Source organism: Rhinolophus sinicus, chromosome 3 (genome assembly GCF_057876585.1).
Source record: "Rhinolophus sinicus isolate RSI-liver-muscle chromosome 3, RSI-T2T, whole genome shotgun sequence".
Classification (NCBI taxonomy): domain Eukaryota; kingdom Metazoa; phylum Chordata; class Mammalia; order Chiroptera; family Rhinolophidae; genus Rhinolophus; species Rhinolophus sinicus.
This window is the reverse complement of record NC_142503.1, coordinates 102,071,546-102,140,409: the sequence shown is the minus strand read 5'-3', so window position 1 is coordinate 102,140,409 and position 68,864 is coordinate 102,071,546. Positions and strand designations below refer to the sequence as shown.

General features: G+C 53.1%; 4 protein-coding genes across 6 annotated transcripts in view; all 4 read left to right on the top strand.

Moving 5' to 3' along the window:
- Positions 1–70, top strand: part of CYP1A2 (cytochrome P450 family 1 subfamily A member 2) — a 6,250-nt gene extending 6,180 nt beyond the window's left edge. The window contains exon 7 of the mRNA XM_019751033.3: positions 1–70. This exon is cut by the window's left edge and continues 1,101 nt beyond it. The gene's annotated coding sequence lies outside the window, so the exon portion shown is untranslated.
- Positions 71–29,181: 29,111 nt separating this feature from the next.
- Positions 29,182–46,913, top strand: CSK (C-terminal Src kinase). Of its 2 annotated transcripts, none has more exons than XM_019750999.2 (13): positions 29,182–29,814; positions 42,164–42,242; positions 42,556–42,669; positions 42,777–42,889; positions 43,204–43,423; positions 44,206–44,299; positions 44,497–44,562; positions 44,646–44,745; positions 44,837–44,927; positions 45,370–45,443; positions 45,528–45,723; positions 45,827–45,913; positions 46,088–46,913. In XM_019750999.2, exons 2-13 carry the CDS (start codon positions 42,228–42,230, stop codon positions 46,268–46,270), a joined length of 1,353 nt encoding a protein of 450 aa, XP_019606558.1. In that variant the 5' UTR covers positions 29,182–29,814; positions 42,164–42,227; the 3' UTR covers positions 46,271–46,913. The 2 variants fall into 2 exon arrangements, with proteins under 2 accessions (XP_019606558.1, XP_019606559.1); XM_019751000.2 differs by lacking the exon at positions 29,182–29,814 and adding an exon at positions 30,597–30,971.
- A 5,247-nt stretch (positions 46,914–52,160) lies between these two features.
- On the top strand, positions 52,161–63,702 carry LMAN1L (lectin, mannose binding 1 like). 2 transcript variants are annotated; one of them, XM_088796828.1, is made up of 14 exons: positions 52,161–52,335; positions 54,583–54,737; positions 54,845–54,952; positions 55,059–55,117; positions 56,554–56,653; positions 57,021–57,141; positions 57,899–57,954; positions 58,556–58,688; positions 58,978–59,129; positions 59,782–59,834; positions 60,318–60,401; positions 61,169–61,292; positions 61,896–62,023; positions 63,049–63,702. In XM_088796828.1, the coding sequence occupies exons 1-14, from the start codon at positions 52,161–52,163 to the stop codon at positions 63,179–63,181; spliced, it is 1,581 nt and encodes a 526-aa protein (XP_088652954.1). In that variant the 3' UTR covers positions 63,182–63,702. The 2 variants fall into 2 exon arrangements, with proteins under 2 accessions (XP_088652954.1, XP_074184389.1); XM_074328288.2 differs by lacking the exon at positions 59,782–59,834 and having other exon boundaries at positions 60,334–60,401.
- A 345-nt stretch (positions 63,703–64,047) lies between these two features.
- CPLX3 (complexin 3) lies at positions 64,048–68,382 on the top strand. Its single transcript, XM_019750953.3, has 3 exons — positions 64,048–64,366; positions 65,568–65,655; positions 67,349–68,382. Exons 1-3 carry the CDS (start codon positions 64,203–64,205, stop codon positions 67,568–67,570), a joined length of 474 nt encoding a protein of 157 aa, XP_019606512.1. The 5' UTR covers positions 64,048–64,202; the 3' UTR covers positions 67,571–68,382.
- The last annotated feature ends 482 nt before the right edge of the window (positions 68,383–68,864 follow it).

Here is a 68,864-nt window from a genome sequence, read left to right as displayed (position 1 = left end):
TGTCTCTGTAGATTCGGCTACTCTGGACATTTCATATAAGTGCAATTATACAATATGTGGTCTTTTGTGACTGGCTTCTTCACTTAGCATGTTTTCAAGGTTCATCCATGTTGTAGCATGAATGGTTTTTTGAGTCCTGAGACTAGGCCCAGTCATTGATGGGTACATCTTTCCCTCTTTTCTCTTTTCCTGTATGAGTCAAGTCTTTCAACACTTAAAGAGAACAGGGAGGAAGGGGCCCAGCCTTGAGGGCCAAACTCAGATGGGTGAATGGGGATCCCTCATGTCTCATCCTCAAAAGGTAGAGCATCTGACTCCCCACAAGGCCCTGATTTGTTCATCCTCAGCTAGGAGAAGATAAACTCCCCAGAAATACTTAGATTACCTGCAAAAGCCCCAGGTCTCATCAAAGAGCACTATCAAAAGAGTGAAAAGATAAGCCACAAAATGGGAGAAAACATTTGCAATTCATATATCTAATAAAGGATTAATATCCAGAATATAATTAGGAACGCCTACAACTCAACAACAACAAAAAAACACAATTCAAAACTCAGAAAAAGACTTGAATAGACAGTTCTGTAAAAAAGATACGCAAATGGACACAGACGCTAAAAGATGCTTAACATCATTGGTTAATAGAAAAATGCAAATCAAAACCACAATGAGATACCATTTCATACCTACTGGAATAACAATTTTAAAAAGCTAGATGGTTATAAATATGTAAGCCTCATGGTAACCACAAAGCAAAAACTATAGTAGATGCACGAAAGACAAAGAAAAAGGAATCCAAACATACCATTATAGAAAATCATTATATCACAAAGGAAGAGGGCAAGAGAAAAAGAAAGGAACAGAAGGACTACAAAGCAATTTGCAAAATGACAATAAATACATACTTATCAATAATTACTTTGGATATAAATGGACTAAATTCTCCAATCAAAAAACAGAGTGGCTGAACGGATTTTTTTTAAAAAGGGCCATCCATAAGCTGCCTACAAGAGACTAACTTCAGCTACAAGGACATACAGACTGAAAGAGAAAGAATGGAAAACATATTCCATGCAAATGGAAACCAAAAGAAAGCTGGGGTAGATATACTTACATCAGACAAAAATAGACTTTAAAACAAAGACTGTAATAAGAGACAAAGAAGGTCATTACAGAATGATAGTCAATTCGACAAGAGGATATAACATTCATAAGTATTTATTCACCCAACACAGGAACACCTAAATATATAAAGCAAATATTAACAGACCTAAAGAAAGAAATAGACAGCAATACAATAATAGTAGGGAAATTTAATACTCCACTGTCATCAATGGATAGATCATCCAGACAGAAAATTAATGTGGAAACATTGGCCTTAAATGACACATTAGACTAGATAGCCTTAACAGATATATACAGAACATTTGATCCAAAAGCAACAGAACACACATTCTTCTCAAGTACACCTGGAACATTCTCCAGGATAGATCACATGTTAGGCCACAAAACAAATCTTAATAATTTTAAGAAAACTGAAATCATATCAAACATCTTTTCTGACCACAATAGTATGAGAAAATAAATCAATTGCAAGAAGGAAACTGGAAAATTCACAGATATGTGGAAATTAAACAATGTGCTACTGAGCAACAAGTGGATCAAAAAAGAAATTGAAAAAATACCTTGAGACAAATGAAAATGGAAATACAACATACCAACGCAGAAGCAGTTCTAAGAGGGAAGTTCATAGCAATAAATGACTACCTCAAGAAACAAGAAAATCTCAAGGAAACAACCTAACTTTATATCTCAAGGAACAAGAAAAAGAAGAACAAATGAAGCTCAAAAGTAGTAGAAGGAAGGAAATAATATAGATCAGAACGGAAATAAGTGAAATAGAGACTAAAAACACAGTAGAAAAGATCAATGAAACAAAGAGCTGGTTCTTTGAAATGATATTACAAATAAAATTGACAAATTTTTAGCTAGACTCACCAAGCAGATAAATAAATAAAATTAGAAATGAAAGAGGGGACAGTACAACTGATAACCCAGAAATGCAAAGGATTATAAAGAGAGCGCTATGAACAACTGGATGCCAACAAGTTGGATAACCTGGAAGAAATGGATAAATTCCTAGAAACATAAAACCTACAAGACTGAATCATGAAGAAACAGAAAATCTGAACAGACCAATTATTAGTAAGAAGATTGAATCAGTAATCAAAGACCTCCCAAAAAACAAAAGTCCAGGACCAGACAGCTTCACTGGTGAAGTCTACCAAACATTCAAAGAAGAATCAATACCAATCCTTCTCAAACTCTTCCAAAAAAATAGAAGAGGAAAGAATACTTCCAATTCATTTTATGAGGCCAGCATTACTCTGATATCAAAACCAGGCAAAAACCCCACAAGAAAAGAAAACAACAGGCCAACATCCCTGATGAACATAGATTTAAAAATCCTCAATAAAGTATTAACAAACCAAATTCAACAACACATTAAAAGGATCGTAGACCATGATCAAGTTGGATTTCTTCCAGGGATGTGAGGATGCTTCAACATCTGCAAACCAATCAATGTGACACACCACATTAACAAAACGATCATCTCAATAGATGCAGAAAAGGCATTTAACAAAATTCAACATTCATTTATTATAAAAACTCAGCACAGTGCAAATAGAGGGAACGTATTTCAACATAGTAAAAGCCATATATAACAAGCTCACAGTTAGCATCCTAGTCAATGATGAAAAGCTGAAAGCTTTTCTTCTAAAATCAGGAAAAACACAAGGACGCCCACTCTCACCACTTTTATTTAACATAGTACTGGAAGTCCAGATAAATTAGGCAAGAGAAAGAAATAAAAACCATCCCAATTGGAAAGGAAGAAGTAAAACTGTCACTATTTGCAGATGACAATACTATATACAGAAAACCCAAAAGGCTCCACCAAAAAACTATTAGAACTAATAAATGACTTCAGGATACAAAATCAATATACAAAATTCTACAATATACAAAAATACACAGAAGTTGAATTTCTATACATAAATAACAAACTAGCAGAAGAAGAAATTAAGAAACAATCCCATTTACAATTGCATAAAAAAATATATATATCTAGGAATAAATTTAACCAAGGAAGTGAAAGACTTATACACTGAAAACTATAAGACTTTGATTTAATGAAAGAAATTGAAGAAGTCACAAATAAATTGAAAGATAGTTCATGCTCATGGATTGGAAGAATTAACATTTTTACAATTGTCCATATTAACTGCCCAAAACAATCCACAGATTTGATGTAATCCCTATCAAAATTCCAAAGGCATTTTTCACAGAGATAGAACAAACAATCCTAAAATTTGTATGGAACCACAGAAGACTCAGTTCTGAGAAAGAAGAACAAAGCTGGAGACATGCTTCCTGGTTTCAAACTATATTACAAAGATACAGTGATCAATACAATATTGTAAAATATAAAAATAGACACATAAATCAATGAAACAGAATAGAGAGCCCAGAAATAAACCCACACATTAATAGTCCATTAATTTATGACAAAGGAGCCACGAATATATAATGGGGAAAGATAAACTCTTTTTTTCATTTGTCTTGTTCAATTACAGTTGACATTCAATATCATTTTATATTGGTTTCAAGAGGACAATCTCTTTAATAAATGGTGTTGGAAAAAGTGGACAGCCATAATGCAAAAGAATGAAACTGGACCACTCTCTTACACCATACACAAAAATTACCTCAAGATACATGAAAGACTTGAACATAAGACCTGAAATCATAAAACTCCTATAAGAAAACATAAGCAGTCAACTATAATTAAATATATACCAGGGGTGCCAAAAATGGATACAAGTGGACACTTTGGTCAACGTTGCTCAAGCAGTAGTTCGCCATAATCAGAAGTGTCTGGATGCTGATGGTAACCACTTTGAGCACCTCTTGTAATTGCAGAAGTCAAAAGTGACTTGTATTCATCTTTTGTTATCAGTATATATTGTGTATTACAATTTTAATAGTTTTTCCCTTTCTTAAAATGTGTATACATTTTTGGCTATATATATATTATATATACATATGATGTGGAGTACAGCATAGGGAATACAGTCAGTGGAACTGTAACAGCTATATACAATGTCAGAGGGGCAGTAGAGTGGGGGAGGGGGCTATCACTTTGTGAGGGGTATAAATGTCTAACCATTATATTGTTTTGTACACCTGAAACTAATTTAAAAAAATTAAAACAAAAGAAAACATAAGCGGTAAGCTCCTTGATATCAATCTTGGCGATTTTTTTTGGATTTGACACCAAAAACAAATGAAAAAATAAACAAGTGGGACTACATCAAACTGAAAAGCTCCTGTGCAACAAAGAAAACTATCAACAAAATGAAAAGCAACTTACTAAAAAGGAGAAAATATCTGTGCAACTCAATAGCAAAAAATAATCTATTTTTAAAAATGGGCAGGTTGGGGCGGCCAGATGGCTCAGTTGGTTAGAGCGCAGGCTCTCAACAACAAGGTTGCCGGTTCAATTCCCACATGGGATTGTGGGCTGTGCCCCCTGCAACTAAAGATTGAAAATGGCAACTGGACTTGGAGCTTAGCTGCGCCCTCCACAACTAGATTGAGGGACAACTACTTGGAGCTGATGGGCCTGGAGAAACACACTGTTCCCCAATATTCCCCAATAAAATTTATTTAAAAAAAAAAAAAAAGAAGGCAGTTGAAGCTGGCAAGGTCACCACATCTGCCTAGAAAGCTCAGAAGGCTAAATGAATAGTATCCCCAACACCTGCCACCCCAGTCTTAATCAGTGGTGTAAGAACGGTCTCAGACTGTATGTCTCTGTTGGCCATTTAAGTGTAATACTGAAAGACTGGTTAATGAATACAATGCTTCATAAAACCTTCAGAAGGAAAGGAGAATGTTTTGTGGACCATTTGTGTGTGTGTGTGTGTGTGTGTTTAAGTTATTCGTTTTTTAAAATCAGTACTTTTTAATGAAAACAACTTGACCAAAAAATCTGTCACAGAATTTTGAGACCCATTAAAACAAAGTTTAATGAGAGAAAAATACATATCTACTAATGCAAGATGTTAATATTAGGGAAACTGGGAGCAGGGAGAGCAGATATATTGAAATTCTCTATTTTCCACTCATTTTCCTATAACCTAAAATTATTCAAAAAAATGAAGTCTACTCACAAGACCACTTTCTGTATATCAAACAAGACAGAGTCTGTACAGCCACTGTGGAAAATAATCTAGAGGCTCAAAAAATTCAGAATAGAATTGTCATATGACCCAGCAATCCTTCTTATAGGTATCTACCCGAAAAATTTGAAAATATTTATTCATAAAGATATATGTACACCTATGTCCATTGCAGCACTACTCACAGTGGCCAAGACATGGAAACCACCAAAGTGTGCTTTGATAGATGATTGGATTAAAAAAGATGTGGCACATATACACAATGGAATATTACTCTGCCATAAGAAAAGATGTAATAGTGCCTTTTGTGACAACATAGATCTTGAGAATATCATACTAAGTGAAATAAGTCAAACGTAAGTCAAGAACCATGTTATTTCACTCATATCCACATATAAAACTGAAAGCAACAAACAAAAACCATTAGACACAGAGAATAGTATTGTGGATGTCAGACGGAAAAGGGAGCGGGGAGAGGTGGAAAAGAGTGAAGGGAGCCAAATATATGGTGACAAAAGGAGATGTGACTGTGTGGTGAACACACAATGCAATATACACATGATTATATATTATAGAGTTTTATACTTGAAACCCATAAAATTTTATTAGCTAATGTCACCCCACTGCATTTAATAAAAATTTAAAAAGTGTTGCTAATACTTTCTTGTGAATAAATTGCCAATGTGAATTTTTAAAACTTGAGAAAAAATTTTAAAACGAGAGAGACAGAGACTGTAGAGAAGGCTGGGAAAACACAGGAGCTTTGCGGGGATTGCAGGAATTTTCCGGGGCCAGAGGTGCCTGTGAGTGCCTTTATGTACCCTTCCACCACCATAGAGTGGGTGAGGGCTCTATTCGGGTGCTCTGAACTACCTACAAGGTTGCTGCAGCATGTTCCCAGACATACCACCGAGCCAGCCCCTTTCAGCCGGAACTAAGGGAGCATGCAGGATCAACAGGGCATTACAACACACACATGGGCTCCTCACCTGGAGCCTCTCTGGCTCAGTGGGCCGGTGTCCTGGACACCATAGGCACCTGCTTGGCCCCAACCAGCCTCCCAAAACCACCCAGCACACATAGCCAACACAGAGGCTGCTTATACATAAGAACACTTTTTAAAGACTGGGAGACATAGATATGTCTAATTCATATAAACATAAAAAGTCAAACAAAATGAAAAGACAGAAGAATATCTCTCAAATGAAGGAACAAGAAAAATCTCCAGAAAAACACCCTAGGGAAATGGAGATAAGTAATTTGTCTGATAAAGAATTAAAAACAAAACAAAAAGATCATAAGGATGCTCACCAAAGTTGAGAACGGACTTGAGGAGCTTAGGGAGACCTGCAACAGAGTTAGGCAGTGTACTAAAGAACAAAGCCAACGTGAAGAATACAATCACTGAAATGAAAAAATACATTAGAAGAAACCAACAGAAGATCAGCTAATATAGAAGAACGGATCAGTGACCTGGAAGACAGATGAGTGGAAATCAACCAATCAGAGCAGCAAAAAGAAAAAAAGAACTTTTAAAAACTGAGGACAGTTTAAGGGACCACTGGGGCAACATCAAGCGCTCAAACATTCACATTATAGGGATCCCTGTAGGAGAAGAAAAGGAGAAAGGAACAGAAGCTTTATTTTAAGAAATAATGGCTGAAAACTTTCCTAAGCTGGGAAAGGAAATGACATGCAGGTCCAGGAAGCACGGAGAGTTCCAAACAAGATGAACCTAAAGAGACTCACACCAAGACATATTGTAATTAAAATAGCAAAAGTTACAGATAGAGACAATCTTAAAGGAAGCAAGGGGAAAACAATGAATTACATACAAAGGAAACCCCACAAGACTGATTTCTCAGCAGGAACTTTATAGGCCAGAAGAGAGTGGCAGGACATCTTTAAAGTGCTGAAAGAAAGGAACCTACAACCAAAAATAACTTACCTGGCAAGGTTAGCGTTCAGAATTGAAGGAGAGATAGTTTCCTAGACAAGCAAAGACTAAAGGTGCTCATCACCATTAAGCCAGCTGTACAAGAACTATTAAAGGGCCTTCTTTAAACAGAAAAGCAAAGGCCATAAGCAGAAATAAGAAAACATGAGAAAGGAAAAACTTTCACAGGTAAAGCCAAATAGTTAATAAATACAGTAAATCAGACATTTAAAAAGTTACCACAAAGGTCAAAAGAAAAAACAATGTATCAAACTCAACTTAAACTACAATAAGTAGTTAGGACATACACAACACATAAAGACACACAACATGACATCAATAACAAAGCATGGCTGGGGTGTAAAAATGTGGTCCTTAGAGAACATATTCTAACTTAAACTCCTATTAGCTTAAAATAGACTGCTATAGATATAGAATAATAGACATAAACCTCATAACCACAAACCAAAAGAAGTTTTTGCATATGAAGGAAACCATCAAAAAAAACCACCCTACTAAAAAGAAGAAAATATTCACAAATGATACATTTGATAAGAGGTTAATATCCAAAATACATAAGGAACTCATACAACTTAACACACACACACACACACACACACACACACACACACAAACTCATTAAAAAATGGGCAGAGGACCTGAATAGACATTTCTCCAAAGAGGGCATGCAGATGGACAATAGACATGAAAAGATGTTCATCAGATAAATGAAAATTAAAACCACACAATGAAATATCACCTCACACCTGTCAGAATGGCTACCATCAATAAATCAACAAAAAAAATGTTGGCGAGGATGTGGCGAAAAGGAGACCCTCATACACTGCTGGTGGGAATGTAAATTGGTACAGCCACTATGGAAAATAATATGGAGGTTCCTCAAAAAATTAAGAATAGAACTACTATATGACCCAGCAATCCCTCTTCTAGGTATCTACCCAAAAAATTTGAAAACATTTCTTTGTAAAGATATATGTACATTTATATCCACTGCAGCACTACTCACAGTGGCCAAGACATGGAAACAATTGAAGTGTGCTTCGATAGATGATTGGATAAAAAGATGTGGTACATATATACAAAGGGATATTACTCAGCCATAAGGAAATGAAATACTGCCATTTGGGGCAACATGGATGGATCTTGAGATTACATGCTAAGCGAAATAAGTCAGACATAAAAAGTTGAGAATCATGTGATTTCACTTATATGTGGAATATAAAACTGAAAACAACAAACAAATAAAAACAGATAGACACAGACAACAGCGTGGTGGTTGCCAGAGGGAAAGGGGAGTGAGTGGGGAGAAGTAGAAAAAGGTAAAGGGGGTCAAATATATGTTAACGAAAAGAGATTTGACTGTGGGTGGTGAACACACAATGCATATACAGATGATGTATTATAGAATTGTATACTTGAAACCTATGTAATTTTATTAATCAATGTCACTCCAATAAATTTAATTTAAAAAACAAAATCAGATTTATAGATATAGAGAACTAGATGATGGTTGCCAGAGGGCAGGGGGTGGGAGGATGGGAATCAAAAAGTAAATAAAGTCTATCAATTACAAAAACAAAAAGGCGGCCAGTCCGGGGGCTCAGGCGGTTAGAGCTCCATGCGCCTAAGTCCAAAGGCTGCCAGTTCAATTCCCACATGGGCCAGTGGGCTCTCAACCACAAGGTTGCCAGTTCTACTCCACAAGAGATGGTGGGCTGCGCCCCCTGCAACTCACAATGGCAACTGGACATGGAGCTGAGCTGCGCCCTCCACAACTAAGACTGAAAGGACAACAACTTGACTTGGAAAAAGTCCTGGAAGTACACACTGTTCCCCCAATAAAGTCCTGTTCCCCTTCAGAAATAAAATCTTAAAAAAAAAAAAAAAAAAAAAAATGTTAGTAACACAATAAAATATTGCCAAAAAAAAAAGGCTCAGGCCTTCCCCTCTCTCCACATAGCCCTGAGAGAGGAGCACTCACTGTGCTCACTTCCACAGTGGTAGAGCCCCCTTTTCCACTCTGAAAGTCCCTAGTTTCACCTTCAGTCTTTCCACCTGCAAAATGGAGGCAGCGTTGGATTAGCTGATCTCATAAAAGCACTAGGTTCTATGTATATAATAAGTTTGTTTTGTTCCTTACAAAATGAGAGAACTGTTCATTATGTTTCATCTCCTGTGTGTGAGCAAGGCTCCTCCCCACGCAAAACAGAGACAGAAAAACAGAGTTTGAGGATGCTGAGATTTAGGCGTCTTCCCTCCCCAGACACACCTGAACTGACCACCAGCATTCTTCATGTCCCTCCAGCCCAAACAAAGCTCTTTCCAAGGACACAAAGCTCTTTCCTTGGAGGGACAAACTGGTTATATTGTGACTCTGGAGTACCCACCCAAGTGTGGGGGATGGCGGAAGGAAAATGATGGAGGACTCCTCAGGGAGGATCCTATAAGGAGGTAGGAAAGAATGACACGGAAAGAATGTCTTTGCCCACCCATCTACCATAACCCCCTGTTTTCTGGAATAGACTCATCCAGCAACATGGGCAGTAGTGTGGCTCTCTGCAAAGTGAATCCTGTTTTCCTGTTGACTTTCATTACTGTATGACAGATGTGTTCTGTAGAAAAAAATCGCCACCAATAGTTCAAATTGAAAATTTCATAAGAAGGTGGTTCAAATGGGGACCAACCCCTAGGTGTTGAAGTCTAGGGATGAGTTTACAGAGTTTTGACCCTGCCATCACCCCTTTCGGAATAGCCCACATACAGAACCGCTGGACCTCACTCACTTCCTACCACTTGTCTGAGTAGAAGCCACAAAGACTAATAGAGGTAAGGTGCAATGCCACCCTTGACCAGCAGGAGGTGCTATTACCATAAACGTACCACCTGCACTCTTGCGGAAGCCTTCCCTCAGTTTATTTTTGTTTACTTTATTACTAATCAAGACTCAGCTTTATCTGTCCTACGAATTATGATTCTCTAAGATAAGATGAAAAGGAGCCAAACCATTTCCAAAGTGTTCATCCAGTGGCATTCTGGAAGTAATCATTGCTGTCTGAGACTTTGAAGAAAATAATAAATTTACCAAGTAAAATCAGCTGGCCTCTGTGCTAAAATCCTGGAGGGAGGAAGCACCTCACCTGAGCTTCATCTGTCTGTGTCCATGCCTGTCCTTAAACCCAATTGGTTCCGCCAATGCTTCACGGAACCTCCATCTGAGAGAAGACTCAGCTCACCAGTCAAATGAAGGCGGCACAGCTCTGCCCTTGGGGACCCCGTCTGAGGGGGCAGACAGAGTCCTGTCCTGGGAAGCTAAGGCTGAGCAGGGTGTGACTCTGTCCTGGACATCACAAACTGAGGAGGAGACACAGTCCTACCTGCAGGCTCCAATCTGAGGGGAAATGAGCCTGCTCTGAGGGTCCCAGTCTCAGGAGAGGACCACAACTGAAAGTTGGGAGTCTCAGGAAACATGGCCCTATCTGAGGGAAACATGGCCTTGCTCTGGGAGCTCCAGTCTGAGGGGGACAAGGTCCCATCCTTCAGAGCCCCTAACCAGTGGAAAACATTGGTGCACCCTAGTGGCATACGAGTATATAAAGGCCCAACAAGCAACAAACAGCCATGGCCAGAGTTTCAGGCCCACTAGTCACCCAACGGTTACTGCCCCACTTGGCTCCCTGTGGTCAGGAGTTGACCTGAGCTTCTCACGCACACCTGGCCAATCTTTAACTCACTCAGGTTAGCCTAGAGCTCCCCTCTGGCCATGTCCAAAGTGGGAGGAATTAGACCTGGAAACTTTGCTCCCTCTCCTCCCCCTCCCCATTCCTGCTCCCCACAGCAGGCAGGCTGGAACAGTTCTGGCCTGCCCCTTCCTGGGCAGACTCTGGACACACACATCATCCCAGGCTGTTCTTACAACCTGTGGAGATAAGGAACCCCAGGCTCAGAAAGCATGAACTGGGGATTGGTTGGGAGGGGGGAACCCAGGGCTATGTCCCCTCCACCTGTGCAGAGCCCCTCCCCCTGCCTTACCTCACGTCCTCAGCCAGGGCTGCTCAGAAATGCTACATGATCAATGAACCATGGCTGGACAGTTAAGAGCCCTGAGCTCAGGTTTTCAGTGTGGGTGACACTGGCCAAGTCCCTCCCCCTCTCTGGGCCTCAGACCCCCATCTTTAGCCACCTCTGAGGTCTTCTCCTGCACTGAAAACCTGAGGATTGGGCCAGTAACAATGACCCTGTCCTGCCAGCCTCAGTTAAGTCTATGGGCAAGACCCCGTGAGGGGCTGGCAAACTTTGAGGTGCGGAGCACTGGGATGGGGTACATTTGGTGAAGATGAGATTGGTGGGGAACCCCACCTCTGCTTCACAGGGAAAGTTAAGTGACTTCTCTAAGTCTCCCAGCATGTCCAGTTCAGATCCTCAACTCCTTTCATCTCAAATGTCTACCACCACCCTTTATATATCTTAATTTAGGTTCTTGAGAGGGGCATTTGATTGGCTCAATCCGTCTTTTTGAGCAAAGCTGTATAGGTCAAAGGTCACAAGTCAGTCAGCAATTAGGTCCCCTTGGAGCCATGCCCACCTCTAGCCAAATAGTCATAGCATGCTAGTGGCTTTGGCAGGTGGGCCCTGCACACTGGGCAGGAGAGACAATGGCACAGGGGAAAAGCTAGAAGAGCTGCAGAAGGGCACAAGAGCCTCCAATCGTCATTTTCCTATCTTCACACCCTCAGTGCAAAGCTACCTGCCCTTGCTCTCAGTCGTCCCTGATCCTCTAAGACTGGATCTCCTGATAAATTAAAGAAAGAACCACCACTGTTCTTATTCCAAACCAGCTCACCCCTTCACTGAAGAGGGCTATGACACTGGGCCTGGTGGTCCTGCCTGGCTCCTTTTTCCCTGAGGATGACCTCTCTCCCAGAATCACATGAGACCCTATGCAAATGTACCCAGTCCCTAAGGAACCCCAGATCTGCCCAGATAAGTTTCAGCCTTAAAGAAACTTACTCCCCAAGGAAGAATTTCCCAATTGACAAAGAAATCTGAGGAGCGAGCAGACTGAAAGAAGGGTGGTAAATGCACTGTCTGAGGGGGGAAACCAAGCAGAAGCTGGACTTTCTTAGTCCAAAGTTTACATGTCAAAAGTCAGTCCATGAATCTGCCCTCCACCTTATCCTTGTCATGGGCTCTTGACCCTGAGATAGTCACACCCTGAGCCAAGCTCCCCATCCCTCAGTGATACCCGCCTTCGAAATTCATCCCCAGGACCCTGCACTCTGGTTACCCCTCCACCATGATGTAACACCAGGTGCATAGGACCCCTGGAGTTAGAGCTGTGCTTCAAAGACATGCAGCTGTGCTGGGCTCTCAGACTGTGCAGAGGAGAGGGCACTTTTGGGCAAGTGCCCCTTACCTTGCACTAATGAGAAAGGTCACCTCTGGTCCTCACTGAGGCCACCTGCACTCTCCTGGTGGGCTCTGTGTACCAGCGGATTTTTCTGGTTTCAGGATAATGTGGTGATACTTGATATGCTTCCCCAGGCCACCCCTTCCACTTGGCACCCCCCACTCCATCTTGGGCCAGTTTTTAATGATAAGAGTCCAATTCCCAGCATGGCCTGGGAAAGGGAAAGGGGATAAGGGAGGAGGCTGGCTCAGAGAGAGGTCCAAATCCCAGCTCATTCACTAACCCTGAGCCAGTTACACAACCTTTCTGAGTCTAGATTTTCTCATCTTGCAGCTGGGCATGGTAATCCTACCCCACGGGGTTGGTGGGAGGCTTAATGAGATAGAGTGTGTAAAGTGCCAGGTATCAGGTTAATGCTACACACACACACACACACACACACACACACACACACACACACACACACACACGGAAGGCTGGGAAGGATGGGCTCAGGACAGGACCAAACCCATGACATGTGTTGCTGACGCTGCTGTGCTTACACCAGACACATGTGTGAGCCGGCATTCCCAGGACCCTGTACCCTCTTACTATTGGGGTCTTGCCAGGGCCTGGACTCAGCCCACTTCCTTCCACTGCTCCCCCCACCCAGAGGCTGGGGGGGGGATGTTGGCGTGCCAGGGAACAATGGGCCCCCAACCCCTTCCGGACCATTGCGTGAGAAGGAGCTGCCAGAAGGAAACTTACCTCCCAGTGGGACAGGCCACCGCCCACCCCCTTTGCCTGCCCCAGGAAAGCCTGGACACCCGCTGTGCTACTCCAGAGGAGGGCCTCTCACTCTTAGTACATTCTGTCCCTAAGACCTGCTCTGGCTCCCCCACCCTTTTTCAGAGGCATCCCTGACCGCCTCCCCAGGGGCTGGGTTGGGTCCTCCTGAAAGAGTCCAGGGCCCTGTTCTTCTTCATCTGTGTCCCCTGTGTGTAGCCCGGCTACAACAGTCTTCATGAGTGTTGACCAACTGAGTGCAGGAAGCCAGTCCAGAGACGGTCAGGGGCCTGGGGACTGAGCCAGGAAAGGTGAGAGAGAAGGATCCAGCTTGGGTCTCAGCCAAAACTCCTCCACAGCCGACAGGGATGAGGTCAGAGCCCATAAATCTCTCCAGAGGGTATAGGGCACACTGCTGGGGGGCCGAGAGTGCTTTCCCCGGAAAGTCCTTTCAGCACTCAGGGTTCCATCTGAGTAGCAGCACCTTTGCCTACACCCCCACCCCACCTGTCTCTCTCTCTCTCTCTCTCTCTCTCTCTCTCTCTCTCTCTCTCTCTCTCTCTCTCTCTCTCTCTCTCTCTCTCTCTCCCCAACGTGGCCCACTGCCTCCACCATCAGACTAGGGGCCCTCTGAGGTTGGGGTGTGGAGATGCTACTTTTCACGCCAGGTGGGCTGCTGACCAGGGGCTCTGGACAAGACACCCAGTCTGGGCATCAATGTCCCCACCTAGAAGCTATGTGTGGGGTGTGGAATGTATGAGGCCTTCCCTGCTGCCGGGCCCTCCTGACCTGGGAGTGAGGTGGACACTAGCCCTGAGCACAGCCTCTCTGATGTGTGGGTGGAAGCTGAGTTCTGCCTGGATTTCACCCAGTACTCATTTTCCACACCGTGGCCCCCAAAACTCTGGGTAGGGTCTCTGCTCCCAGTCACCAGGTTCAGGGCTCCAGGTTCTCAGGTGTGACCATTGCCAGCAAACTACAGCAGAAACACACTTCACAAACCTGCGTGATTAACCTGCCAGCTGCTTCCCCACATCCACCCCCACCTCAGAGGGGGCGCAAATCTGGGACTAAGATTCCTTGATTCTCACGGCAAGAAGGACTCTCAAGCACGCGACTGAGTGGCTCCCTTGGCCCTGAGGGCACAGGAGGTAGGAGGCACACCTGCAAACACCCACCTGGCTGCAAGCATGCACATACCTGGCTGGCGTGCTGATCCACCTGAACATAACACCTGGCAAACTCACGCACATGTATACGCCTGACCACTCCAAGCCCAAGCTTGCCCATGTGCATGCACCCTCAGACAGTGGGTGCCCCCACATCTGCAGACTTATACACACACCCCCTGGACTAGCATTTGATATGCATGCCCACCCCCACCCCCACCCCCCGCTGGCACACTGGTACTCGCGACTGGGCCAGCCCAGGAGCTACACCTCCTTGTGGACCACACACCAGCTCCACTCTGGAGATTCAGAGGACACGAGGGGTATGGAAGGGCTCTAGGGAGAGACCCCAGGCAGGGCCTCGTGCTGTGTGGCAGATGACAGAGCAGTGTTTGTTCCCAGCAGTGCTGCCAATTCACTCATTCATGCAAGCTTTTATTAAAAGGAAACATTTCAAATCAGTGGGGAAAAGATATATTATTGAACAAATAATGTTGAAAAAAAATTGGGTCCTACCTCCCTCTTAACACCAAAATAAATTCAGATGGATCAAAAATTTAAATGTTAGTTATAAAACCATAAGAGGCCAGAAGTAAACATGGAATTGATTTTTTTAAATAATCTGAGAGTAGAAAAAGCCTTTCTAAATTTGATATAAGCCCAAAAGCTGTAAAAGATCGCTTCTACGAAATAAAAAGAAATCATTTCTGTATTTAAAAGAAGCATGAAAAATCCAAAGACATGCAATGAATGTGTGCTGGACAGCTTTGCTTTTGCCCCTCCAGGACCCCTCCCACCCTTCACCCGGCTCTCTGTAATGGGAGGCTGACCGCCTGGCCCTCATCCACAGGCTCTCCTGCCCTATGGTTTCTAAGCTGGGTTCAAGGAATGGAAGCTCTAACAAGGGGAGATGGGAGATGTCCTCTCAGGCATCTGTCCCCATGCAGCTCTCTCCCTGGGGCTCAAGTAGCTGTCCCCTCCAGTAGTACCTTTCAGGCAACTGACCACCCCTCCAACTCCCCTACTCCCTGCCTACCCACTTGTAAATATCCCTGTTTGACACCTGCAGATTCAACTGGTTTGAGCATGCCATCTGTTTCCTGCTGGGACCCTCCATGATACACAGGTAAAATATCAATTTCCTCAATATGGAAAGAGTTCCTATTTTTTTAATCCAATAAAAAATAGACAAAGAAAATAAACTGTTCACAGAAGAAAATACAAATTTTTAAAATATAAAGAGATGTCTGACCTCACTTGTAATAAAAGAAATATAACTTAAAATGATATGCAGTTTTTCACCAGATTGGCAAAGATGAAATGTCTGATGACACATTATGTTGGTAAGGGTGTTGAAAAAAACAGGCACTCACATTCAATACTGGTGAAAGTGAATTTTAGTTAAAAAGTAAACTTCTAAAAAGTGAATTTGAGGTCCAGCCCGGTGGCTCAAGCGGTTGGAGCTCCGTGCTCCTAATGCTGAAGGCTGCCAGTTCAATTCCCACATGGGCCAGTGGGCTCTCAACCACAAGGTTGCCGGTTGGACTCCCGCAAGGGATGGTGGGCTGCACCCCCTGCAACTAACAACGGCAACTGGACCTGGAGCTGAGCTGCACCCTCCACAACTAAGACTGAAAGGACAACAACTTGACTTGGAAAAGTCCTGGAAATACACACTGTTCCCCAATCAAGTCCTGTTCTCTTTCCCCAATTAAAATCTTTTTTTTTTTAAGTGAATTTGACAATATTTGTCAAAAATTTTGAAGACAAGTACCCTTTGAACCAGCCAATTGTGCTTCTAGAAATTCATTTAAGTTTACACAGATGATAATAATATGTTCAAGGATTTTTGTTGCAGCATTCCATTAATTCCAAGAATCTGGAAATGACTAAATCAATTATGTAGATCCACAATAATATAAATGACATTGAAGGTCAGGGTATCTAGTTTTGTTACCATTTTTTATGTTTTTAGCCATAGTATACTAATATTTGCAGAGACTATCCTGCAGCTATGTATTAAAAAAGCAAGTTTCTTCTCCATAGAAGGCAATGGATGTCTAGGGGACCTGGGTTTGAGACAGATTTCCTCCGTTTGTAACTTTTGGATTTTGTACAGACTTCCTATTTCAAAAAGGAATTTATATTGTATTGATTGAACACCTGCCATGTACTAGATGCCATGCCAGCTGGTGGAGATATGGCAGGAACAAGATTAGCCTGATTATCTTCTGCTGTCAGGGAGCTTACAGCCTAGTGAAGAGACAGACACTAAAGAAGTAAACATACAAATAAATACACAATTACACATTGTAAGGGCGGTTCTATGAAGAAGAAGCAACGGCGCTATGAAGAGACAAATAGGGATGACGACTTTAGACGGGTTGATCAAGTCAGGCTTCTCAGAGGAGGTCGAATTAAATAGGAAGAGCAGAGGAAAAAGAGCTCCAGTCAGAGGGGCCAATATGTGCAAAGGTCCTGAGGCAGAAAAAGGCTTACTGTGTGCTCATGGGCAAATTACCAGCCCCTCTCAGGGAAGGCACAGCCTCACCTGTGAAATAACCCCATTTTAGAGGTGGAGAGACAGAGGCTCAGAAAGGGGAGGTGGCTTTCCCAGGAAAGTGGATGAACCAGAACCAGCACCTAGATCTTTTGGGTCCTTGAACACAATGCTATTCCAGTTGTGCATTTGGGATCTCTTGCAGAATCACAGAGACCAGGAGTGGAGGTTAAGGGGGTAAGAAGTTGGCCACTCCCCTGGCTCTGCCCTCCCTCCCCCGCCAGCTCACAAACTGAGGGAGGGAAAAATCAGGTTTCATGCACGTGCAAGCATGTACACACATGCCATAAGCACCAACCAAGGCCTACAGACAGCTGAGCTGGTCATCTTGGGCCGGGAGCCAGACACCCTCTACTTTGAACCCAGTCTTTGAAAGGCACCCCTCTTACAATGCTGCTTCTTTTGTGTACAAGCATCAGTGCTTGTGAATGTGTGTGTCCCTTGTGTCCCTGCCAGTTCACATGAGCAGCGTCATTCTCGGTATGTTTACACTGCGCGCTCCCAGAGGGCCGCAGCCAGTTCCTGTTTTCCTCATGGCATCATGAACATTTAAATCTCACAACAGTCCCCTGGGGCGTACACTATTATTTACCCCTTTTTACAGATGAGGAAACTGAGGCCCAGAAACATCACATACATGGCCCATCAAGTAAGTAGCAGAAGAAGGACTCAAACCTAGGGCTGCATGATGGCAAAGCACCTGCCGTCAGCTGAGCACTAGATAAATGTGCAATAAATAAGCAAATAAGTGAACCTCATGGCACAGATGAGGAAACTAAGCGCTTGATAGGCACCTAGGAAACTGGTGTATGGGCAAGGCTAAACACCCAGCCTTCAATCTGCCCGGCCAGGCCCCCTCCCAGCCGCGGCCACCCCCTCACCCATCCTGCAGGATCCCACACAGCCTGCTAGGCAGACAATAGGTGGGACTGGGCAGGATCTCCTCTTTGCCATCCTTGGGTCTGGCTTGACTCTCTGGCCCCTCCCCTGCACCCCTGAGGATGTACCTGGGCAGGCTGACAAGGGGCTGCCTTCCCCCCAAGCGACTATCCCCAGGGGCTGAAGTCCTTGAGTCTGTCTTCCCATGAGGTGCCTGTGCTGAGCCAGTGCAGAGCTGCGAGCTCGGAAGTGAGCTCATCTACACAGGCCTGCTCCTGGTGCACCAGCGCCCCCTGTGAGCCTCCCTTCTCTGCCAGGTCTGTTTCCCTGCAGGGGTGTGCAAGCCCCAGACCCTGGAAAAGTAGCACACGGTCTGCACACCCAGGCAATGACCAGGGGTACCCCAGGAAGGTCCATGCCCATGTCTGAATGCTTCCCACCTGGGCGTGGGCACTAGCCTGGAAGCTCCTCTCCGCCTATGCACTGGGCCGTTCCTCCCAGCAGCCACACTTTCACGTTCTCCTTGCCCCGGAGGAGGGGGAATTGTCCCTAAATGCTGAGCTGGAAGTTTTCCTAGGCACTCGCTACAACTGTAGTCTTCAAAGTCTGCAAACTTTTTCCAGTAGCAGGACTCATCATTCAAAGGAAACTTTGTCACTTTGCCCTTGCCTTTGCCCACAAAAAAGTCGGGCTGTGATCTGCAGCGATGAGAATGGCCCTTCCTCCCCCGACTCCTGCAGCTATCCAATTCTGCACCCCTCTTCCAGCCGCCAGCCATGTTCTCAGTTCCCAGGCCAGGATCTGCCCCCAATCTCCTGCTCAGAGCTGGAGCCTCGAAGAGTGCAGTCTGGGCCACCCCCTGGTGGCCACTTAGAGAAGCACATGTGTCCCACTGACGCTGATGGGTCAGTCACCACAGTCCTGGGGACCTCATTCCAAATAGACAAAGTGAATTTACTTTGCAAATGCAGCTTCGAGACAAGTCTCCAGTCCTTCCTATTCAGAAATTCTGGAGAAGGCACGAAGACTGGCCAGGGACTCCCCACCCTCTTCCCATCATTCCCTGGTCTGGTCATCACACACCGGAATAGAAATTCCTGGTCCAGTTCCCTACCAAGAGTCCAACTTCTTTCTTTACATCTGGGAAAAGGAGCTCACTACCCCCAAGTCTTACCTATCACCTTTTCTGCGCTGGGAGCACCGGGAACTCTGACCTCCTGGGACTCACACTACTCACTTACCTGTTGCGAGAGGTGAGCAAACAAGGGTTACAGATGCGCCGACAGGCACAGAGATTGAGTGGCCCATTCTACAAGCATGTACACCCCTACCTACCTCTTCCCAGGGCTTTTGTATTCAGAGGAATTAAATCGTAGAATCTTGGTGACATCTGGAGTCCAGCTGCCCCCTAGATTCTGCCAATGCCACCTGAGCACTTGCTCTCACCAGGCCCCTCCTGATGCGGTGCCCATCAGTCCTCGCAACACTCTGTAAGGGCAGTGTGTCCATGCCCAACAGGCAGATGTGTACAGGGGTGCAAAGGGGAGGTCACTTACCCAGGGCGACACCAATAGGCATTTGCAAAGTTGCACTTAATGTCAGGCGTGCTGGTGGCTCCTGCAGCTCAGACTTCCCTGCACCCACACATGACACCTGCGCCAAAGCCAGGCCCGCCAAGAAGGTTCAGAGCAGACTGTGAAACCAGCAGTTTGTCCCCAGCCTGTCCCTCATGCCCCTTCATCCCAGTCCTGCCTCCCACCTGGAGGCCCAGGACCATTCCACCCAGACCCTGCACCAGCAGCTCCTGCCTGGATGGAAACATCTCCCCCAGCTCACAGCCGCTTCATGCCAAGCAAACCCAGGACCTGGGGCCTGGAGCCTCTGGAACTGCTGTCTGAGAGCCCCCTCGGGGGGCAGGAGAGAGAGCCCAGGGTCTCGGCTGATTTGACAAGTCACCACTGTGGGCCTCCAGTGCCATACAGATAAAATCTAGATACTACTGTCTTCCTTGAAGGATAATGATCAAATGAGATCAAATGTACAAACACCCAGCACACAGTAGGTATTCAACAGAGTGTGCCTTCCTCATCCTCACCTTGCTCTTGTTAGTCAGGAAACCCCAGGGGTGTCAGCAATGCTAAGGCTAGGCCAGGTGCCCAGAGGGCCAGCGTGGTGGTGACCTTGGAGTGGGAAGGCAGCCCCAGGTAGAGAACCCTGGGGAATCCTGTCAGCCAGCTGGTGGTCTGGCTGTTCCCTACTAGCACCCCATCTGGAAAAGCCCTTCCAGAGCCATACAGGGGCCACTGGGGTTTCTAGAAAGGCTGCTTTCTGCTTCTCTGTGAAGGAATGACCAACCCGCCCATGCTTTCCGGAAGTGGCCATATCACCGCCCTTCCCAGTTGCCCTTGTTTCCCTGTGCTCATCTCCCCCGGCCAGCCTGCCACTCTCCCACTTGGGGAGGGTCAGCTCTGCCTCTGGCCCCAGCTGCGCCCGGGAGAGGGTCCTCTCCAGGCTCCTGGCAGCCAGCCTCTTCCAGAACACACATATGCCTGCTCTTCTGGCGTGGCCCTGGGGCTGCGAGCCAGAGCCTTGTGACTCTGCTCTTCCTCCAGCCCCATCGTTTTCCCTTCCTCGTGGGAATCTGCGCTCTGGCCACCAGGAGGCGCTGTTCCCCCTCAGACCTGATGAGACCACAAGTCAGAACCATTAGAGACCAAACTACAAACATTACTTACACTAAAAATTGTATGTATTTACTTAGTAAGATTAATAAAACTTTACTTAAAAATAATAAAATAAAAGAGGCAGAAGCCAAGTCATCACGGGGAGTGCAAGGGGAAGACAATGGCCTTTGTCTAATCGCTGCTATGAATCTGGCACTTCCCACGCAGGACCTTACCTCATCCTCCCACCGCCTCAGTAGGGGTGGGGTCAGGGGGCACCGGGCAGGGTTCTAAGTCACGAACAACAGAAACCGACCTCTGGCTAACATAAGCAAAAAATAAACGTCCTGCTCACAAAAGCGGCAGAAAAGGGCTCCAGGAAGCTGGCAACAGGAGACAGCTAAGATGGGGCCTCCAGTGCGGTTTGAACAGGATGCTGCCCCTGGCCTCTCGGCTCTCAGCTGCCGCTGAAAATTATCTCCAAGGGTCCCTAGTGCTTGTGGTACTGCTTCCCTCTGTCACCTAACCTCACCCTAGCTGACCTGAAATTTCATGCTGCTTCTGCATCACAAGCTCAGGGAAGCAAGCGGCTCCTCCCAAGCTTTGGTCCTGTCACCCCAACTTCAATCTTTATTCATTCAGCCAGTGCTAGGTCCCTGTGGACACCAAGCACCTAGACCCAGGCTCCCAGACTTCAGCTTTCCCTCTGAGGCTGCTGCTCACTGCTGCCTGCCTGTGGTAGAGTTGGAGGGGTGGGGGGTGGCAGAGGACTGGCTGCTGTACTACTGGCTGAGGAATTAGAACTGCATGGCCCCAGGGGTGGTGGGGAGTCTTGCGGGGAGAACAGATCACCTCTCTAACCAGAACTGGCCCTGACTGGAGGAAGAGGCGACCTACACCTGTAGGGGGCTCCCTCTGTCAGGAGAGTGCCTCTGGAGACCCAGACGGTAAGGGTAGGGGTTCAGGAAGATGGGCTGGGGGCAAGGACAACAAGGCAGCAGGCAAGGACCTTCTTCTTGGAAGGGGAGCCATGAGACCTGTGGCAGGAGTGGCAGTGGAGACCCCAAGGAGAATTCAGTCACTCACTTACTCACTCAATACATATTTACTGCTACAGGCTCAGTGCCACCCCGTGGAAGGACAGAGAAAAAGGGGCCAGTCCCTGTCCTCAGAGAGCTTCCCCCACCCAGACACACACTGCTTAGAATTAAACTCGGAGGGGCTGTACAACCAAAGGGAAGGGACATATCCCACCTGGTCCCTGGAGCCCACTGAAAAAGGGCACTCCAGGCCCCATCCCTGACGCACAGGTGGCTTCTGGAACTCCTTTTGGCTCAGGAAGGGTCCCCTTCCTATCCAGCCCTACCCCACTCTCAACCAAGGGAGGGGACTTTTGAAAGCAGCCCTGATCTGACAGGGACAGATGTTGGCACCAGGCTTATTCACAGGTATAACACCTGGACAACAGGATTTGCATGTAATTTGCAAAAGCTTGGCCTGACGCTCAAGCCAGGCAAACCTCTGGTTCCTGCTCCTGGTGCTCTGTCGCCTCACCCTAGGCCAAGTTTCCAACCTTTGCACTACAGAGAACGCCAGGACCCTTTTCTTGCTTTCCCCTAAACAGTTCCCACGAAGAAGCCAGAACAGGACCGACTGGGGCTCCCAATCCGCAAAGCAGAGCCTGGGGACTTCTGGGTGGAGGTTGGTCCAGCTCAGAGCTGAGAGCTGGCAGGTGAAGGTCTCTGGGCAGCTCTGAGGGGAAAGCCCTAACCTGTAAGAGGTTTTGCAAGCCCAGGACTCCAGGGGAAATCCAAGGAAGCTTCTGGACCTGCCCAACCCCAGTGGCCCCTGGTCCCTGGAAAGTAGTCAATGCGCCCTCAGTATTGGGTGAATGGATGATGGAGGGCTTCAATTCATCAGTCATTGTGAAACTGTCAGCTCAGGAACAGACAAAAGCCTCAGGGAGCTGGACTTGAATTCATAGAGGACAGCAGGGGAGAGCCAGGACTACACAGCCTGCTTCAGGAGTCAGAGAAAAAATATTCATCTAACTGCTGGTGAGTGAAAGGTGCCTTGAGCCAAAGCACTGTGCCTGCAATTCATACCTCATCTCATCTTAGCATCATAAGTACCCTGTGAGGTCGGCCTCTCACTCCCATTTTAGAGATGATTAAACTGAGGCTCAGGAATGTTAAGTGCCTTTTGCTTAAGGTCACACAGCTGGGCAGGCGTAAGGCCAAGACTCTAACCCAGAAGCTATTAGGATAAATTGGGTGAGAATGATGCGATGGCATCCTGGGTCCTTCCTCTGCTTCCTAGGATCTGATGGCTGAGTTCCCGGGGATTCCTCTTCAGTTTCCTTAGCGGCAAAATGCAATGATACTTACCTCACAAATATATTGCAAAGATTAAATGGCAATTAAGGCGTGTAAAGTGTTTAGGATAGTGTCTGGCACATGGTAAGCCTGGTATTAGTTAGTGTTACCTATTATTATTATTATTATTATTATTATTATTATTATTATTATTATTATTACTACTACTACTACTATTACTAACTGAAATTCATGGGCGGCCGGATGGCTCAGTTGATTGGAGCACATGCTCTTGACAGTGGGGTTGCCGGTTCAATTCCCACATGAGCCTGTGAACTGCGCTCTTCACAACTAGATTGAAAACAAAGGCTTGAGCTTGGAGCTGAGCCAACGGTGGGCAACCAGTGGGCTCAGTGTTTAGAGTGCGGTGCTCATAACATCAGGGTCACCAGTTCGATTCCCACATGGGCCAGTGAGCTGCGCCCTCCACAACTAGATTGAAGGTGGCGACTTGACTTGGAGCTGAGCTGTGCCCCCCACTAGATTGAGAAAAACAAAAAAACAACAACAGCAGCTTGACATCCTGGAGAAATGCACGGTTCCCCAATATTCCCCATTAAAAAAAAAGAAAGGAAGAAATTCACTCATTCATTCAACCAACGTCTGAGAAGCGGGTTCCAGCGGGTTCCAGCCTCCAACTACACATACGGAGACCCGCACCCAGGGGAAAGTCAGTGCTACAATGCTGAGAAATGGGCCATGAGGGGCACAGGAGAGGGGGGTAGCCTAGCCTTGAGATTTGGGAAGTGTCACTGCAGCTTCCTGGAAGACAAAAAGCCAGTCAATTCTCCACCCAGAAGCAGGAAGGATCTTTTCAAAATGCAAATGCACAGTAGAGGCTGTGGTAAGCCCTCCAATAGCAGGGTCCCTCTGCCCTGAGGAGGGGATCCAAAGACTCCATGGTTCACAGGTGGCCCTGCAGGCTCTGGCCACTCGGCCTCTGCTCCCAAGGCTCGGCCCCCATGCCCTGCACCTCACCCCGTCCTGGCCTCCTTCCCCTTCTCCCAAAGCTCAATCCCTTCCAGCTCCAGAGCCTCTGTTCCCATTGTCCCCTCAGCCTGCTTCTCAGGCATCGCTCCTCCTGCAGGGCCTAAGCTCTTGGGAGGCGGCTCCAGTGTCCTGTACGCACATCACAGCTGCACAGCTCCTGGGAACTCATCGCCTTGGTGACCATCTGTACTCCCCCCAGACAGAACATTCACCGAGACAGGGACTAAGGAGGAGGAAAGATATATGTGCCATGAGGGAAGCACCAAGAAAGGTTGCAGGGATCCCAGGTACCTTGACCAATTCATGTCGTGGACTTGGCTCTGGATCTGCCCACTCTGGGGAGATTGCAAATCAGGGAGCCCAGGACCCTTGACCTTCAAGGTAGAGGACCAGCTAGTTAACCCCCATGGTGTGGTGGGGGAGGCCCTATGTGCATGCTGCCTCAGGCCATAGGAGTGGGGTCCTCCAGCTCCCAATGGCCTCTCAGTTGTGTCACCACCACTAAAGCCCCGAATCCACCAAGCCACCACCATCAAGACTTCTGCCACCATCATGTGGGAAACAGAGACTAACTTTCCTAGGAAATCCCCTTGGAGCAAATTGGTACAACGAAGAGAACAGACTTTCATTTGGCATTTAAAAAAAAAAATGCTTGCGCCTAGTAAGTACTCAGTAAATATTAGCTATCATCATCAGTAATAATAATAAAGTACCTGGCACATAGTAGGTGCTCATTAAATGGTAGTTCCCTGGTCCCAGGGGGACAGAAGTTGGAGACAGTTGGCAGCCACCATCCCCACGAAGTCAGAGCTGCAGGAGAACACCAAATGCAACCCTTTGGTACACAGATGGGGAAACTGAGGCCTGAACAGGGAGGACTTGCCCAAAGGCAGAAGCGATTTCTGTCCCTCGAACTTGGGTCTCTTATGCCAACGCATTGTCCTCATGATAAACTCAGCCAGCCCAAGGAGAGAGGTTTGCAACGTGTGACACCCCTAGATTCAGATGGGCAATGCTTACTCCCAAGGAGAGCTTTGTGCGTTTGGGAGCTCAGGCTCCTTGAGGAGAATGCAGGCTGAGGCTTTGCTTTGCCTCTGCAGGAGGCGAGCACAGCTTCTTGACTTGGTGCAGCTCATGGAAGCCTGTTCTCCTGCACATCAGGAAGGGAGAGAGGTCACATGGGAGGCCCACCTGGCCCCCTGTCGATTCCACAGCTGCTGAGTCTTTAGCAGGTGTGGATATCAGTTTGGTCATCCAGCCCAGCAGCCCCTGGTGTTCAGAGAGCAGGGGCCCCTCTGGGCACTTGCTGTCTCCTGGCTTCTGGCCTTCCCTAGGACCTCAGCCCTAGCACTGGTCTGGTCTCCCTGACCACCTTCCTTAAGCCCCCCTTCACACTTCTTCACCCCTTGACCCATCCCCACAGGTCAGTGAGACCCTGAAGCAGGGAAGTGGCATTCACACTGGGCCTGAGTGACCTCAAACTCATGCCCTTCCTGCTTGGTCTCCCTGCCACCCAGATATCCCCAGTGCTGTGTCCTGTCGGTGCCAACACCAGTCTTCTTTCCCAGTGACGGCTCCTTCCACCTTCCAGTCTTTTTCTGGAGGAGGCTCATTCCCCAAAGGCCTGGCAGAATTCCGGAGTGTGACGGTGATGAGAGGGCCAAAGAACAGCTCCCAAAGCAGGAGGGCCAGCCATGCAGGTCACCCCAGGTGCTGTCAGCAAGGGAAGCTGCTCACATCAGCTCAGCCTGGGCACCTGCTCTGCAGGAAGTTGAGGGGACTTTGCTGGAAATCTGCCTTTAATCTTGGCTTCCTGTTTTCTGCCCTGGGGGACGCCCAGACGGGACTGAGTTTCAAACTATTTCACACCAGCTTCTCTAAACTGTCATCTCAAAGCAAAGAGGCTGGGGAAGGGGAGGAGCTAGGGTGGCTGAGAAGAGGCTCTTCCCTTCCCAGGAGACCCTGAGAGCAGACTGCAGCCCACCCATGAAGGTGCTTAAGCTCTGGACCTCTGGCCATCAATAACCAACCTAACTTTGCATCGAGCTACCCAGTTGGATCTTATCAAAATGCAGCCCAAAGTTCTGAGCTCCATTCCCTACCTCCGGGGTCTCCAGCTTCTCCTCTTTTCTCCTTTTCCTCATGCCAGGGACAGGTAGCCCAGCCTGGGAAAGCTAGTGCTTGTGCCTACCTGGCTGGGACGGGGCTCCTCATCAATTCCTCCCAAATCCTAAAACCCAAAGCCCCTGCTCTAATGATTTCCTTTCCTAAAGTCCACTGCATGGGGAAGCTTTGGAGGTCCTTAGACCTGAAGCCCACGCCTTGGAATGGACTCTGAGAAAGTTTTTTCCTGTTCTGAGCCTTGGTGTGTAAAAAGTGGCTCCAAATCCTGGCTTGACATCTCCATATCTCACAGGTGTCTTCAACTCAGTTTGTCCAAAATCCACCTCCTGAGCATTACTCCCAGCCTGCCCCTCCCCCAGGCCCTCCCACCTCAGCAAACACTACCACAGTTTCCTCGATTGCTCCAGCCACACCTGAGGACCAGGCCTGCTTTCTCCTGTGGCCTCACTCCCCACAAACAGCCTTTCATCAAGAGCTGTCACATGGCTCTCCTTTGTCCATCAGAGCTCACTCCTGTCACCACCGGCAGGACCATGCAAAGCATTGTCCTGGTCTCCTGCCCTTCACTCAATCATGTCACTCCTCTGCTTAAAATCCTTCAACAGCTCCCCATTGCTCATGTAACAAAACCCAAACTCACGTAACCAAAGCTTTGGTCCGCAGTGCCCTCCAGGCCCTGGCCCCTTCCTCATACTACTCTCCCCCGCTTACTGATCTTGTCCCTCAAGCTGCTGAGCCACCTGTACCTGACTCCTGGTCCACGCGCCTCCGTCGGGCACTCATCACCTTCATACCACAGGGTCTAATTGCCCTGCTTACTGATTTCTCCTCTTGGGCAAGACCCATACTTACTCTTTGCTCACTCCTTCATCTCCAGCATCCAGAACAATGCCTAGCACTTAGTAGGTGCTCAATAAGTATTTGTTGAATGAGTGAATGAATGAATGAAGAGGTTGGAAGTTACTTGGCTCTTCCACTAGAGGAGAGTTCTGTGGGAACAGGGCCCTTTATTGATTTGTCCCCTGTGCCTATGGTTCAGGGAAGTTAAAAAACTTATTTCACTCTGCTGTGAAGAGGTGGAGTCAGGATTCAAATGCAAGTCTGTTTGACTCCAAAGTTCACACTCTGGGCCACATAAACCCAGGGAAAATGTCAAATGTACTTGGGGTTAAGGGAAGATGGGTAGGTAACAAAACTGGGACAGGGATTAGAGCCTTTTCCCCAAGTCCCCACAGTCCTTTCCCATTTTGCAAGCTGACTCAGCCAGGGTAGGGGAGATGTCAACTTCTCCCTTCCAGAAGGCTTTGCAGAGCTGCTGAAATGCTTCCCTTTAGGCTAAGAGGTGGCCCCATCCGGCCCCACTTTATCATTCCATCTTGACCTCAGAGGAAAGAAAGGGAAACCAACTGAGCTAAGCACCCCCTCCTCCCTCCCCCAAAGCCGTTATCTTGCTGAATCTGTACCATCTCTCATAAGAGAGATGTATTTTGAGCCTGATCTTACAGAAGAGGAAACTGAGCTCCGAGACCTTAAGTAACTAACCCAAGGTCACACAGCTAGTAAATGGCCCCACTGAGATTTAAGATTTGAACCTTAAATTCGTGCTTTTTTCCACCATAGCATCTCTGAGACTTACTGGATATCTCCTCAAAGGGTAGGGGTGTGACTACCACTCCCCTCCTTAAAGGGCTGGAGCCTTAGTGGCAAGCTGGCTAGGGGTGCATTGGGTCAGAAGGTCACCTGTGGTTTGGGTGAAGGCACACCCAACTCCTGCTCCTGGTATGTAAGGCTCTTTGCAATCTGCAGCCACAGTCTCCCCAGCTCACTCTCCCACAGGGCCCTTTACTGTCCACCGCACTCCCTCAGCCCCTCGCTTATTGTGAATTTCAAGACTTTGTCAGTACACCTCATTTCCCCTACCGGAGAACGTCCCTCCTCTGTGCCCACACAACCCTGGGAAACGCCTCCACATGTCCTGCCTGCACTGGAGTCTCTGGTCTCTCCCCTCACCGACCCCCACTCTCTAACCCCCCACCCACACCCACTGTCTGCTCCTGTAGCTCAAAGTATATCTCTTCCCTGCTCCTTGTTAATAATGATATATAACACGCGAGACTTAACTGAAGGCTGACCATGTGCCAGCCCCTGCTCACTAAGCACTTTAAATGTATTAACTCATTTCCTGTCCTACAAAATCTTAAGAAGTTGGTGCTATTATTTCCCCCATTTTATCAAATGGGGAAACTAAAGCCCAGAGAGTTTATTAACTTTCCCAAAGTCACGTAGCTGTTGACAACATCCCCATTGCCTCCAGGCTGAAAACAAAGTCTAAGAAAGTCCCACAAGGCTCTTTGGATCTCTCTAGTCCCTGGTCTTCCGGGGACCTCATCTCCCACCACTCTCCTGGACCTACACTGTCATACTGCGCTATTTCCAGGTTCCAGAGCCATCAAGCTCTCTCATCTCTCCCTGCCGTGGTCCATGCTGTTCCCTCTGCTTGGGGTCCCAGCTCTATGAAATCTCCCCATTAGTCTCCCCCTTCTTTTCTGCTTCCTGTGGACCTTGTACACCATTATCAGTTATTTCTTTGAGCTTGTCTGTTGGCTGGTCAGTAGTACCGAGAACACCTTGACAGTAATGTAGTGGTCCTACTAGTAGAGTCCGGAACCGGGCCTGTCCCGTCGTCAGAGCTATTAATCATCTGAGAATAAATGAATGAATGAATGCTTCCTGCTGCGAGTGAGGCCCACTCTTCACAAACAGATTCAAGGAGAGGGGCCCAGGCCCGGCCTCAATCGCTTCTACATCCGGGAAGAAGCTGCGCCCAGGGAAGACTGCAGGTGGCTCCAAGGCGGGCTGGTCGGCCCACTGCGCGGGACCTTCGGGAGCCTCCATCGCAGGCCTGCAGGTGGGGGCAGGGCGTGGGCGCGGACACACCCCCCGTAGTACCCCCGGCGCCCGGCAGGGGGCGCCGCCCCCGCCGGCCCACGCCCCACTGGCCCACGCCCCGCCGCACGCCTGGCAGGCCCCCTCGCGCAGGCGCGCTGCCGCGGGCGGAGGATCCGGGCCGCGCTTCCTCTCGCCAGGCCTGTGAGCTTCCTCCCAGCAGAGCCCCGGGCGAGCTGAGCTTGGCCGCCGCCGCCGAGCCCGCCACCGCCCTCCCGTTCCCGCCCCACCCCGCACCCTGTCGGGGGTCCTGCCGGGGTGGGGTCCGAGTGGGGCGACCACCCGGCCTCGCCGCCGTCGGGACCGTCCCTCCAGCCAGCGGTCCCTCCCGCCCCAGCCAGCCTGTGGCCGCCGGAGCCTCCGGGGCGTGGAGCGCGGGGAGCCCCCCGCGTCCTGGGCGGCCCCCGGCAGCCGGCGCGACGTTCCAAAATCAAACCTTGGTGGCGGCGTTCGGAAACGGAACTCTGCCGGGGCCGCGCCGGCTACATTGTTTCCTCCCCCGGTTCCCTCTCGCCCTCCTTCCCCCGCCTTTCTTCCCTCCCCGACCCTGGCCGCGCGGCTGCCCCCTGCGTCCGTCTGGCCGTCCCTCCTTACCCTCTCTTCGCACCCCTACCTCTTTGTACCGCATCCTCCGGGGACCCCTGCGCCCCTCCCCTCTCCCCTGGCGGCATGGACCGTCCCGCAGGCCGCTAATGCTGCCCAAAGCGAGGTGGCCCGGACCGCAGTGCCCTGAAAGGTGAGTGCGTTTGAGTATTTCCCGAGGGAGGAGGGTGGCGGTCTCACGTCCCGCTTCTGTTACTGCTGTTGCAGCTGCCGTCGCGTCCACTCCCATCCCCCACCTCCCTTACCCCCTCCTTCCCGGTTTCGAATTCTCCCGGGAGTCACTGTCAGCCCGACTGGGAGGGGAGCACAGGAGGGAAGTACTGCCTTATGAGCCCCCACAGACTTTGCTCAGGCCAGCCGAGTCTCTCCGCCTGTTTCCCCCGTGTGGGGTCTGGCTGTAGCCGGGAGGGAAGGGGTCAGCCTGGGCCAGAGCCCTGGAGAATGGGCAGTTTGTCATTCCATACCCAGGGCCTCCCTGCAGGTTCCCTGGTCTGCCTGGTTATGACCCCTCCCTCGCTTCCCAACAGAGGCCCTGCCTGCTCTAGGAATCCCAGGGCCCAGAGATTGAGCTTGTCACCCTCAGCCTCCCAGAAAACCAGGCTTAAGCCAAGGAACCTCTGACCCTTGGGTGGGGAAACTGGGCAGGGCCTCTGTCCTGGGTAGAGGTGACACTGGGCATTAGGACCATGCCCCCACCTCCTGGCAGCCTGGTTAGCCCATTCTCCCAGGCTCCTCAGGGCCCAGGCCAGGTATCAGGAAGGGGCGTGTCCAGCCACCAGATCCTTGGAACTTAACTAGGGGTTCCCTTCCTCTCCCCTCCTAGTAGACCAGGGAACTGAGGCTCAGAGGGGGAAGTTGCTCCCGCAGGCTTCTGGCAGAGCTTTGCTGACTATCCGTCCATCCCCCACTCTACAGAGCTGAACTGCTGTAGGTGGAGGGCAGCCAGGCAAGCACCTTCACTCACCAGGGACACAGGCCGCCATCCTGGCCCAAGGGACCCTGTGGGGTGAGCATGTGCTCCCCTACAGAGGCCTGTAGAGGAGGCAGAGGACTTCCGGCCCCAGCTCTGCCTGGGTATGGGCTCAGGCATCTGCACTGCCCCTGGGGTTACCCCCTGGTGCCTGACGCTGGGTCCCACTGGTGAGGATATGGGGGAACCTGTCTGGTGTGGCCCTGGAACTGAGCTGAAATAGCCTGGTATTCCGTCGTGACCCTGCCCTCCCACACCTTTGGCCCAGATGGCATAGGAACAGCCAGATTCAGAGCGTGAACGGGATCCACATGGGGAAGGTGAGAACCCTGTTTCCACAGGGAGCATCCCACAGCCTTGGCATAGGAGCATTTTCAGGGGACACCCAGGGGCCTGTTCCAAGCTCCCCACACATGGGGATCTCAGCGTCTTTCTTGATGGGACCCCAGGGTGAAGGCAGCAGGAGGGAGACTGGGAGTGTGGTAGGGTCCTCTTGTTCCTGGAAGGGTGGGAGTTTCCCTGGAGGACGCCGAGCCATGTCTGGGGCCCTGCTCAGGCTCTGCCCTTGATTAAAAGTTTTTTTCCAGTCTCCCTGACGTGCACAGTGGAGAGGACCCAGATGAGGTCGGCCTGTGAGGCTCCCCTCACCCAGCCCTAACTTCCTTTCCAGCCTGGGGTTGGGGCTGAGGCCTGACATGGTTGAGCTGTACCCGGGTGGCCGGGGTCTTGCGGCCTTTGTAGAAAGGGGTCTGGCTGCAGGCTGGCACATGTGCAGGGATGTGTTTTCCTACCTGGTGAGCTAGGTGCCTTCCTCCCTCTCAGAAGTGACTGCTTTTCTCTTTGTTGGATCGGGGGCAAGGAAGGACCAGAAAACAGTCCCCAGCACCACTGCAGGGGACACTGGGCCCCAAGACGTTGAGACACTACAGAGCGTACAGGCGGGGGCCGAGGCCCAGGAGCCACAGTTAGCTGCCCCAGCAAGCCGCCAGGTGGCCTGAATGGGCAGGACAGCCTGGGTCCAGTTCTGGCCTCCATCTTTTGAGGAATTTCAAAGCCTTGACACATAATCCCCAAAGAGCAGAGGTATTTGGTACAGGAAAGAGAAAGTAAGGAGAGACCGTCACGTGTCTGAGGGGCTTTGCCATGGTAGAAACTGTCCCAGACACCAGGGCCAGAGCTGGGGGCAGGCAGGGCCCAGGGAAGTGAGTCTGCGCTCATTACGAGAAAATTATGTATGTATTAGTTTCTTAATTTAGAAAGTAACAAAGCACTACAGGAAATGTAGAAAACAAAACAAAAATCACCCACTGTTTCTTCCCTGGCACAGTGACTAGCATTTTGGAGTTCCCTGCCAGTCTTTCCTGGGTTTTTTTCCTTCGTCGCTATTGTCATTTCAGTGTGCATGCCGTGACAACTTTTTTCATTTAATACTGTGTCTGTGGGCATTTTCTCATGCTGCTACATGGTCTGTGTAATGTTGCCTCGGGAAAGCTGTAGAATTTTCCAAATAGCTGCCACAGCAACCCTACCCAGACCCTCTTACTAAGCGTATGCACTATTGTTTTCTGACTGTTGTTGGGGTGGTGGTTGCTACAGGCCCGCAAAGCGGCCAGGAGTATCGGAGAGAGCAGGCAACTTGACACCCATCCAACCTGGTTTCCAGGCCCAGCTATGCCACTTAGGCCTGGGAGGAGGGACCTTGGACAGGTCACCGTTTGAGCCAGGGTTCCTCGATGTACACACCAGGGACAGTGTCCCTGCTCCAGAGGGGAATGTGCGGGCAGTATGAATGCACCAAGGTGCTAGAAAGTGCCTGGCACAGCCCCTGGCCGTCACAGGCACTTTGTCGGGGCGGGGGAGGGGGCATTGTTGATGGAGTGCCCACCACAGACTGTGGAGAAGATGCTGGCTAGTGGTGGCTGGTGACTCACCAGCCAAGGGTTGCTCTGTGGCCCGGGGCCCTTCTAAAACCCTCTGGCCCTGAGACTCTGGACTGCTCTGGCTGGTGCCTGTCCCGCCTTCGTGCCTGCCGCCTTCCTGTCACCCTGTGATTGGCTGGCCCAGATCATGGCCTGGCCCTGAGAAGATGGGTTACTGGTCGGTTTCTGGGACCTGACCTTACCCATCCTTCTCCCAGCATCGGAGCTGAGTGAACAAGGCCTCTTCTCTGAGATCCCAGCTCTCTCCCGTCCCCCAGCTTTGGCTACTTCCTAGGCAGGCCCCTTATTTCCCCAGTGGAGATAGAGGCCTACTTTCCCTGGAAAAGCTGAGACTTGGGCAGGGAACCCAGGCATTCTGACCCTCAGCCAGCCTTGTCTCCGCACCCTTTCCCAGGGCCCGGGGCAAGGAGGAAGCTGGGGCAGGCAGGGATATTAGGGCTCCCCCGGCTGGGAGTTGAAGAGGACCTAGGTGGCCAACAGATCCCTGGGGAAGTCCTGTGTGTCAGCGTCCTCCTCCTTGGTAGGTGTTCCCCATCTAACCTGAGTGTGCGTTCCCGTGACATTGCGTGCTTCCTCTTGTTCTGCTTCTCTGGAGACCAGAGAACTGGGAGTGCCCTCCTGGGACCACCCCCTTGGACGGGAGGAGGAAACCAGTCTCAGCATGGCACCCCTGAGCCTAGGAGACCATAGCCCCAGATGACCCTGGGATGACCCAGGACTACCCCAGGCAGAGGGTCTGCCCTAGATGGCCTATTCAGTGCATGACCTCGAACTCTGGCTGCCAGACCTCTGGCCTGGTGCAGGGGAAGTGGGTATTACAGCTGCCCTCCTGTCCCACAGCTTGGGCTGGGATGAGGTCACAGGGTGGGGTCCTCTCCAAGATGCTGGCCTGGCTGGGGTGAGCCCTTTGGATGTTTCTCAGTGCCTCCCCTCCTTGGTTGGGGACAGGATGGGTGGAGGAGCAGGCCACCACCCCCACCCCCCCACTAGGCAAGGAGCACTACCTCCCTTTCTCCTCTCCTCTGGGTCCCTTCATCCAAGGGCTGGAAATAGAATCTGCTAAGTAATGATTAAAGTCAAATTTAGACCTAAAAATAAGGAGCTGGTAAAGGAAGAGCTAGTGTGCTCCCTGCGTGGCTGAGGGGAGAAGCGAGCAAGGCGGGACTAGCTTCGGGGGGCCAAGCCCCTTCTTCCAGGAGAGGCCAAAGCCCACTGGGGTATTGGGAGTGCTTCACCAATTGTGGGGTCTCAGCGAGACCTCGGATGATGCAGCCTGCACCAGTCGGGCAGGTTGGCAGGACCAGGGAGAGAATCCCACTTTTCCCGTGGGGAAACTGAGGCCCAGAAGGACAAAGTGGTCTATCCAGTGACTGTCTGAGAGCTCTCCTTGGTAGGCCCCCAGGGACCTGAGGGCCCCATGCCGCCCATCTCACCCTTTCTGCCTGCTCAGTTTCTCTTCCTGGTTTTGAGATACTGTGATGAGAGCAGCTTCTCATCACACACTCGCTGTATACGCCTCGGTGGGGCTGGGCCTCCAACCGCAGCTTCCCTCCGCCTCCCCCGCCCCCACCCCTTCCGTGGTCTGGGCCCAAGTTGCAGGAGCAAGTAGGAGAGAGGCTGCCGGGTGCTCCCCTCTGCCTGTCCTGCTCTCCGCACAGGTGGAAGCTTTGTGGGTGGGTGAGAACCTGGTGTCATCTGACGCCTGCCCACCCTGGCTGCTGCTTCTCAGCCCTGCCCAGCACCTGGTCCTCATCCAGACCTGGGCATCTGTGGCCTGTGTTGTCCACACTGCAGTGAGACTGGAGGGGAGAATGAAGAAGGAACCCTGTGAGCTCCCCTGCTGGCCAGTAGGGGAGATCAGACTCAGAGAGGAGTCAGTTAGGGCAGTCCTGTGGTTCCCACTTCATGGCAGGGCTGGTGGGAGCGCAGATCGCAGAAGCTGGGGATCTGCGTAGGCTGGAGCAGCCAGGAGGGCTTCCTGGAAGGGAAGGGCCATGAAAATCAATAAGCATTTGCGGAAGAAGCAGGGTGCGGGCAGAGGTCGTTGCTTGAAGCTTCTACCCTCTCTAGGGCTGCGGCTTCTCTGTGTGAGACCGAGTATGGCAGTCAGGAGTGGGCGCAGATGTAGCTAACCTGTGTTTCCCAAAGCAGGAAGGCCAAACTCTGGGCAGACTTCCCCTATCTGTCCTTTTTCTTTTCTTTTTTTTTTTTGTAAACTTTTATTTATTTGTGTTTTTCCGGGACCCATCAGCTCCAAGTCAAGTAGTTTCAATCTAGTTGCAGGAGGCACAACTCACTGGCCCATGTGGGGATCGAACCGGCAACACTGTTCAGAGCTCGCGCTCTAACCAGCTGAGCCGACCGGCTGCCGCCTGTCTGTCCATTTTCACAATGTCATCTGTCCTGCCCACGGGAAGGTTGGGGGTTTTTCTCCTGACCACGTTCAGACAGTTCTGAGTTCAACTCCCTGTTTTACCCCTTAGAAGCCGGTGACCCTGCTCAGAGCTGGTTCCTCATCTGTCAGACAGATCAGCAGGGAAACTGACAGGGTTTGGGGGATAAAGTAACTGAGGCAGGATGGCTCAGCAGGCTCTCATTCTGTGCTTTCCTTTTTGTAGCCCGTCCCTCTGGGAGAGGTGTTGCTATCCTCCTCCTCCCTCACGTGGCAGCAAAGCTGGATGTCCTGTGTTGGGCCCCCATCGCTTTCCCTTCCGAGCTCTGTGTTCTGGGAGTCCCATTCTGAGATGGGGAGACCAGGAATCTGGGACCAAAGTTCTAGACAGCCCATGGGCCTCTGGGCCTCAGTCTCCCCGCCTGTAACCTGACTAGGAGACGTCGGGGAGGGGCAAGGAGCTGCACGGTGTGAAGGGCTTGTTGGAGGTCAGTGCGGAGAGGCTGTAAGTAAATGTAGGCAAATGGAGATGCAAACACCACAGCCGCTGCTCAGGGTCAGGCTTGGGGGGCGCTGAGGAGGCCCCAGCCCCCACTGCCCAGTGATGTAGGTAATTAGGCTCCTGAGCGGTAATTAGAAACCTTTCTGGGCCAGGAGTGTCAGCCTCCAGCCGCAGGGGGCTCCCACAGGGGAGGAGATTCCCACTGGCGGCCTCTCCAGCCTCCACCCCTCCCACACCGCTACACGGAATTTCCAGTGCCACCAAGCCAGTGGGGTCAGGAAAAAAAGCCAGTGAGTTGCTGTAATTTCGTTTTAACATTTTTCAGCTATTAAACTCGGCCCTCCCCTTAGGGCAGGGGTGCTGAAGGCTGAGGACGGGCCAAGGGTGGGGAAGGGGCCAGGCAACACACACTGGAGCCAAATTGGGGCCATCATTCCAGCACTCCCCTGATCCCCAGGGAAATTTAGGCGTCTCCGAGGGTCTCGTGCCCAGTTTGACAGCTGCCCGACCCTGAGACATCTGCGCAGTGGTGAGGGCTCTGGGACCACCTGCCAAGGTCAGTGGGGACCCTCCACCCCCACGGCCTGGTGCGTGGCCAGGGCGTCTAGTGCCTGCAGCCTGGGTGTCCTTTGCAGAACCAGAGGTGGGGCTGATGTTAGTGCTGCCGAACCAGCCCGACTGCTGACAGCGCCTCGCCCTTCTCAGGTGCACTGCCCTTTCGGAGGGAGCTGCCCAAATTGGAGACTCAGTTCTGCTTGTACCTGTCCTGTGACCTGGGAAACCTCCCTCGGCTTCCGAGCCTCCTGGGCCCTCACCCTGAGCCCTCCTCAGCCTTAATTACCTCCCTGTGCACCAGTTTGAAATCCTCAGCCTGGCCTGACCTAGCATGGCCCCGCACAGTGCCCCCAGCCCCCGCCCCTTCTTCCTGGAAGCCCTCCCTGTGGCCCTGTCTCCTGTCTGTTGACGTACTGAGCACACCTGGCCATGACTGACCGTCTGGTAGCCAGGAGGACAGCAGCAGGTCTGCATTTTGTTGGGGCATCGAGTGGAGTTCTTGGGGCCCCACGGACAGGACCCCCTGAGCCTTTTCCTCCTCTTTCCCATCCCTGCCCACAAAATATGGGGCTGGGTGCCAAGGGAGGCTCTTGGAACACTGGTGTAGAGAATGAGAAGGTAAGGTGGACCTCGCGCCTCTAGTGGCTGCCCGTGCCCCGCCCCCCAGACTCCAGCTGGGTCCTGTGGCAGAACCAGAGTCCCTGGGGGCCATGGCCCTGCACTCCCCCAGGTCTCTTGTGCACTTCCCCTTTCAGTGGGTATTTTTAGCCGGGTGTAAACAGTTACTGAAGGCTCCCACGCCCCATTAGGCAGTCGTTTTGGTGAGAGGTCAGGGCAGGAGCCCTTTGACCTACCCTGGTCCTCAGTGTGTGCTTGGCTGTGGGGGTCTAAACCAGGGCTGGAGTTTCTGGGCTTCCCCCCACCCCGCTCCACCCTGCCAGCCTAGGCTCCCAGTAAAGGCCTGCCTGAGGCTGTGGCCACTGACCTCAGTGCTTGGGCACAATGCCCAGCCTGTTCCCGGGCCCCCGGCGCAAGGACTGCTGGGAGCAGGCTTTGCGACAGAAAGTTAGAGTGAAGCATTGACTTCACAAAGTTCCAAGGTTCCCCGTCCCCTAGCCCTGTGGGGGTGGGGTGACAGCTGCTGTCCTTTGGGGTTAAATATAGTCCCATTGGTTATGGGACCTCAATGTGGTGCAGTCAGCCTAGCTTCCCCCTTTTGTTTGTTGGTTCATTCATTCATTCAGCACTCATTTACCCAGCAGCCACTGTGGGCCCAGCCCATGTGGGGACATGCTGGGGACATGCATGAGCCCCCAGCTCCTCCCCTGCACAGCTCCCAGGCCAGGACCAGCGCTGTTCTTGCTGGGTGGAGCGTGGGCATGTGTGAGAGGCTGTGACGGCCGGGACAGCCAGCACAGCTGGGGGACCACGGGAAGCTCCTGGTACAAGTGGCTTTCCAAAAGTTATGGATTTTCAGTATTTTTTTTAGGGGAGATGCATAGAGTTAAAAAAAAAAAAGTCAAAAAGGACAAAATACACAGTGGAAAGGAAATTTCCCTTGAATTCGATGCACCCCCTTCTCATCCCAGAGGCAGACTTGGTCATCAGTTTCCTCTGTCTTTCAAAGGTAACCTGCGCATAGCTGAATTTGCGGGTGAATTGTATGTCCCCTTAAAAACACAGTTTGGGGTAGACCGTATACTTGCTCTTTCTTACAGCCCTTGGAGTGTTTCAGACCTACCAAAAAGCTGAAATAATAGTATAATGAATACCCATATACCCTTTACCCAGATTCGCCAGTTCTGAACATTTTGCCCCCTTTGCTTTACCTGTTCTTTTGGATGCATAGACCTGTGTGTACATGTGTTGTTTTGCTGATTTGTTTGAGTGTTAGTTGTAGACATCACAGCTTTCACTGTCAAGTAGTTGAGCATGGTCGTTTCCATAATCACAATACCGTGGTCACACTTAATATTATCTAACATTCCCTTTTCCCAGTTGTCCCCAAATGATTCTTATAGCTATTTTTTGCCTCTGAAGCAGAATCCGATTCAGAATGACTCATTGAATCTTATTGTCATGTTTTCTTTTTTCCAGCTTTATTGAAATATAGTTGATATAACACGGTGTAAGTTTAAAGTGTGCAATGTAATGACTTGATACGTGTACATGTCGCAGAACAGTTCCCACAACAAGGATGACACATCCTTCACCTGCGTATTTGTCATGTTGTTGTGGGCCTTCCTTTGGTGTCTTATTTAATCTAGAATATGCCGCGGCCTTTGTTTGTTTTGTCATTCATGACGGGCTGTAGGAGTCCAGGCCAGTCGTTCGGGCCGGGTTGCATCTTCCTGGTGGGAGTCAGGTGAGACAGCTCGGCAGAATACCGCCGTGGAAGCTGTGTCCTCCTCGGTGCGCCGGCCGGCACAGGAGGCAGGCAGTGTCGCTTCTCTCATTGTTGGTGATGCTTCATGTAAGCATTTGGTTAACGAGGGGTCTGCCAGGCCTCCCTATTGTGAAGGTGTCTTTCCTCTTTCTGGTTCATCGGTCGGGTGGTCCAGCAGCTTCTCCTTCGATGACTTGGGCCCGCTTTTGCCATTTCTCCTTACTCTGTCATGAAGCGTGTTGTGTCCCGTCAGCTAGAGCTGTTGTGTCCCGTCACATCTGGAGTCTGGTGTTCTCTTTTAGGGGTAGTTGGTCATTTATTTACTTGGTCCCTTATTAACGGGCATAAGGATTGTCTCCCTATCTCTTGCTACTACAAACAGTGCTGCAGGGACTGTCCCACCACATTTTTTTTAGACACATGTGCAGCAGAAGCATTGCTTCCGTTGTGCCCTGAAGGCTGAGTGGAAGTTCCCTGGGTAGAGCAAGGGGAGGGAGTGGGAAGGAAATGCCAACGCTGATGTGAGAACAGCAGGTGGGAAACAGGTGTAGCTGAGCTGCTGGAGCACCAGCAAGTCTCAGAAAGGTCAAGTGACTTTCCCAAGGTCACACAGCAAAATTGGTGGCAGAGCGAGGAACAGGACTCAGAGCCCCGACTTCCAGGCCAGTGTTCCTGCTGCCTCCACAGTGGCCTGAAGCCAGGTTCGCACCACCCGGGAAGGGTCCCCCGTGCCTGACCCAGGACAGCCTCTCTGGCTCTTAGTCCCTGACCTGGAGGGGGTGGCCCAGCTGGACCCTCAGGGCCTTAAGGAGGGATCCCAAACTGGGAGGCTGCTGAGCCCTCCTGGCTACGCCAGGGAGGAGCCGTCAGAGTCCAGAGCTCCTGCAGGCAGGGATTCTGTGTCAAGGCAGGTCTTGTTCCTGGTACTGAGAGGCGGCAATCCAGCCCTTACACTAGCCCTGGAGCTGCAGAGTTACCACCAACCCATTGTGCAGATGGGGATACTGGGTCCCCAGGCCGCAGCCAGCAGAGCAAAGGGGAGAGGTTAGCTCTTCCCTCTTCTCTCCAGATCTTGTCATCCAAGCCCAACCCCTGCAGGAAGCCCGTGCTGACCACTGCCGCCTGGGCTTGCCCCTCCTCTCAGCACTGCTTGCTTCTCTGCTCCAGTGCGCATGCTCTCCTAGGCCAGTGTGGTGCTGGCATGGTGTGGGTAGAGGAGGCAGGGAGGCACGGGGCGGGGGACTGGCCTGAGAGCTCAGCTGTCTGCGGGCAAGGATTCTCACTTGAGGTGTGAGCTCAGGCAAGGCCACCTTGCCTCCTGGCCTTGCTCAGGGTCCCCATCTGTAAAATGGGGATAACAGTTGCCTCTCTCTCAGTTGTTAGAGGACTTGATGAGCCATAACCTGCCAAAGACAAGGCCTGGCACAGAGTAAGTGCTCAGAAAACAGGGCCTGTTATTATTTTTATTATTATCATCAAGTCAGTGGGGAGGCGGCGGCAGCTGCTGCAGGCCAGGAAAGGAGTGTTTGCAAACTGACAGCTGGGAGGGTGACTAATGGTGCCACAGCCTCCACGCCCTCCTGCAGTGGCTTCGAGTTATGGGGGGAAGAGGAGGTGTGAGGCTATGGAGAGCTAGCAGAGCCTCTATTCAGAAGGGCCTGAAGACTGGGGGCCCCAATTCAAGGTCTGGGCTGTCACCCCTAACTAGCTGTGTGGCTTCAGGAAAATCATTCAACCTTGAGAGCCTCAGTTTCTGCTTCCATAAAATGGGGGTAAGGAGCTTATAGCTCGCACAGCATGTAGACCACAGGAGCCCAGGGGGTGGTTGCTGTACTCCAGATAGCTCAGTCGTGCATGTGTATGATGGTTGGGGGGGCAAGGCTCATCCCCCTTGGGCCTCAGTCTCCCTGTCAGATGGCAGAGGTTGACCGGCTGGCTTTTGGGGCATTGGGTGAGGTTTATGCCAGGCCCTGTGCCAGGTAATTCTGGGCCTCATTCCACTCCCTCCACAGCCTGCTTGCAGGGGATCCCTGTCCCCACCTTTCAGGGTAAGGGCTCTGCGGCTCAGAAGGGTTGAGTCATTCACCCTAGTTGCATACTCAGCAGAGGTTGCATACTCTACCTGACTCTAGAACCAGGAGTGTGGCCCGGAAGCGGTGCTGCTTCTCACAGGTCTGTTCTCTGGCTCCTTCTTTCCAAGACCACATGCTCTGCTGCTGAGACCCCCAGGCCCCTGGCCATCAGAAGCAAACTCTGGTCCCTCAGATTGGCATTTGATGCCCCTATGCCAGGCCCACTCCGAGCAGTGCCCACAGCAGACTGGTAGCTGCTCAGATGGTCAGGGTCTGTCTCCCAGTTTCCCTCACCAGGGCTGCCAGCTAGGCCAGCTTCGCATGGCTGTACCTGTCTCTCCCCCAGCACCTTTGCTCAGGCTGTCACACTAACCTGGGGTGCCCTCTGCAGCTCAGGGCTCAGCCCCAGCACTCTCTCCTGCAGGCATCCGTCAAAAGCTCTGCAGCCCTTGCTCACCTCACACCCCCAGCCACTTCCACTCAGAGGCCTTCCCCCACTACCTGGCCTGGGGTAGGTCATGTTTGTGAGTGTGGGGAGTCACTGACCTAGTCTAAGCCTCAGTTTCCTCATCTGTAAAAGAGAACAGTAGCCCCAGCCCCTGCTTCCTCAGACAGGTACAAGCACATGTGTGCCAATGGGTTGGCTTGGTGCTTGTAGGGGTGGGGTTGGCTCGGGTGGCTCTTCAGAGGAGTCAACCTTTGAAGAAAACATACGCACCAAGAAGTACACTGATCAACAAGGTACAGCTCTGTGAACAACAGTGAACCTCCCCCCACTGGACCAGACAATCGCATAACCAGCACCCTGAGCCGCCCACCCCCCCACGTCCCTTCCAGTCACTGCCCCCTCCCAAGAGCAGTCACCATCGTGGATTTGGCCCGATTTTGAACTTTATACGAATGGAACTACATGGCATGTGCTTGTCTGTGTCTGGCTTCTTGGGTGACATGTCTGCACGTTCATTGGTGTGGTCTCATACCTGTAGCTTGATGTTTGCTGCAGTCCACTGTTCCATGGGCATCCCACACTTTATCCATCTGACTCTTGGTGGGCATTTGGGCAGTTCCCAGTTTGAGGTTTGTAATAAATCGTGCTGCAGTGGACACCTGTCCTGTTCTCCCTTGGGTGTGCACACAGTTGGGTAACCAGGCCATGGGGTTGGTGTACCTTGGCTTTAGAGATACTGCCTGGGCAAGTTTTCATAGGCGAAGGGGCCCACAGAGGACAGGTGGCTTTCTCAAGTCACACAGCACCTTCCTCAGGTTCACAGAACTGCCCTGGGCCCCCTTCCCCCACAGACCAGTTAGCTAGCATCGGGGCTGGGGGAGGATGGGGCAGGTGGCACTGGTGATCCCCAGCCCCCAAACCTTCTTGGCCTGTTAGCCACTCTGTCGGGCAGTAAGACCCCCCCATGGGCTGAGGGTTGGTGGCCCCCTCTGTCCCCAGTGGTCCTCGGCCCTCATGCTCCAGCCCCCTCCCTGCTTCAGGGCCCTCAGCCTGCTGGGGGAGGACTGGGGAGGACGACCCTTGCCCCCAGTCCCAGCCCTGGGCACCGGTGGCACCAGGACATATTGCTGTGGGGAAGGACTGGGATCTCAGTGACTTGGGACAGGGAGCCATCTCCTTACACCCCTCCCTCCTCAATCGTGCTTTTCTTCCCACAGCTCCCATGGTACCAAGTGACAGCGCAGCCTTCCTGTGACACGGGACGCCAGGTCTTCTGAGAAGATGTCAGCAATACAGGTACCACGGGGGCGGGGTCTAGGCCAGTGAGCGTCCCTACCACCCCCATGGGGGTGCTGAGCAGAAGAGAGAATGAGGGTTCAGATCGATTTGTTCCCAGCCCTCTGTCCCAGCCCTGGCTTTCAACAAAGTAGAATTCCAGGGTGCACTCAGACACAGGACCCTCGAGATGGGAGCAGCGGGGGAATCTCAGCTGGAGGGGACCCAGAGTTCTTGTGGGAGGGGGCGCCAGCCAAGGTCTGTGGCCTCGGAGGTGTGGGCAGGTGGGTGGAGAGGCCCGGCTGCATCCGCCCACTTGTCTGCTGCCCTGCAGGCCGCCTGGCCGTCCGGTACAGAATGTATTGCCAAGTACAACTTCCTCGGCACAGCCGAGCAGGACCTTCCTTTCTGCAAGGGCGACGTGCTCACCATTGTGGCTGTCACCAAGGTAACGCACCTCACACACCCACCCCACCTGGCCTCCCACCTCTGGGTCCTGGTTCCCCTGCAGGGAAGCATGGGCCTGAGCGCATGTCTGAGCTGCCCTCTCCCCAGGACCCAAACTGGTACAAAGCCAAGAATAAGGTGGGCCGTGAGGGCATCATCCCAGCCAACTACGTCCAGAAGCGGGAGGGCGTGAAGGCCGGCACCAAACTCAGCCTCATGCCGTGCGTACCACTGCGGAACGTCCTCTTCCAGGCGGGGAAGGAGGGAGGACACGGAGGCCCGGTTCCCCCAGAAGAGAGGCAGGAAAGCAGGGAGGCCCGAGGAAAGAGCTGGGACATCCTGAGGGCTTCTTGCCATGAGGAGAAGGGTGTGGGTGCTGGACCTTGGGGGTGGATGGGGCTAGGACTGAAGAGGGAAGGGTGGCCCCAGGGGGAGGGCCTCCCGAAAGTGGAGCCTGGCAGACGCAGTGGGGCTGCTGGGGTCACTAGGCTCTGTAGCCTTGGGCTGCTGTGACCCCTGGCCCGACGTCCCCCAGCTGGTTCCATGGTAAGATCACGCGGGAGCAGGCGGAGCGGCTCCTGTGCCCGCCGGAGACGGGCCTGTTCCTGGTGCGGGAGAGCACCAACTACCCCGGCGACTACACGCTGTGCGTGAGCTGCGACGGGAAGGTGGAGCATTACCGCATCATGTACCACGCCAGCAAGCTCAGCATCGACGAGGAGGTGTACTTCGAGAACCTCATGCAGCTGGTGGAGGTGAGCAGCCGCCACCGCTCTGGCGGGTGACGGGGAGAGTCCTCGTCCTCCATGGGGGCCTGCTATGTGCCGGGGTGGGTCTCTGGCCCCACACTGCCCTCACAGAGAGGGGGGCACTACCCATTTCAGGAAATGAAGGGTCAGAGCCGTTAAGGCACCCCACCTGAGGCCACGCAGCTATAAATTTGAGGTGCTAGGACTTGAATTTGAGTCTGTCTTATCTCAGAACCAGCTTCCCTCAAGCCACTCACAGAACTGCCTGCACAAGTGCGTGTACATAAGCATGTCCTCGTGAGCTGCACCTGGATGGCCAGAGTCCCCGGGCGCCGGCTCCCGCATGGACGTACCCTAATGCCCTGCAGCTCTTGAGGCCAGCTCTGCCAGGCCTTGCCAGGCCACACCTGGCATCCGGTAGCCCCAGGCAGCCTCCCACATGCTTTCCACACCCACTCTCAGCTCCCTCCCCCTGCAACCCAGCTTGGCCTCTGGCAAGGGGTGGTCCTGGGCACAGCTGGTGTCTGGCTTGAGTCAGGGCTTGCCCTCTGCCTGGGAATGCTGGTAGCAACAATGGCGGGTCTGTCCAGCACCTAGGTATGGGGTGCCGTGGGCAGTGGGCCAGGTGTGTGAGGCTCTGGCCTCCCTAACCCCAGCCCTGCCAGAAATAGGGACCACCCCTCACCCAAAGGACTCAGGGCTGGGTGGGGAGAGCCTCTGCCACCCTCTGGTGGTCAGACCTGGGCAGTGCGTGTGAACGGCTGGTGAGCCTGCCCTGTCCCCTGCAGCACTACACCTCGGATGCTGATGGCCTCTGCACTCGACTCATCAAGCCAAAGGTCATGGAGGGCACAGTGGCAGCCCAGGATGAGTTCTTCCGCAGTGAGTGGCACCCCATCCCCAGTCTTCACTTGCCTGCCCACCTCCTGCTACCCAGGCTTCTTGGCATTGCCCCATCCCAGAGGCTCTGGAGACCTGCAAGGGTCTGCACACATGACAGGCCAGTCAGCCGAGGTGAGCCCTGCTGTGACTCTGCTCCAGCCTCAGCACCGCTCACTGCACCCCTCCCCGTCTCCCAGGTGGCTGGGCGCTGAATATGAAGGACCTGAAGCTGCTGCAGACTATTGGGAAGGGGGAGTTTGGAGGTGAGCAGGAGGGGCTGGGAGCCCTTCGAGGGTCCCAGGAACTGTGGGGAGTCCGGGAACAACCCCCAACTCTTTCTTTCCAGATGTGATGCTGGGCGATTACCGAGGGAACAAAGTCGCTGTCAAGTGCATTAAGAACGACGCCACTGCCCAGGCCTTCCTGGCTGAAGCATCGGTCATGACGTGAGTTGGGCCGGGGTGGGTGGGGAGGTCCCCTGGCGCAGGGAGGGGATGAAGAGGCTGGGCAGCCTCTGACCATCCCATCCTGCCCCAGGCAACTTCGGCATAGCAACCTGGTACAGCTATTGGGCGTGATTGTGGAGGAGAAGGGCGGGCTCTACATCGTAACCGAGTACATGGGCAAGGTGCGTGCCTGCCCCGTGCCCCATCCCCCACACTGGAGTGAAACACGACTGCCCCAGGCCCCCCCACACACACACCCTGGGACCCTGCTCTCAGTCCCCTCCCTCCAACTGATATTTGTCTCCAGGGCTCAGCTTTTGTCCTGGCTCATCACTTATTCACTATGACCTTGGACAAGTTGTGTCACCTCTAAGCCTCAGTTTCTTCATCTGTGAAATGGAGATACTAACAAAGTTTACCTTGGAGATTGATGAGAATTAAGAGATAATGGCTGAGCACAGTGTCCAGCATAAGACTTTGATATTCGTGCCAGCTCCTCCCGTGCTCTGCCCCTTTCCTCACACCTCCCAGGGTGTCACCCTTTCCCCAGCCCCAGGCCCGCTGCTCCTGAGGGCTGGAGGGCAAGTCTGACCTGTGGGCCGGTGGGTCTGTCTCCTGCCCCAGGGGAGCCTGGTGGACTACCTGCGGTCACGGGGTCGGTCGGTGCTGGGCGGAGACTGTCTCCTCAAGTTCTCACTGTGAGTGAAGCAGCCCCTGGGGGAGGGGGCCCACCCTGCTATAGGAGCCCCATCTGAGGGGACCTGTGGCTGGCTCGCCCCCAGAGACGTCTGCGAGGCGATGGAATACCTGGAGGGCAACAACTTTGTCCACCGGGACCTGGCTGCCCGCAACGTGCTGGTGTCCGAGGACAACGTGGCGAAGGTCAGCGACTTCGGCCTCACCAAGGAGGCTTCCAGCACCCAGGACACGGGCAAGCTGCCTGTCAAGTGGACAGCCCCCGAGGCCCTGAGAGAGAAGGTGGGTGGGCTCCCCCAGCCTGCGCAGTGGTGGACAGGGGTCCCGGGTCACCCCACCCCCAAATGCCCAGGATCTGACACTGCTTTGCCCATCCACCTGGCAGAAATTCTCCACCAAGTCTGACGTGTGGAGTTTCGGAATCCTCCTCTGGGAAATCTACTCCTTTGGGCGAGTGCCTTATCCAAGAATTGTGAGTGTGGGTGCTGGGGCGTGGCTGGGGATGAGGGAGTGGTTGGCAGGGTATGGGGGCCTCCAGGGCCTCTCTCTGAGGCAGAGCTGAAGGGGACCCCGGAAGAGGGATGCTGAGTAGGGGTCCGCTCCAGGGATTGGGCCCCGCACAGACTCATACCCCGCCTGCCCGCAGCCCCTGAAGGATGTCGTCCCTCGGGTGGAGAAGGGCTACAAGATGGATGCCCCCGACGGCTGCCCGCCTGCAGTCTACGAGGTCATGAAGAACTGCTGGCAGCTGGATGCCACCGCGCGGCCCTCCTTCCTGCAGCTCCGCGAGCAGCTCGAGCACATCAAAAGCCATGAGCTGCACCTGTGACGGCAGGCCTTGCCCAGGCCCTGGGCCTGTGGGGACTGAACCTGGACAGACTGGCCCTCATGCCCCACTTGCTGGGCCCAAGCCTGACTGAGCCCAGTGGGCCTCTTTCCTGTGTCCCAGTCTGCGCCCCTCTGGCCCCCAGGGACTCCGCCTAGGCCTGGCACCTTCTCTCATGGACCCCCCTGTGGGGTGTGGGGAGCCCCTCCGCGGAGGGAAGAGGCCGAGGAGCGGGAGGCAGACGCCCCACCACAGCCGGGTTTCTCCTGGCCTCCCCTCTCTCACCTTCCTAGAGTTTTATTCCTTTCCTTTTTTTGAGATTTTTTTCTGTGTGTTTATTTTTTATTGTTTTTCAAGATAAGGAGAAAGAAAGTACCCAGCAAATGGGCATTTTACAAGAAGTACGAATCTTATTTTTCCTGTCCTGCCCTGCAGGGTTGGGGAGACCAGGCCCCTCTCCAGGGACCAGGGCCCAGCCTTGTTCCCCATTCCGTGTTCCGTGTCGCCTCGGTCGCCCCGTGTTTGCGCTTGACCATGTTGCACTGTTTGCATGCGCCCGAGGCGGACGTGTCAGGGGCTTGGAGCTCGTGTGCTGCCGCCTGCCTTCCAGATGGAATCGTAATAAACCACTCCATAGGACACCGCTGCCCGGCCTCGGCGCTTCCTCCGCCGAGCCTGCCTGTCCCCCGCCCCCATCCCTGTGCCATCCTGTCCATCCCCTGTCTCTGTGAGTGGGCCTGCGCTTGCCCTGTGAGTGGAGCGGGTGGGGAGCACGGCCGGGAGAGGTGGCCGCCGCTTTGTGTCAGCTGCACGAGCGAGTGTCCTGTGTCTGCCGTGGGGGGGGCTCTCACCGCCTGCCGTCCCCCACTGCCCTGCTGCAGCCCAGGCTTGGCCCTGGGGCCCCATCCACAGGGTACTGCCTGGGGGCGCCGCTGCCTCTCCCTGCTGTGTTGTTCAAGCCATCCGTACAAGGAGGGGAGAAAGCCAGGCCTGACAGGATGGAGATGGGGGTCCCCTGGTAGGAGGCAACATAAGTATCTCATGCCTCAGAGAGGATGTTGACCCTGGAGGGAGAGGAGAAGGAGGCTCTGAGCTGCTGCTGCGCACGGTTCACCGGAGATGAAGGAACTACCCCATCGCCACCTCCACCACATGCCCAGCCTTGTGCCTGAGGGCGTAAGGGAGGGGGGCTCTAGGAGGGCACAGATGGAGAAGGAGGACCAGCCATGGCATTGTCTCCCGCTCAGGTTCCCCAGGGCAGTGCTCAGTGCAGTTGGGGGTTCTCTTGTCCAGTTGGGGCTCTGTCCCCTCCTGCCCTAGCCCGCAGGGCCTGAACCCCAGGGCTGAAATCCCGGCTTTGCAGTGTGCCTGGAGCCTGCACTGTGGCCCAGCACCATCTCCCATCCCACCCCAACCCCAGCCCAGTGCGGCAGCCTCCTTACCTCCCCCAATCTGTCCTCTGCACACTGCCAGGTGCGTTTTTCTAAAATTAGGCCATTTGTTCAACAACAAAATATTTGAATACCTGAAGTGTGCTAGGAGTGGTGTTCAGTAGTGAGCAATGGACCCTGTGGAGATCACAGGAAGACAATCACAGACAGTTAATTACAAACTGATAAGTGCTAAGGAAGAAACATACCAGGGGAATCAGATCTTATCTATAGATCAGGGAGGGCTTCCGGGAAGAGGCAGCATGTAAGCTGAGATTGGAAGAATGAACAGGTGAGGGGTTGGGGGGGTTAGGTAGCAGCATTCCTGGAACAGATGCTGAGACTGGAGGTGGGCAGCTTGTTCCAGGGTCTCCAAGAAGAGGGGGAGCGAGCAACAGGTTCTGAGCAGGAGGGTGACATGTCAGATAATGTATTTTTGAAATGATCACCCTAGCTGCTGGTGGAGAAAGTCTGAAGGAAGCACAGTGAGGACTGATCCATGGGAGAGGATGGTGGGAGTGGACAGACTCCAGAGGGAGGTAAGATTGGTAATAAGTCAGGACAAGGTGAAGGAGAGAGGAGCCATAGCAACGCCTGACTCCAGCAGAATGGATGTGGGCGAGCAGGGGCAGGGGACCGTCTGAGCCGGGAACCAGGAGACGTATTGAGAAAACAAGTTCTGTTCAGGGCATGATGAGTTTTGAGTGTGCCTTTGAACCTACCAAGAGGTGTTAAGTAAGTTGCTGGACCCCAGAGGCTGGAGAGGGAAATGGGAGTTAACAGTGTCTGGCTTGAACCTGAAGCATGCGAGGAGGAGGTCACTTTGGGAGGGGACATGCATAAGAGAAGGGGACCCAAGACCGAGCCTGGGGGCACTCTCAACACTCAAAGGTCTAGAGGAGGCTGACCAGGCCAGGTGTGGAGGAGACAGAGTCCCTGTCACGAGGCCGAGGGAAGAGTCCAAGACGAGCCAGCAGGTCCCCGTGTCCCAGAAGACACATGAGGCAGGCCGAGTGCCCATCAGTGCTAGCCAGGAGGAGGTCACTGGCGACATCGGCAGGACCTGGGTTTGGTGTGAACAGATTCTAGATGACAATGGAGGGCCATGCAGAAAGTTCCACACAGAAATTAAGCTGTAATGGGGAGGACGAGAGGTAGAGAATTAAGAGGGCAGAAGCTTGAGCAAATCTGACTGCCTAAGGGAAGGACTGAGGGAGGCAGAAAAAGAGAGGGGAGGGGAAGGGAGCAAGAGAAGGTGGAGCCTTTCTTAGAGCAAGGGGGGGTGAGCTGGAACGGGCCTGCGATAGGAGAGGGACTGTCCTGCAGAGCCAGGCAGCCGTGCCTGGTGACTGTCCAGCGTCGGCTGAGGCCGCAGTGGCTGGGAGCTCGAACCTGACTGTTGCTGACCCAGTGGTCTTCTCTTCACTAAAGGCAGCACCATGGGCTCTTACTAGCTGGGCCAAGCCGGCTCGGTTCAGAGACAGACAATGGTCTGGTGGCCATGGGCCATGGAGGGGCCAGGCAGGCACCATAACGGAACTGGAGCAGGTGCGACAATGTGGAACGAGAAACAGGGTCCCGCTGATGGGGCCCTACGGGAATGCAGGCCTGGGGCCTGGACGTGACTATTCTTCCCACCTGGTGGCATGTTAGCTTCCTTGTCATTACTCCCTTTCCTCTCACTTGATTTATACTTTCTTTCTTTGTCTTCCCCTCTTTCTTTTCTCATCTTTCCGTTCTGTTCTGCGCTGGCCACTGGCTCATCACAGATGAACAAGACATAGGACTCACGGACTCAAGGAGCTCATGGACTGATGGGATCCCACTCAGAACTCAACTTGGTGCCCAGAATCTGGTGGGCATCTCCCATTGCCCACACAGAAGCAGTGAGATAGAGGAGATGGGGGGCAGGGCAGCTTCTCAGACGCTTGTAGGACAGGTAGCGGCAGAGAGCAAGGTGTTCTGGCAAAGGAAGGGTACTGCCCGGCAAAGGTGGTGAGGTGCATAAGTGGCTGGGGCGAAGGTTCCAGTGGCGCGGTTTGGGAGCAAGTAAGGCTGCAGAGAAAGCAGGGCCCAGACCTACCTGGCTTTGCAGGCCCCACAAATAGTTTCACTTTATGCAAAGATGACCAGGAGCGATGGAAGGGTTTAGGACAGAGAAATCACGGGGTCAGATCTGCATTTTAGAAAGATCCTCCTGACTACAATCTGGCCTGGGAGGTGAGGAGGTGTCCCAAGTGGAAACGGGGAGACGGTGGGAAGGCTGCAGTGGCCAGGCGGTGATTGACAGTGGCCTGGGCTGGTGAAGCCAAAGCCGGTAGGAGGTGGAGAGGAAGGTAAACACAGCTGATGTCTTGCTGAGCACTCGTTGTCTGCTGGGCCCTGTTCTAAGCACAATAGGTGTGTTACCTCATTAACCCTCCAAACAACTCTTGGAGATATACACTATTATTATCCCCATTTTACAGGCGAGGAAACTGAGGCTTGGAGAGAATGGGTACCACAATATGAGAGGGCAAGAGCAGATTGAAGAGCTTGCTGATGGCCGATGAGAGGATGAGACAGAAGGGATCTGGGGGATTCCAGTCTCTGGCTCAGTAAAATGGGGGTACCATGCATGAGCCCCCAACCCTGGACGACGATGGGCCAGGTGTTGGAGAAGAGGAGTTTGGTTTGGACATGTCACCTGGGGGCCTGTGTGACATCTGAACAGAGCTGTTCCCTGAGGAGTTGGATGTTCATTCGAGCCTGCAGCTCTGGGGAGAAGATGGGCTGGAAGTAGAGCTTTGGGGATCGTGGCCACAGCAGAGGTGCTTGAAGCCACAGGCATGGATGAGCTTGGCCAGGGAGTAGGTGGTGAGTGGGGGAGATGCAGTGTATGGAGCCCAGTGTAAGGGCTGGGGAGAGAGAGCAGTGTCAAGGGAGCAGCAAGCAGTGGGGGGGCAGGAAGAAGCAAGTGAGCCCTGGGGGGTGCTCAGCATGGGGCAGTGGGGGCAGGGGATGTCCATGGCGTTTCACATCGCAGAGACTGGGTTAAGTGTCCACTTGGGTGGCCGGGTAGCTCAGTTGGTCAGAGCGCGGTGCTAATAACACCAAGGTTGCCAGTTCAATCCCCTCATGGGCCACTGTGAGCTGGGCCCTCCTTGAAAGAAAAAAAGAAGTGTCCACTCAGCACAGAGAACGGGTCATGGTCAGGCCTTGCACGTGCTGGCAGGGCCAGGAGCCGGGAAGTTCAAGGGGCAGGGCCGGGATGGGGCCCCCGTTTCCACAATGCGGCTGGGAAAGTGCCAGGAAAGCGGGTGGAGGTGGCTGAGGGCTCAGTGTGGAGAAATGAGCATTTTCCTTCAGCATGCCCTAGAAGTTTCCATTTACAGCCTTGATTTAATTAACTTGCAGAGCTTCTGTAACTGAACCCTACTGGGAACTTACAAAGATTAGCAAACTTCATGCATCTAGAATCCTTGGCAGATGAGCCAGCCACTCTGGAAAACCAACATTTGGATGAAAATATTTGAAATATAAGATGACTTATTTTTTTTAAATGTGCTTATTTTGGAAATTATGAAACATATAAAAGTAGAGAGACGAATACAATGAACCCCCATGCCCCCACCATCCTACTTGAACAGTTATCAACTCAAGGCCAGTGCTGTGCCACCAAGTCTGGGGGATTTGGAACAGATGTGAGACATTATAGCAGCTACTCCAGAGCTTTAACACATTTCTCCAAAAGACACAAGACTTTTTAGAAATATAATCACAATACATTACTACTAAAAATTTTTTAAATAATTCCTTAATTTAATCAGACACCCATTGTTCAAATTTCCCCAATTGTCTCACTTTTTCCCACAGTTGGTTGGTTAAAATTAAGCTCCAAACAAGGCTCACACACTGCATTTGTTTGCTCTCTTTCAGTTTTTCATGTAGTTTATTTGTTGAGGAAACCAGGCTGTTTGGCGGCCTGCGCCTTTGGGAATATGGGAGAGCTGAGCATTACAGGGGAGCAAGCAGGACCGGGAGGACGGGGCGGGTGGTGGCCAGACTGCCAGGACACCTGTCTGCAGGACAAAGGCAGCGTGTGGAAGTCTGTCCCAAGCCCAGAGGAGAGGCCAGGGTGACTGAAGGGTAGCCTGTCCCTGTGATCCCTGAGGCTGCTCAGCTGCTGGAGCTGAGGGAAGGTGGAAAGGTGGCCTGAACCCAGGAGTGTGGGCAGAGCTCAGGTGAGACAAGTGTCAGGGGTCAGGGATTCAGCTGGTCAGGCTAGAGGTAAGGGAGGGGTGTGGCCTGAGGACAGGCCTGGAAGGAACAGGATGTCTGTGTGGGGAAGGAGGGAGAAGTCAGTGCCAGAAACCAACTCCTAGCCAGTCCCCCGCTCCTCCCCACCTGGCCCTTCCCTGGAGCCCCTCCCTGGCCACCCAGCTAGGGATCCACCCTGGGCAGGGACATTATATCCTTTCACAATGCCTGTGGTTTGTGGCCCTACTCCCTTGCTCTGCCTTCTCCTCCTGCTCCTGGCCCCCGACAGCCCTGACGGGGGCCGTCTTCCTCAGCGAAGATTTGAGTACAAGCTCAGTTTCAAAGGACCAAGGCTGGCATTGCCTGGGGCTGGAATACCCTTCTGGAGCCATCATGGAGGTGAGGGGTAAGGTGGGGACCGAGCATGCCCAGGTTTCCTCAGTGTGCTGGAGCAGCTGACCACTCAGGGTGGCTGTGACTTGGTGGGGGGTGGGCCAGCCCCTGCCGAAGATGGGTCCAGGCCTGGGGCAGGCAGTGCCGGGGGCCCAGGATCCCTCCAAGGCTTGTCTCCTGTTCTACACACCACATCCCAGCCCTATCCACCAGCTGCAGTTTCTCCTCTCTGCCTTAAGGCTTTTCTCTTCTCTTCTTCTGCCTCTCCTCAGAGGATGCTCTCACCCCCCATCCCTGCCTCTTGGACCTGTGAACACACACACACACAGGCTCACATGCTGAGTGCCAGACACACGCATAGGGCAACCTGGGCCAGCATAAACCTCCACTCTCTGGCTCCATCGTGTCAGGTTGTGGCTATCCATGAGAAGGGGCGGGGTGCGGGCTGCCTGGAGGGGTACCCTAGCCATGCCCTGTACGTGTGCTGGGTAGAAGCAGGCACGAGGGCATCATAGCCCACACGTCTGTGTTCAGGGCCTTCCAAACCGGGACCTACAAAGAGACTGTCTTCTACCCAATTTTATTTCAAAAATGATTGTTGAAGACTTACAAGGACCTATGCAATAGAGCAGAACTTAAATGAAGAGTGAGCAAGAAGAATGAGGCTTGGGGTCGGGGCATGAAATGAGTCCAGGAATGTGGCCTGTTGCCAAAACATATGCTGTGAGGCCTGCCCACCCTTCAGAGCTGGGCTATGGATCTTGTTCAGAGCCTCCTAGCAGCAAAGCCAAGATAGAAAGCAGATCCATTGTGTATTTCTGTGTCCATGAGATGGAAGTTCTGAGAAACAGAGCTACTGAGACCAGAACAAATATCCCTTTAAGATGACAGGTCCTATCACGGGTCCTGGCCTAGTCCTCAGAGGCACAGGAAGTAAACAAAGGAGGGGCTGTTTCTCACAGCAGCATGTCAGGCCGCGTCAGCACTGGGGTGGCAGGGCCTGTACCATACTGACTGTTCTGGGCCAAATCGGAGGTGTCACAGACCATGTGGGGCAGCAGAGGCAGAGGCTCTGGATCACCCAGTGATATGTTCATTGTTCATTCATTCATCCATCCTTTTATTAGACTCCCTCCCCCGTTCCCCCTGCGGCCATCCCAGAGACACAGGGCTTAAGGCGCCCACAGTCTGGGGCGAGGTCCCATGAACAAGCCATATAAGGCTGAAGGCACCAGTGTAGTAGACAGTGGGCGATCCTTGCCTCCTGCCAGTCACTTCAGAGGCACTGGTGACTTCCAAGGGCCCCCAGGACTTCTGGCCTTCCAGTCTCCTAGCCTGGGCCACCCCCCAGCCCTGACCTTTGCTGAGTAAACAGGCTGGAATAGCAGTACATGGAAAGTCCTGGCAGGGACAAGGGACTAGGCCCTGGGCCAGGTTCCAGGCTGGCAGGTCAAAGGGGTAGGGAGCCAGCTGGGGTGGGGTCTCTGATCTCCCTCCCTCTGGTTCCTGCCAAGCCTGCCTCAGTTTTTCTCCTCTCTCCTCTTCGTCCCCCCCCATCTCCACCAGTGGTAATACACACACACACACACACACACACGCACGCACGCGTGCTCCATCCTTCACCCTTTCCTCCCAGTCCTGCAGGCTAGTTCCACCTTTGCTTTCACACTTTCCTCATTTTGGAGTGCCCTCTAGCCCCCTGACCAGGAAGCCCCAAGCCTCATTTTGGAACACTGGAGCCCTCCAGTCATTATTCTCTCAAAGGCGCTGCTATGTGCTGTGTCTCAGGCATGTCCTTTTCCCTCACAGGGCCTCAGTTTCCTCGTCTCAGAAAGAAAGGCTTGGTCTCAAGCTCTCTCCTGGTGAAAGAAGCTTGTACTTTGGAGTTAGGTGGAGCAGAGTTCCAATCCCCTTAGTTCCTTAACTTTTCTGAGCCTCCGTTTCCTCCTCTGTCAGCGGGGGTCTGGTACAAAGCAGTCTTCACAGACCTGTGAGGCCCCAGTGAGGGTGCGGGCAGGCTGCTCTTATATGGGTCTGGCATTTATTGCCCTCCCCTGGCAAAGGTGCCCAGTTTGGGTGGTTCCAGTGCCCACTTCTTCAGTGGATTCCTCCATCTGACCAGCTGGCCTGGTATTTAATGGCAGGCCTTGATATTACCTGCTTCCTCCTCCCAGAGCCAAGCCAGGCCAATGAGGGAGACTAATGGGGCAAAGGGGAAGGTGGCGCGCAGGCCCTGAGCTGCCTGGTCCACAGACGCCATCCTGGGCCTGGAGGAAGTGCGGTTGGCCCCATCCATGCGGAACCGAAGCGGCGCTGTGTGGAGCCGGGCCCCTGTCCTCTTCTCTGGCTGGGAGGTGGAGATGCAGATGAGGGTGACCGGTCTGGGGCGCCAGGGAGCCCAGGGCCTGGTGAGTGGCCTCTGCCAAGGCCCGGAAGAGGGGGTGCAGCAGGGAGGCGGCCGGTGAGCCCGGGTTGCAGTGTCCTGCAGAGGAGCTGAGTAGCTGAGGTCCCGCAGGCTGTGTGGTACACCCAGGGCAGGGGTGAAGTCGGCTCTGTCCTGGGCGGTCTGGCCTCGGGGGACGGCGTTGGGATCCTCTTTGACTCCTCAGCCCAAAATACCCAGGTGAGCAGTGGTCTCCTCCCCACACCATCACCCTCAGCCTCCTTCCCGCCCGCACCCTCACGCCGCTCCCTGCGCACACTCAGGCTGCCTGTCCCGTCCCATGTAGAGCAGCCCTGCCGTCCATGTGCTGGCCAGTGACGGGCACACCCACTCCGAGCCGCTTCGGTAAGGGCCCGTGGGACTGACACCGACCCCCATTCCTGCGCTGTTCTCATACTACCCACTCGTGTCCCTGCCCGCGCCTCTCACAGGAAGCCCACCCCTCCCAGGGCTGTGCCCTCCCTGCCGCCCTGGGCTCCCTCCCGCTCAGTCCCGGCTGCCCCTCCTCTGGGCCCAGGACCAGAGTTTGCTTGCTCTTCCTGGGAACTGCCCCACTGACTCCCCCAGTCATTCAGCCCAAGAGCCTCAAATTAGTGGGCATAGTAAAGTGACGCAGGTGAAGCCCGTGCTGGGTGTTTGCACACACATCATCTTGTCTGTTCCCCAACATTCTTGAGAAATGGGGATTATTAGTCTCCAATGACAGGGGAAGACATGGAGGCCCAGAGAGGTGAAGTACTTGCCTGAGGTTACACAGCTGTGTACAGAGCTGAAATCTGAGGCCAGAATTGCCTGTGAAGGGGCCATGTCCTTCCCCTGTGCCAGCTGCCTGCCTGCCAGCGCCCTTCGCTTTCTCCCAGATGACGTGGCTTCCCCCCCTGCAGCCTGGCTCCCTCCTCAGTAGCTAAGCCAGTCCATCAGTGTCAGCAAACAACTTAGCTCGTAACAACGAGCATAATTGCTAACACTACGAGGTGGAGCTTGCCGTGTGCGCGGCAGCACCAAGCACTTGGATTCATGGTCTCAGTCACTCTCATAACAACGTTATGAGGTGCTTTCAATTATTGTCCTCACATTAAAGATGGGGGACTGGAAGTTTGGAAGCTGAGGTAACGCCCAAGGTCACAGCTAGGAGGCACACACAGGTGCCTTCTCCCTGCTCCGTGCCATCTCCCTCTGAGTTGAATGGAGCAGGGGCAGGCGCTGTGGCAGGCGCTGTGAGGAGCGTCTGTGTCCATGTGCCCAGAGAAACTACAGACCTCTCGGCTCAGCACCTGCCCCTAACTCCCCAGAGCCTGCTGCTCTGTCCTGCAGGGCCGGCACCTTAGCTATTAGGACTCATCTTGTGCTGTCGACCTGAGTCTGTCCTACTGCGGGCCAAGCTTGGCAGAGGGACAGGAAAGAGAGGCCTTACCCAGAGGCGCAGGGGAACTTGGAGTTTAAGGGCACGGGAAGGAGGGTGGGGCAGCGGGAGAAGGTGGTAGGCCTGGGGATTGAGGGCTGGAATCCCACTGCGGGTCCAGGCTCTGTCCCCCTAGGGAAGAAAAGTCACGGAGAGGCCCTTGGCCCCTTCTGTAAACCACAAGTCCCCAACTCCTCCAGGCACGGCCTGTTCTCCTGCCCCTCTCTCTTCTGCTAAGCTAGACACAGGGACATGTCCCACAGCAGTCACCCAGTTGGGGGATATGGCGCGGCAGGTCTGGGCAGAACGGCCTGTGGGACTGCCCCACTGGCCAGGCCTTGGGTCCTGTGTGGCCTGGCTGGATTCCAAGTCCCCACAGGGATGGAGCCAGCCGGGTGCTGGGCTCTTGCTACCGGGACTTTCGGAACCGGCCCTACCCCTTCAGAGTGCGGATCACCTACTGGGGACAGAGGCTACACGTGAGTGAACACTCCTGCTTTTGGGGGTCCTCCCGGTGGGGTGTGCAGATTACAGGCTCGAGCTGAGAAAGGCTGTGTGATCTGTGGCCCACGACCCCAACAGACTCCGGCCTGTGCCAGCACACAGGGTCCCTGGCACACATGGGGAACGCATACACTGGTCCTCCTCCCTACAGACTCTTGAATGACCCAGAGCACATACGTGTGAGGCTAGGTGTGCCAAGCTCTCCATGACATTCTGCCACCAAGCCCTGTGACTGCCTGACCCCCTTTAGGGCCAGGGCAGCCAGAGAGTTAAACCCCCTGCTGGGCACAGGGGAGAAGGGGGACTCCATCTGCAAGGGGCTCTCTCCCCTGTGCCCTTCAGGTGTCCTTGAACAGCGGCCTCACGCCCAACGACCCAGATGAAGTGTGCGTCGAGGTGGGGCCTCTGCTTTTGGCCCCTGGAGGTTTTTTTGGGGTCTCAGCAGCCACCAGCACGCTGGCAGGTGAGGGCCTGAGGACAGGTAAGAGCAGAGGAATGGTGCCTAATGAATCATCCTGGGCACGCCTTCTAAGGAGCACTGGGTTTGGGGACAGCCACTTTCTCACCATGTGACCTGGGCAAGTCACAAATCTTCTCCCATCTTCCTGGCAAGAGTTGTTGAAAGTCTCAACTAGGGTAAAACACAAGAAGTTTTGGGCCCATAAGTGCCCCTGGCTGGGAGCTGTGGGACAAGTGGCAGAGGGGCAGCCATGCAGGACATTTAGGGAAATGGGGCAAAGCAGAGTCCATGGAGGGACCCACAGCTGGAAAGTGAGGTCCAATCAGACAGAAGGCATCCATGAATGCCGAGACTTCGATCTTTAGACTGGGCACTGGGGAGTCATGGAAGGTTTCTGAGGAGGAGAGTGACATGGTCAGAGCCATGCTGAGGAGATGGCCACCACAGAGCGGCGTTTGCCAGTAGCAGCCATGCTCAGTCTGCTTCCACGGCTCTAGCCCAGGACTGTCCAATTTTCCTACTCACTGGGGGCCCACCTCTGGCTGAATGGGGGGGGGGGTCACAGCCCACCCATCTGCTTGTCTGGCCCTCACACCTTTCCTATGAAGTAAACAAGATAAGCATCAGAGTTGCCCAAGGTCACCCAGATCTCTTTGCTTGCCTGGAATAGATTGGAGCCTGGGGGTGGGTGAGGGCTGAGTGAGTGAGCTGGCTGCTGGGGTGGCAGGTCCTACCTTCTCTTCTCTAACCCCCTTTCCAGATGACCATGATGTCTTGTCCTTCCTGACATACAGTCTGAGGGAGCCGGGTCCAGAGGTGATGTCAGCCCTGGGCCCCCCTAGGGGGAAGGCTGGGGAGAGGCCCCACTCCCCCAGCCCAGGGACCCCTCCCCCAGATGCTTCTGCTCATGTCATGGTGCCTTCGGACCTGCCATTCCAGCCATTATCTCTACCTGCTCTCTGAGCTCTGCTCAGGCCAGGCCTTGTGCTGGGCCGTGCTGGGGGCAAAGGGGACCCAGAGCCAGGGCTTGTCCTCAAGGACCTCCCGGGCTGGCTGGGGACCGTGGGCACACAGACAAGGGGGTCCTAACCAACCAGGACAGTAGACAAGCTGGAAGGAACAGAGGCAGTTAGCTGAGAGCATGATGGGCGTGACCAAAGGCCTGAGGCCTGAGAGAGCTGCTGGGGTCTAGGCCCCAGCGGGATGGAAGGGTGTGGGGACTGGCAGTGGAGCAAGGCTCATAGGCCCAGAAACACAGGGTCTGGCAGCTGAGCTGAGGCGGAACCAGGGCTCTTCCTCGGCTGGGGTGAACATTTGGCCAGGGAGAGGGACTGGGCTTGTGGTGGGCCCTGTGTGACCCTCTCACCCCTGGATCTCTCACAGGTTTCAGGCCCTAGTTTTTGTCTTCCTCCTCCAGGCTCCCCCACATCCCTTCCTGGAGATGGAGCAGCTCCGCCTGGCGAGACAGCTGGAAGGACTGCGGGCCAAGCTGGACCTGGGCACCAGGGAGGACATGATTCCAAAGCTGAGCTCCAAAGACCAGGGAGAGGGTAGGGGCCCAAGGAGCAGGCAGGTGGGGCAGGGGCCCACTGGAGTATCACAGGACCCTCTGCCCTTCGATTCAGGCATCCTTTAACCGATGGGGAGGTAGAAGCCATATCTAAGCAAGACCCTGCTCTGTCCTCTCCCCACCCCGCCACCTAAACACATCTTTCCAGGGGACACTCTTGGAGGCAGAAGCCATGCCTTTCTGGATCCCTCTCCAAGAAGCCCCCAATAGACAGGATCTGTTGCCCCACCCCCACTGGCTGGCTGGCCCAGCTCTGCCCCAACCCCTAGGGGAAAGGATCCCTGACCTGGAGGAGACACTGGGCAGACACAGACAGATCCTGCAGGCGCTCCAGGGTCTCTCCGAGCAGCTGGCCCAGGCTGAGAGGCAATGGAAGAAGCAGCTGGGGTCCCCAGGCAAGGCCGGGCCTGAGGGTACCTGGGTGAGTGGCCCCTCAAACATCCATGCAGGCCTGGAAAGGCTGAGCTCCCTAGGCACGGGGTCCCATGGCACCAGTGGGCTCCCTGTGCTCAGAAAGGGGAGCAAGCACTATACTTCAGAACTACTGTCCCCCAACGTCTAGAGGGAAAGGAAGGCAGGGGTGAAATGCTGCAGGTCACAGGATGTGTTGGACCTGCCGGACAGGAGGGTGTTCAGGAAGCTAGGTCTGCCCAAGGAGCCACCCGCTGTGCTGTGAGAGGAGACGCCAGGTATTTGGACATGGGTCTGTAGACAAGTGACAAAAATAGACTGGGTGCATGTAGCTCCACATGTGACTTGATTCCCATACGGCTTGTTAATGCTCAGATGCACCAGAATCGTCATTTCCTCTCCACTGCCATCCTGGCTTCTCCCCAGGAAGTCGGGCCCCACGGCACGCCCAGCCTGGGGCCTGAGTCGAACTCAGTCACCATGTTAGATGCTGGGCAGAAGAGGCCAGCGGCTCTTGTGCGCTTCACTGGGCTCTGGCGGCTCGAGGTTTGAATCTTGTTTCCTAAGGTCAGAGCAGCTGAGGCTGGGCTGCTGCAGTGGGGAAGAGAGCAGGCATGCCACACTCCAAGGCGAGGCCCCTCTGACCCTCCCTCCATGCCCAGGACTCCTCCTGCCAGATTCTATCCACCCCAGAGAGGGACGGCCACCTCTCCAGGTCTCAGCAACACTGGGGCCCACTCACTGGGAGACGATGGGCACTGTGCCCTGGGGAAGGGGGGCGGAGGGGACTGGACCACGTCCGTGCCTCCTTCAGGGGCGGAAACACTTCTAGAAAGTGGAGGGCTTCTGAGAAAGTCCAGGAGTGGCCACTGTGGTGGGGAAACCTCCCTCAAGGAGAGGGTTTGAGAGGAGGGGGAATCCAGAAGCTGAGATGGACCAGGCTCAGATAAACTCCATAATGAGGAAGGCCAGGTCATCTGGTAAGTAAGGCCTCTAGAAGGAACAGGCAGGGCTGCAGTACCCTGGGAAGGAGGACTCTGAGAAGAGAGGCCAAAGCCTAGGCCCTAGAGAAGACGCTGGCTTGGGGGCGGTCAGTCAGCTCAGCTGGTTAGAGCGTGGTGCTGATAACACCAAGGTTGCCAGTTCAATCCCCACATGGGCCACGGTGAGCTGTGCCCTCCTTAAAAAGAAAAAAGAGGCTGGCTTTCTTGCAGGATTCTGCCAAGGTCAGCACCCTGCTCTGTGGACAGCAGACTCTGCTCCAGGACCTGCAAGAGATGAGGTAAGGGCACAGGGTGAGAAGGGGTTATAGGGAGAAGAAAAGCCCTACTCCACCAACTTGCTTCTCTGCCTGGAGTTCCTCTATTAGACCTTGATTACTTTCATCCTTTCCTGAGCAACCAGCACAAAGCCTGGCACATAGGGAGGGGCTGGGGGCGGTTAGGTTTATTGAGTTGATCTGAATTTAATTGTTTAAATTCAATCAAGTTTAAAGTTTTGAAAGTCCTAGTTTAAAAGCAACTGTCCCTGGGAGGGCCCCCACCCAACATTCCCACCCCAGGAAATCTGAGCCCTTCTCAGGAACAGCTCCTGGAAGGAGAGGACATTTTGAGGGGGTTCTTGGAGGGAGCACAACCAAGATCAGGCCTAGTGGTGGTAGGGGGTCCCTGACTTCCTTTTGCCCCCAGCATAGAGCCCTGGGGGCAGGGGGTCATCTTGATGGGGGGAAGTGGGAGACCTCAGGCTAGATGCTGTGGCTGGGGGTGGGAAGGTGGGATGAGGGAGGAGAGCTAAATCCCCTGAATGCTGGGGATGGAAGGCAGAGCCCAGGGAGCCTGGGGCTTTAGGGACACCCTTCTCTGAGCTAAAGCTGTCTCAGAGTCTAGAAAGAAGGACTGGGGTAAGAATAGCCCCCAAGAAGGGGCTCTATGGATGGTGCCTGTTATCCACCCAGGTGCTACTGCCAGGGATGATAAGAAACAGTTAAAGGGTTTGAGAGCAACCAGAAGGGATGATGAGTCCTCTCCCTTGGTTTCCGTTCCCCACCAGGGATGCGGCTGCTCACATGGCCTCAAGAGCCCACGTCTTCTACTTGCCCGTGGGCATCAAGCATCATTTCTCAGAGCTGGCCCAGATCCTGAGCCTCCTGCAGAAGGACCTTCGGGGCCTGGAGGTGAGGCGGAAGGATGGTGCACCGTGGGGCTCAGCCCCCTTCTTCCAACACTTCTGTAGCCCCAGGCCCTCCCGCCTTGGGACCCCTGACAGGCACACCTGTCTGTACCTGTGTGTATGCACATACAGGGACACAGCTCTCATCTTCTCTCTGCTCTCCGGAGAGTCCCGCAGACTCCCAGTGCCAGCGGGGCCCTGGAGATCACTTGGTCACTCCCTGAATGACTAGAAGAGAAACGGGAGTGGGCTGTGACCAAGATCACTCAGGACAGCCTGCTCTCCCCCACACCCCTGCCCTGTCTTGTTCTTTTCCTTGCCTTCACCATTACCCTGTCTTTTGCTCTGTTTCTCCTTCTCGCCTCAAGAACCTTCAACCCCCTGATGATTCCGGGCCCCAGGCCTTCCCAGCTATTCCCCAGATGGAGCCGTGGGTGCTGGGGAGGGGCTGCTTTGTACTCTGCCCCCTCTCCAAGTCCCCTGGATGAGAACAACGGTGCCCCAAGCCTGGGAGAGGGAAACAGAGCCCACAGTGGCCCAGATTCCAGGTCACCCCCCTGCTTCTGGGCAGGAAGCTGATCCAGGAACTTACAACTTTCCCTTTTAGAAAGTGGCAGCCAAGGACGCCCGCCCCCCTGGCCAGCCCCCAGGGGCCTTCTCATGTCTGCAGCCCCACCTCTTCCTGGTCTTCCTCTTCATCCAGACTGTGGGCTTCTTCTGCTATATGCACTTCAGGTGGGCCTTCCCACAGGCAGGACTTTCTACACCTACCTGGCTCAGTTCTGGGACATAGCCATTTGATTTGAGAGAGAGGGCACTGAGGCCCAGGACCTGCCTGGTCCCCCAGCTGGCAATGAGCAGTGCCCAGACTAGGACCCATCTTTTTCAATAGGCACTCAGCCGTTGGTCCTAGCTGAGTCTTGCCTTCACAGAACTCACTCTTGAGTGTGAGAAACTGACAAGTACCTAATAGTCACACCCTATGTGGTCAGTACCAGGGTGGCAGGAAGCTCAGAGTCTATAAGAATACAGGAAAAAGCACTAGCCCCAGCTTGGGGAGGTCATGGAATCGACCTGGAAGGGACATTTGATAGGGGTCATCAAGGCATCTAGTTTTCCAACCTGACAAGATAAGCAAAGGCATAAATGCAGAGGGAAGAGCGTGAGAAAAGGCATGGAAGCATGAAAGAAACACAGTGTGTTGGAGAAAAAGTGGCAAGTTCAATACTGTCAGAGCAAAGGGTGGGACCACTTTGTGAAAATGGGCAAAGAGAATCACAGAGGTTAGGAAGAGGTCCCTTTCTGCTTGGTGGGTGTTTGTTGAATGTGTGACACACTTAGAGACCTAGGGTGTGCTAACGAGCTCAGAAGTGGGACTGGCAGTGCTTGTGATGGAGTTTCAAGACAAGGGGAAGCACTGTGGGCCACGGTGGTCCTGGAGGAGCAGGGACGTGTGTTGAGCTTTGAAAGCAGAGGAGGAAAGGGACGACCTCCACGTGAGGAGAACAGCAAAGGTACGAGGTGGAATGATGACAGGCTTATGTGTAACATAAGAGTACAATGGTGGCCGTGAGGCTGGAGCCACCTGGATAGACCTTGAATGCCAGGGGGAAAGTGTGGTCCTGATGGGGCAGGCCAAGGGAGCCGTAGAAGACCCCAGAGCGGGGGAGGCTGTGCAGTGCGTGGAGGAAGTGTAGGGAGCCCTGTCTCAAAGGCCCAGAGAAGCAGAGGCCCACGTAACCATCTTCTCTCCCTGGCAGCAAGCAAGAGCTGGACAAGAGCCTTCAGGACTATTTGCGCACAGGCAGCCTTCCCCTGAGCCCTGCACCATGCACCCCTAGGGCCCTGTGGGGTCTGAGGAGGCAGCCCCTCTCCCCCAGCATGCATGCATGACCTACCTCGAAGCCCTGAAGGAGTGTCTACTTTTCGTCACTGGGAAGTGGATGGTGTCTGGGAGGTGGAGGGCTAGGCCAGTACCCTCTCCCTCTGGGTGCCCAGCTCCTACCTCAGCTTTGGGGGAGCGCCAACCTTATTAAAGTGATTTCCCTCTCCCCATGCTTTGATATGCTTATTTACCTTCCAAGATTGCCTTGATCTCTCTGCAGGCTTTTACCTCTTCTGGAGAGGTAGCTGGGAGTGGGCTTCAAGCATGCAAGGAGGCCAAGGGGTGGCATGACCGCCAAAAGATGCAATATTGCACAGACCTTGAGCCCTGGACTATGGAGGGAGGAGTCCCACTGTATAATTCTGTTCCAAAATTCACCAGAACAAGGAGGGGTGTCTCCAGGTGCCCTGCCCCGCTTACAGCTGCAGGGCAGGCAGGATTGAGAACTCGGAGGCAACCCAGGGAGCCATCATTGGGACCACGCCCCTCCCCCCGTGTCTCCCTCCCTTTTCTAGCGTCAAGCTCTTTTTCACAGCTGCTGGGACAGCAGGTAGGAGAGAAGAATGGGGTAGGGCCTAGGGCTGGGTCTTTGCCCCTCGCTGTTACTCTCAACTCCTAGCTGAAATCCTGGCTATCAGCAATCGGCGTGAGGAGGGAGTGGCAGAGTTCCCGGGTGCGTATCAGCGCAGCCTATTCCACTCTGGAGCGACCCCACCCCCTAAGGCCCTAATCCGTTGTCAGCAGTGCCCGGCAGAGCTTGGCGTTGAAGGAGGCACGTGGGGGAGGCGGGAGTGCGGAGCCGGCACGTGGTACAGCCTCCTCAGCCCCGTGAATGCCCCCCGCCCCCGGTGAGGAGGGGTTTAGGAGGTGGGGGCGGGCCCGGGCAGGGGAGGACAGCGGGCGCCGCAGAGCGTGGGGTGCTGGCCCGCGGCGGGAGCTGTCCGCGAGACCTAGTGCTGAAGTAGGCGCGGACGTGCCTAGTGCCTGGCGCGTGGTAATCGGCTCCCGGTGCCCGGGCCAGTGAAGACCATGGCGTTCATGGTGAAGACCATGGTGGGCAGCCAGCTGAAGAATCTCACTGGGAGCCTGGGGGGCGGCGAGGACAAGGGGGACGGGAACAAGTCTGCGGCTGAAGCGCAGGGCATGAGCCGAGAGGAGTACGAGGAATATCAGAAGCAACTGGTGGAAGAGAAGTGAGTGGGAACCCTTCCGGGCTCCAACGACCCTTCCCCCGCCCCCATCCCCCTCCCCCCCCCCCGCCCCCCTCCGCCGCCTGGCCCACCCCTAAGGCAACCTCAGACCTCAAGCCCCTCCCCTACTTTTCTAGATTCTGTAAGAGACTGGAATGTGCCCTCTAGGCTGCCACCAGTGCCACCCCACCTCAAACCCAGGACGCCCGCCAGCTTCGCTTTGGGGCCCAGAGGAAGTGGGGGCAGGGGCCATAGGGACGTGGGATGGGGTGGGGGCACGTACATTTCTGACTGAAACAAGTAATCCTTTAATCCGATCTGGTCCCAGAGTCTGGAGCTCCTCTGAGCCTGAGGCTCTGAGAAAAGCGGTGCAGCTGAGGGGGGCTCAAAGTCACGGAGACAGACCCTGAGATCAATGCACTGGTAGCTATTGAAGCCACTCGTGTGCTGACAATGCTGGGACAGATTGGCGCCTGGAGTGGAGTTAGGAGCTGGACTCCAGAGCTGCGTGGGTCAGATCTTGGCTTTGCTTCTTTCTAACTTGATGAATTTAGGCAAGTTTCTGAAGCTTTCTGTGCCTTGGTTTCCTCGCCTGTAAAACGGGGATGTAATCATAAAACATGCTTTATATGTTTATGTAGATTAAATTACTTAATGCATATAAACTGCTTAGCACAGTGCCTGACACACAGAGCAAATCATTAAATGTTAGCTATTATTATTTCACTTAATCCTGATAACAATTTTGTGAATTGCAAAATCTTATATTCATTTTACAAAAGAGGAAAAAGGTATGTGACTTACCCAAAGACATACCAAAAGTGGTAATGGAGCGGGGACACGAATCCAAGTCTGTTTCAAATACTTCCTGCCACTCGACACAACCTGTCAGGAGGGAAAAGACAGACCGAGTTTGAAGCCAAGAGGGACATATATTAGGGTCCGCAGGGAGAGACAGACAGTATGACCCACCCCCACCCCCACCCCCCGGCCCCGCCCCCCATACCTCCACCCAGAGAGGCGGGTGCGGAGATGAGAAAGGGCGCTGTGATGAGGGAGAGGCCACAGGCTAACCCACCAGGTTGGAGCACCCTCCTGACACAGGCCGGCGGGGCGGGAGCGGTGCAGTCGCTGTCCTGACACGGAGACCCTCCTGCCCATCCCCTCAGTCCTGGCAATGACTCTGCCCCCGGTGCCCCCGCAGGATGGAGCGGGACGCACAGTTCACACAGAGAAAAGCAGAGCGCGCCACGCTGCGGAGCCACTTCCGAGACAAATACCAGCTGCGCAAGGTAAGCTTAGGAGCCGGGTCTGCAAGACGCATCCGGGACCCTGAGCTCCCAGCTCTGCACTCCTTTGCGCGACTTTCAGCTCCTAAGACTCTTGGAGAGCTTGGTTAGCTCCTTCCTTCTCTAACTCCTTCATTCATTCACGGTTAGCTGGAGCTGGGCCAGCACCACCGCTTGGCACTGAGGGATAGCCCTGTCCTCCATTTCTGGGGCCGGTCCAGGCCCCTGTCCTCCTACCCATATTCCACAGCCCGTCAGGCCTGGCAGATGAAGAGTTGGAAGGCAGCAGATTTTACCTCGGGGGTGAGTGCTCTTGGGGCTTCTGAACACCCCTGGAGGGTAGGGTGGGGGAGAAGGCAGCACCCTCTGTGTGCCAGGTGCACTTGACCTTCGCACCCTTACCTAACCCCTCAGTAATTCTGCCAGCTAGTTTTCACCCACATCTACAGATAAGGAAGCTGAGGGGCTTGGCTAAGGTCCTACAGCTGGTGAATGATAGAGTTGTGAATGCTGAGCCTGTGCTTCTCCAGGATCCCTGACTGCCTTCAGGGAATGGGTCTGTCTACAGAGAGCCAAGTGCCCCCTTGGCTGTCCAGGCAGCCAGGAAGAAGTCTCCCCCCCCCACCCCCCTGCACTGTAGCCCCTGGTGGTCTGGATATGTACTATGCCTGTTGCCTGAGGAAAGACCTGAGGCACAAGCCACTCCCAGTGCCCAGACTATGATCACCTCTGAGGAGAAACAGAACTACAACGCTATCGGCTGTGGTACACCAGCCTTGATCTTCCACTTGAATGCGAAGATCAGACATGTGAACATCACATTCACTCATTCAACCAATATTGCTGGGACCTCTGGCTGCCTCTGACTCCCCACAGGGAATCAACCAGTTTTTTGGAAGTCTCTCAAAGGGAGAACTGGTCCAGACAGCCTACTTTTCTGGGAAGTGGCTGAGTTAAACCCAGCTAGGAATAGAGTCATTCCTCAGATGCTTTCATTAAGCACATAAGAGACTCCTGCCATCAGGGAACTCTGATTCCAGTAGAAGACGGAAGACTTGGCTGTAACTGAGTAGGACAGAAAGTGGAAAGCCCCAGGGCCCCCAAAGGGATATGGAAGGGTGAGGCCCGTTAGTAGGTGCCTTGCAGAGAGAGCACAGATATTGGAATCAGTGACATAGGTTTAAATGTAGCTTTCCCACTTCCTAGTTGTATGACCTCGGGCAAGTTACTTAAATTATCTGAGTCTCAATTTCCTTATTTGTAAAATGGAGAAGGACAGTACCTACCTCACAGGGTCATTATGAGAATTGAAACACCCAGCTCAGCGTTGGCCCTGTAACAGGTGTGTGAGGGACGGTGCCCATCACTATTATTGGCGCCGTCCTTCAGCGTGGTCAACAACAGTCTTCTTACCAAACAGTTACCTACTTAATGTATGACTTACTGGTGGTAACAGTTTGACACCCACTAGGATCTTACCTTCAGCATCTCAGAGTGAAGTAAGGTGGTATAAAAGTGCAAGGTCTCCATGTCCAAGTGTCAAACAAACGCGTGGTCCTGGGATGTGGGGGAGGGGGCTGACCTCACTGGAACAATGTAGGGGCCTGGAGCCTGGTGCAGGCCTCCTCCCCGCCCCCTCTGCTCAGAGTTCCCACAGACCTCCAGCCCCACCCCACCCCTCCCTTCCTGCCTTCAGAACGAGATTGATGAGAGCCAGATCCAGATGGCAGGTGGAGACATGGAGCTGCCCCAGGGGCTGGCGAAGATGATTGAGGAAGACGCAGAGGAGGAGGAACGGGCCTCAGTCCTCGGGCAGCTGGCGAGCCTCCCTGGCTTGGACCTTGGCTCACTGAAGGACAAGGCCCAGGCCACCCTGGGGGATCTCAAGCAATCGGCTGAGAAGTGCCACATCATGTGACTACTCCCCCTGGGGTTGCCCCTTGGGGTGACCAGAGGGCTGGGCCCACACTAGCGACCCTTACCCCACCAAGGCTTTGTTTCCCCAGCCTGCCTCTGGTCTCTCCCTCTCTACTGGGAGCAATGTCCCCACTCCACCCCTCAGGACTCACCCTCCCTGCTCAGCCTGGGGAAGCCTCCCAAAATTGTCGGAATAGGCCCGACCTTCTCTAGCCATGACCCCACATTCCTGCACACAGAGCACCCATAGAGAAACACACAGAGGGACAGAGACCTCGGCATGTGCAGAGGCATACGCCACAGATGCATCCTGGCACACACAGACACACATGCACAGGCCAGCCCCCTGGTGCCCAGCCCCTCTAGACACCAACACTCAGATATGCTTACAGGAGGCTTCAGGCAGACACCCCCAGCAGACAGGAGGCCTGAGTATGATTCTCATGTTTATTCTCATTGAAACGCACTGCTCCTCATCTACAAAATGGGGATGGATGGGGTGATTTCTGAGACTCATTCTAGCTTGGCCTCCCTGGCCCCTTGGAGTCAATCCCACCCCTTCTTTGGGCAGGGCAGCAGTTGCAGCCATAGCCTCAAGCAGCTGCCACTGTGGGCTCTGGTTCTTGGGAGCTGAGCGATGCTGTGCAAGGGACCAAGTGCCAAAGATGAAGCTGGAACAGTGGCCCAGGCAGCTCCCTGTGTCCTCTGGGCCCAGGGCCCAGCCAATTTCTGTTTTGTTCCTGTAGAACTCTCTCTGGATTCCATAGCTGAATCTCCTCATTCAGCTCAGTGAAAAATAAAAATTCCAAGTGACCTGCTGTCCCCTGACTTCTTTCTGCTCTTCAGGAGTCTTATTCTCCGCTCCCCAACCCTGCCCTTGGGGCGTGTCCTCTACCTCCTCACGCAGCACCAGCCCCTATAAGATGGTCCAGCTCTACCCTCTCAGGGCCCTGGACAAGCACCAGGTCCAGCCTGGGGCCGGATGAAACAGATCTGGGCTTTGAGGAGGATGTAGCAGCCAGCTGGACGGGCAGGGCCTCTGGGGCGTGACCTGAGACCACAGGAGGGGCTACCACTCAACCACAGCTGTCTCTCGTAACTGTGCCTACGTCCCCTCCTCACCTTGGAGATGGAAGGTATGACAAAAAGAAGACAGGCAATTGTGTTCTAGCCCTGGCACTGCTGTGTGACTTTGAGCAGATCCCTTTCTTCCTCTGAGCCTGTTTTCACCCCTGTGAAATAAAGAGGCCCTCCCTCTCAAAAAATAATAATACATGTTTCGAAGGTGACCATTT

Bases quoted from the DNA above. Each gene is read 5' to 3' on its own strand.
- CSK (XM_019750999.2), top strand. The intron at 42,890-43,203 runs GTGCGTACCACT...GACGTCCCCCAG, and splicing joins ACCAAACTCAGCCTCATGCC to CTGGTTCCATGGTAAGATCA. The intron at 44,928-45,369 runs GTGCGTGCCTGC...CTCCTGCCCCAG, and splicing joins TAACCGAGTACATGGGCAAG to GGGAGCCTGGTGGACTACCT.
- LMAN1L (XM_088796828.1), top strand. From the start codon at position 52,161: ATGCCTGTGGTTTGTGGCCCTACTCCCTTGCTCTGCCTTCTCCTCCTG. The intron at 55,118-56,553 runs GTAAGGGCCCGT...AAGTCCCCACAG, and splicing joins ACCCACTCCGAGCCGCTTCG to GGATGGAGCCAGCCGGGTGC. The intron at 59,130-59,781 runs GTGAGTGGCCCC...CTCCATGCCCAG, and splicing joins CCGGGCCTGAGGGTACCTGG to GACTCCTCCTGCCAGATTCT.
- CPLX3 (XM_019750953.3), top strand. From the start codon at position 64,203: ATGGCGTTCATGGTGAAGACCATGGTGGGCAGCCAGCTGAAGAATCTC. The intron at 64,367-65,567 runs GTGAGTGGGAAC...GTGCCCCCGCAG, and splicing joins AAGCAACTGGTGGAAGAGAA to GATGGAGCGGGACGCACAGT. The intron at 65,656-67,348 runs GTAAGCTTAGGA...TCCTGCCTTCAG, and splicing joins ACAAATACCAGCTGCGCAAG to AACGAGATTGATGAGAGCCA.